The sequence below is a fragment of the Bombina bombina genome, chromosome 5 (genome assembly GCF_027579735.1).
Source record: "Bombina bombina isolate aBomBom1 chromosome 5, aBomBom1.pri, whole genome shotgun sequence".
NCBI classification, from domain to species: Eukaryota; Metazoa; Chordata; class Amphibia; order Anura; family Bombinatoridae; genus Bombina; species Bombina bombina.
Window position 1 is genome coordinate 74,712,588 of NC_069503.1, and position 72,089 is coordinate 74,784,676.

Below are 72,089 nucleotides of genomic sequence, written 5' to 3' on the forward strand. Positions count from 1 at the left end.
ATTTGGAGATTTTCGTGCTACCATTAGAGGAAATGTTCCCACCTTTTCTTTTATTTTTTCTTCATATGTTAGAAGATGCCAGTGTTTCTGCAAAATGGACTTAATAGTACCCCACTGGCAGTTGTAACCTGAAATGAATCTTATCTTTTCATTTTGAATTGGTTTATCTTTCATTTTATAGAGTACTTCATCTCTATTTAATCTGTTGACTTTTGAAGCTGCCCTGTTAATACATTTTTTAGAGTATCCTCTATCTAAAAATCTTGCTTCCATCAAATTTGCATGTTTCACATATTTATTTTTAGATGAGCAATTCCTTTTTAATCTAAGTAATTGCCCAAAAGGAATCTCTCTTTTTAAATGGTCAGGGTGACTGCTTTGTGCCTGTAGGATACTGTTAGTCGCTGTTGATTTCCTATAATTTTCAGTAACAATGGAATTACCTTCTTTGCTAATCAGTAAGTCTAAAAATGGGAGACTTTTTTCACTAATTTGATATGTTAACAGAATATTTTTATCATTGTTATTCAAATCGGTAATGAAATTTTCAAGTATTTTTAGAGGTCCTTCCCATAGCATGAGGACATCATCCACATAGCGGATCCATAAAATGATGTTTTCCTCAAATATATTGCTATATTTTTCATAAATCTCCATCTCCCATGCTCCAAGATGTAAACAAGCATAGGTGGGGGCGCATACCGCCCCCATCGCTGTACCTCTTTTTTGTCTATACATCATGTTATCAAACATAAATATATTGTTTTGAAGAATGAATTCAAGTAGGGATATTACAAAATCTGTGTGCTCTCTATACTTGGGACCTCTAGAGTCCAAGTAGTGTTCAGCAGCTTTTAAGCCTACTCTGTGTGGGATAGATGAGTACAAACCCTCCACGTCTAAGGAGACTAGGAGGGTTTCCATATTCATCTTCACCCCATCCATTTTTTTCAGGAGGTCCCCTGTGTCCTTTATGTATGACGGGAGAGTATTGAGGAATGGTCTCAAAAAATGATCAACATAGTTACCAATTCCTTCTGTGATACTCCCAATCCCGGACACAATGGGACGTCCTGGAGGACATTGCAAGTTCTTATGTAACTTTGGTATTACATAAAATACTGGCACAATTGGGTATTGGGGATAGAGGAAAGAGAATTCATTAGATGTAATTAACCCTCTCTGTTTCACATCATAAAGTAGTTTATACAAATTATTTTGTACCTCTTTCAGTGGGTTTGTTCCTAGTTTCTCATATTGGTCCCCAATACTTAATTGTCTTTTAACTTCCCGAACATACATGGACTCATCCATTATGACGAGATTGCCGCCCTTATCTGCGGATTTCATCACGATATTGGGGGCCAACATGAGATCATTGAGAGCCCTCCTTTCATTCTTAGTTAAATTATCATTAATCATCACATTTTCAGGTAGTCTTTCAATGTCTCTCTCCACCAATTTTAAGAAAAAATTAACCGAAGGTACTGATGCTAGTGATGGCATGAAACTTGATTTTGGTTTGAAATCGGTTTTAATTAGGGGTTCACTTTCTTCAACATTTCCCATTTCACATTCTTCCATTAGGCAGTTTAAAGTGTCTAGTGCTGTTTGATCACTTGTTGTTAATGTTTTATTTTTTACATTATCTTTACTCATCACTTGTGATAAAACAATTTTTCTGGCAAAGAGGTTAAGATCTTTTGTAACCTCAAACTTATTTAGTTTTGCTACAGGGCTGAAGGAAAGACCTTTTTTCAAGAGGCTCATATGTGCAAGATTTAGTGGAAATTTTGAAAGGTTGACTATTTGCATTTCATCTTTATCATGAATATTTAATAGTCCCTGAACCTGCCTCTCCTCGATCTCCCCCTTTCCTGCGACCTCTCCTGATTGTAATAACCTCTCTCCCCATAACTTATATTTTGTATATATATATATATATATATATATATATATATATATATATATATATATACACACATATATATATATATATATACACACACACACACACACACACATTATATATATATATAATTTGCATACAAAGAGAGAAGCGCTCTACCAGGAACGAACAACAGCTCAGTGGCTTGTTCTATGGCGATTTACCACCCGGAAGCAGCCTCTCTTAGACCAGTGTGCTTTTCACAGAAGAAAACTTTCCTGAAGTATATCAGTCTGATCCTGCCAAGTAAGGTCAGTCCAGCCCTGAAATACCAGGCAATTCTCCTCTGAACAAGGAACATGACAACCCCAGACGATCGTTTCGGCCTCCTATGGGCCTCGTCAGTGAGGTGCAGCCACATTCCTCTAAGCACACTGGGCAAGGAGTCCACGTCTGGTTTCCCCCATCACCCATAGGGAGACTTCCCCAGGGTCATAATAATTTGCATACAAAGAGAGAAGTGCTCTACCAGGAACGAACAACAGCTCAGTGGCTTGTTCTATGGCGATTTACCACCCGGAAGCAGCCTCTTTTAGACCAGTGTGCTTTTCACAGAAGAAAACTTTCCTGAAGTATATCAGTCTGATCCTGCCAAGTAAGGTCAGTCCAGCCCCGAAATACCAGGCAATTCTCCTCTGAACAAGGAACATGACAACCCCAGACGATCGTTTCGGCCTCCTATGGGCCTCGTCAGTGAGGTGCAGCCACATTCCTCTAAGCACACTGGGCAAGGAGTCCACATCTGGTTTCCCCCATCACCCATAGGGAGACTTCCCCAGGGTCATAATAATTTGCATACAAAGAGAGAAGCGCTCTACCAGGAACGAACAACAGCTCATTGGCTTGTTCTATGGCTATTTACCACCCGGAAGCAGCCTCTTTTAGACCAGTGTGCTTTTCACAGAAGAAAACTTTCCTGAAGTATATCAGTCTGATCCTGCCAAGTAAGGTCAGTCCAGCCCCGAAATACCAGGCAATTCTCCTCTGAACAAGGAACATGATAACCCCAGACAATCGTTTCGGCCTCCTATGGGCCTCGTCAGTGAGGTGCAGCCACATTCTTTTAAGCACACTGGGCAAGGAGTCCACGTCTGGTTTCCCCCATCACCCATAGGGAGACTTCCCCAGGGTCATAATAATTTGCATACAAAGAGAGAAGCGCTCTACCAGGAATGAACAACAGCTCAGTGGCTTGTTCTATGGCGATTTACCACCCGGAAGCAGCCTCTTTTAGACCAGTGTGCTTTTCACAGAAGAAAACTTTCCTGAAGTATATCAGTCTGATCCTGCCAAGTAAGGTCAGTCCAGCCCCGAAATACCAGGCAATTCTCCTCTGAACAAGGAACATGACAACCCCAGACAATCGTTTTGGCCTCCTATGGGCCTCGTCAGTGAGGTGCAGCCACATTCCTCTAAGCACACTGGGCAAGGAGTCCACGTCTGGTTTCCCCCATCACCCATAGGGAGACTTCCCCAGGGTCATAATAATTTGCATACAAAGAGAGAAGCACTCTACCAGGAACGAACAACAGCTCAGTGGCTTGTTCTATGGCGATCAGGGGCGGACTGACAAGTCGGGCAAATCGGCCCTTGCCCGAGGGCCCGGCTTCTTAGGGGGCCCCTCCCCCATCCATGCATGATCATATGCTGAAGCTGTTTTTATTTATTTATTTATTATTTATATATATGTAAAAAAAAATTTTTGTTGGGGGGCTTTTAATTTTGTTCTGGGGGGGGGGGGGTGACTTAGTGTGTGTGACCACCATGGATACTTAGAGAAGGAAGGAGCTGCCGAGTCGGTAAGTAAGTGACAGTCTGTCTGACTGACTCACTAACTGTCACTGACAACACACAGAGGAGTCCGGATTGAAATGCTGGCTGCCCTGCTGCAATATGTGGACCGGCCGGGTGTGTGCGCATTGCAGTGTGTATATATCCGGTCCAGGTCCACATATTATGATCCGGTCCACCTTGTCTCCTGGCTTCTCAGCTGAAGCTCCGCCTCCACCCACACCCGTGACCCGGCACGCCGTGCGCACACAATTTTAACTGTGCGCATTAGAGGCGGCAGCAACATTGCAGCAGGCTGAGCAGTTTGTGGCGTCACTGGCGAAAGGCGACGTCTCAGGCGGCAATTGAAGGAGCTGGGCACAGGCTGACGGACCGGAGGCAAGTCAAATCACTCACACAGTCATGTGACATTAAATGAAATGTGTCAGGCAGTCAGACTCAGTCCGTGTATATAAGGCTCTTCTACTTTACTTATTATATAAGTAGCTAAAGTAGAAGAGCCTTATATACTGACTGAGTCTGAATCTGACTGTCTGACACTTTTCATTTGATGACTGTTGTTGAAGTGATCGAGTGAATAGTAAATTCTTCTAATTGTTAAGTGTAATGTAAGTACTGCAGTCTGCTTGCTTGCATGATTTGCTAATACTAAAGCAAGCAAGTAAGCAGACTACAGTACTTACTAATTACATACTACTTACACAATCTATTTAAACTCCATTTGAATACAAATGCCGCCCTGACCTGACTCATACTCATTTATTATGAACTGATGGGGAGGGGGAGAAACTGCAGCCTGAATCTTAAAGGGTTAACTGCAACCTAGGTAAACTCCCTGTGATATATGCTGTGCTGCTGAGCAATAAGAAACTTTCAGATCATTACATCATTTGCTTTTTCTGTTTCCACTTTCCAGACATGGCTATGGCTGAGCTGAGATACTAGCTAATGTGCAGCATGTGCTACAGTATATATATATATATATATATATATATATATATATATATATATATATAGCGAACAAAAATTGATATCCAGGCTGCATTTTAAAAACCAATGTCTTTATTAAATTCCACTTGGGATAAAAGTGCAATAAGAAGAAAGGGGGATCCAGCATAACAGTGTTACCAAAGTTGTTCCGCTAACATGTTTCGGTAAAGACCGTAATCATAGCTGATTGGAAACTGGTGTGCTGGCTATTTAAAAGACAAAATCAACACTCATTGGACAAAATTAAGACCAATAGAATAGGTACACTGTTGAGCATAAAGCGTAAAAAAGTGAACGAACTAATACACCCTGACATATTAGTACATATGTATGTACACTCATATAGCACATAACAATATAAAAGATATAACACCAGCGTGTGTGCTGTAACCAATACAAAAGAAAGGAATAAAAAGGAATAAAAATGAAATGAACACATGAACTAATGAATGAATGATTGAAGGCAAACATTAAGGGCATGAAATACTCTCATAAATCGAATATATGCAAATGTGGAAAAGTATATATATACACACAAATATAGAAGAAGTAAAAAACACATATCAAAAGTGCACAGGCCATCTAGCATAAGGCAATATAGTTAAACTAATATAGTTAAACTAATATATATATATAATCTTGCATACAAAAGCATACATGTATATATGGAGAAGATGTATCTCTAAACAAGCCTATACTATATGTATATATAGATAAGAGCGTGTTATAACGCTGAAACAATATGCAGCTAGATAAATGTGGCCAGCTCAGATAACTACAACTCAAACACAAGAAAATAGATAACTGTGCTATATTATATCCCTGTTGTAAATCACAATTGTATTTAACACAAAACCCTATCCAATATGAGTATAAGACCTCAGATGTGTATCAATATACACGGGTAACAGTGACCTATATAGGGAAATGGAATAATTATAAATACAACTGCTTTAAAAAAAATCAACTGCTGGGCAAGCGTGAGATGTTTTGGATTTTTAAATTGCGTACTAGAGTACCAGAGGGTTTAAACTCTGAATTTGATCTAATTAATTATGGGAAATAATCCATATTACCTCACACGCTTGCCCAGCATCTTTCCTGATGGTTTATATCCTTAAGTTTATATCCTTAAGGTTTCCTCTAAATTTTAATCACATCCCTTTAAGATAGTGTCCTCCTTTTTTCTTGCCCTTTTATACATATCATAAGTGCAGTGTATCTGTACTGCTCTGTACTTTTTACACCACACTACACTCATTTAACGGTATCTACTGAATATATTATTTTTTTAAAGCAGTTGTATTTATAATTATTCCATTTCCCTATATAGGTCACTGTTACCCGTGTATATTGATACACATCTGAGGTCTTATACTCATATTGGATAGGGTTTTGTGTTAAATACAATTGTGATTTACAACAGGGATATAATATAGCACAGTTATCTATTTTCTTGTGTTTGAGTTGTAGTTATCTGAGCTGGCCACATTTATCTAGCTGCATATTGTTTCAGCGTTATAACACGCTCTTATCTATATATACATATAGTATAGGCTTGTTTAGAGATACATCTTCTCCATATATACATGTATGCTTTTGTATGCAAGATTATATATATATATATATTAGTTTAACTATATTAGTTTAACTATATTGCCTTATGCTAGATAGCCTGTGCACTTTTGATATGTGTTTTTTACTTCTTCTATATTTGTGTGTATATATATACTTTTCCACATTTGCATATATTCGATTTATGAGAGTATTTCATGCCCTTAATGTTTGCCTTCAATCATTCATTCATTAGTTCATGTGTTCATTTCATTTTTATTCCTTTTTATTCCTTTCTTTTGTATTGGTTACAGCACACACACTGGTGTTATATCTTTTATATTGTTATGTGCTATATGAGTGTACATACATATGTACTAATATGTCAGGGTGTATTAGTTCGTTCACTTTTTTACGCTTTATGCTCAACAGTGTACCTATTCTATTGGTCTTAATTTTGTCCAATGAGTGTTGATTTTGTCTTTTAAATAGCCAGCACACCAGTTTCCAATCAGCTATGATTACGGTCTTTACCGAAACATGTTAGCGGAACAACTTTGGTAACACTGTTATGCTGGATCCCCCTTTCTTCTTATTGCACTTTTATCCCAAGTGGAATTTAATAAAGACATTGGTTTTTAAAATGCAGCCTGGATATCAAATTTTTTTCGCTTGATGTCTATTTTGCCAGCATTCTGGGCTGCACCAGGAGCGTGCCTCTACTCCACTCCCCCTAACATTCACGATATTGGACATCCCCTCCGACGCTGAAACCTGCAAGCCTCCTGGTAGGCTAAGCATCCCATTGGCTGTGACGGCCGACGCCCATCACATGACCGGAACCGGCTGGATAGAGGCATCGAGACTGTCTTAGACGCCGTGGGTCACGCAGCATACAGCAGGACTCTCAAGGTACGAGTTTGAAACTACAAGCAAGAAGGGTGAGTCGCACAGCTACTAGCTGTTTGGGTATTGCTATCGATATCCTGTGGCAACACTGTACTGCCTATTGGAGGGCGACGTATTCAGTATTTACTGTTTGCCCTACATGGAACTCACCTGTTTACTTCAATGATGCATTTTTGTTCCTGCTGGTTTTGCTTGAGGGGATGTTTGTGCTTTTGAATTTTGGATATTGCGGTTTTCCAGAGTGATTTGTCCTTTAAACCTGCATAAGGGGTTGAGTGGAATAGATATCCACATGGTGGCGTTACAAATATTTATACACAGAAGTCCCTTTACTAAATCCCTTTTTTGACTGTTCTATTTTTATGCTTGCTGGTAGCATATTAAGTAATAAGGGACTTACACACAGCTCCTAAATGGAGGGATCCAGCATTATGAACTATTACTCCCTGCTGCCTTTAACAGAAAGAGGTTATAATAATGATGAACTGGACACAGTTTTTTCAACGGATATCTCTACATACACCCTGAGTACCCTTTTTGATGATATTGAGAAGCTTCTCATAAAAGAACATAGATTACAGTTTGAGATCTGGACTTTTGAAAAATATATTAAATTGAACATTGTTCCTAGGGGTCTCAGACTCAACAAATATCCCACCTTTGAGGTCTCTGATCAGGAGTTCGTTGAGACCTGGAACACAGTACTCACGGAATGTTCAATTAGATTAATGCATTTATTGATTATGTATAAAACCAAATTGCTTACTGCTGTTAGAGGTGAAATTGAAAAACTGCAGATTGAATTGATTAATAGGAAATTAGAACCTGACTATCCCAAGTTTGATGGCATTTTAAGATTGACCCTATCTGAATCTAAGAAAGAAATTTTAGATACTAAACACTCCAAATATCTTAGGGATCAGTCAGACTACGATAACAAGTTAGTGTATGTGTGGCATCACTCTAGAAATACTCCCAGAAATAATTCCAATAATAGGAGAGGTAGATCTAGGAGCAGGAGCAGAGGGAGAGGTAGAGGTAGAGGTAGGGCACAACCACTACAACAACAGCACACCTCCCTTAACCACTCAGCTACTAATAAATCTTCAGGCAGTGAGGGGGATTCAGGGGATGACTATGGTGCCTCAGGGGGTGAAGAATGTATAGAACCACCCAGGGGAATTTTGAAAAATACATTAGGTACACACAAACAAGTGAGCATAAATGATGCCGCGAATACTTTAGCTGTTATACCTAAGACTTCACATAAACAGGGTACAAATACTGCTAACAATACACAAAATAAGGCACACAATGCTAAGGGCACGAAATATGTAAGTAATATGAATCAGAGTACAGTCAACGAGATGAATACCCTAGGAGAGGATCGTAGGGCCTTTGACCAGGTTTTTCAACAGGCACAGACCAAAACTGGGATAGGGCAAGAGAAGAGGTACCCACAGAGGATAAACAAGAGTACCAAATACCAATGACATCCTATAATGACAACACCTCTAATGTAATTAATCTCTCCAGTACAACTCTAACTAATATGCAATTAAAAGTACTTAGTTACGGTCTGAATTTCTCTCCAACCACTTCTTTTAACCTCTTCAATACTTTGTTAGATGTTAATAGATTGATTAGAAATTTAACTTTGAAATTTTTTTTCCATAATTCTGAAAATGCTTCAGGGACTGGTGAACTGTTGGTACAATCTCAAAAGTCCACCTCTGATACCACACAACTTTCGTTTTCTGAGTCTTGTGATTTGATGTCACTGTATGAACTTAGTAGACAGGGGATGAATGGGACTGCTACAGGGACTGTTAGAAGCCACAGCGGTTTTAAAAAAACATCTGACTTTTATCCCCTGCAATGTCGTGGTCCGGCCTTGGAAACTTTTTTCAAGAGAATTGAGAGGGACCTCACTTCCTTGGCCTCTAATAAAATTGAGGCCAAGAATTGGAGGCCTAACTTATCTTTCAGAGAAAGACAGGCACTATTAGAGCTACAACAAAATGAAAATCTGGTCATTAGGTCCGCCGATAAAGGCGGATCTGTTGTGGTCTTAGACAAATCAGAATATGTTAAGGAGGCCCATAGACAACTCCATAATGATGCAAATTATCAGAGACTTGATAGGGATCCTACTGGGCGCTTTCAGAAAGAGCTTGTGTGCCTTTTGGATGATGGTTTGGAGGATGGGTTTTTTGACCGTGATACATATGAGTATCTGTTGGTAGATCATCCGGTGGTGCCCATCTTCCACCATCTTCCAAAGGTACACAAATCTTTGATAGAGATACAGGGAAGGCCTATAGTCAGTGGGATAGGCTCCCTTTTGGAACACCTGTCCCAGTGGCTAGACAGTATATTGTTTCCTATAGTGGCCTCACTACAGAGCTACCTTAAGGATACCAAAGATCTATTAAATCTTGTGGATACCTTTTGTTGGGATCTTGATAGGCACAAGTGGTTAACTATAGATGTGGTATCACTGTATTCCACAATTCCACATAAGGAAGGCCTAAAAGCTCTGGCTTATATGTTGGAAAACCTATCAGATTTGGACAGTGATATGGTTAAGTATGTGGTGAGGGTAACTAGTTTTGCTTTGACACATAACTATTTCCGTTTTGGGGAGCAATACTATCTCCAGAGGTGTGGGACAGCTATGGGGGCCAAATTTGCGCCCTCATATGCCAACATCTTTATGGGTTGGTGGGAGCTGTCCCACATCTATGGAGATAGTAATACATATAGACACAATATCGCCTTTTATAGGCGGTACATTGATGATCTGCTCTTCATATGGCAGGGATCTGAGGATTCTTTGATTGAATTCGTAGGTCTTCTAAATTCCAATAATGTCGGCCTGAGTTTTACATTTGAGACCAATTCTAGAACCATTAACTACTTAGATCTTACTTTGACTGCAGGGGATGATGGAAAGATTATAAGCAATATGTATAGGAAACCTATATCGAAAAATACATTGCTTCATGCAAAGAGCTGCCACCCCTCACATGTCCCTATGGCAGTAGCCAAGGGACAGCTCATAAGGGTTAAACGGAACTGCAGTAATAGCGATCACTATAAAGTGCAAAGTAGAGACATGCAAAAAAGACTCAGAGAAAGAGGATATCCTGGGCATCTGGTAGATAGAGCTCAGAGACAGGTCGACCTTTTGGATCGGCAGTCCCTGTTAAATAGATCTAATTGCACTAAGACTGATGTGGACATTAATACCTCACAAAAAGTGACTTTTGTGACGGATTTCAGCACTGACTACAGAGAAATATGTAAGATTGTCAAAAAACATTTCAGTCTACTTTCTGCAGATGACAGCCTTGTTAGTTGTGTGGAGGGAGGCTTACGTTGCTCCTATAGGAAGAACAGAACACTAGGCAATATACTGGCCCCCTCAGAAGTTTCAACTAAGAAACCAGACAGACAAAGCTCTTGGTTGCAACATAGGGGGATGTACAGGTGCGGCAAATCAAGATGTAGACCTTGTGAGTTTATCATTATTTCTGATGAGTTTAGGTCAGAGGTCACTGGAGAGATATTTAAGATATCAACTTGCCTTAACTGTACATCTTCCTATGTTATCTATTTACTTTATTGTATAGAGTGCCATCTACAGTATGTAGGACTCACCACTACGGATGTAAACACTAGAATTAGAAACCACCTTTCTACAATCAAACTAGGCGAAGCTAGTACCCCCTTGGTTAAACACTTTCGGAATTCTCACAACAAAAGCAATGCCACATTTAGATGGCAGGCTATTGAACATGTCAAGGCACCACCCAGAGGAGGTGACAGAAATCAACTGCTGGGCAAGCGTGAGATGTTTTGGATTTTTAAATTGCGTACTAGAGTACCAGAGGGTTTAAACTCTGAATTTGATCTAATTAATTATTGGAAATAATCCATATTACCTCACACGCTTGCCCAGCATCTTTCCTGATGGTTTATATCCTTAAGTTTATATCCTTAAGTTTATATCCTTAAGGTTTCCTCTAAATTTTAATCACATCCCTTTAAGATAGTGTCCTCCTTTTTTCTTGCCCTTTTATACATATCATAAGTGCAGTGTATCTGTACTGCTCTGTACTTTTTACACCACACTACACTCATTTAACGGTATCTACTGAATATATTATTTTTTTAAAGCAGTTGTATTTATAATTATTCCATTTCCCTATATAGGTCACTGTTACCCGTGTATATTGATACACATCTGAGGTCTTATACTCATATTGGATAGGGTTTTGTGTTAAATACAATTGTGATTTACAACAGGGATATAATATAGCACAGTTATCTATTTTCTTGTGTTTGAGTTGTAGTTATCTGAGCTGGCCACATTTATCTAGCTACATATTGTTTCAGCGTTATAACACGCTCTTATCTATATATACATATAGTATAGGCTTGTTTAGAGATACATCTTCTCCATATATACATGTATGCTTTTGTATGCAAGATTATATATATATATTAGTTTAACTATATTAGTTTAACTATATTGCCTTATGCTAGATGGCCTGTGCACTTTTGATATGTGTTTTTTACTTCTTCTATATTTGTGTGTATATATATACTTTTCCACATTTGCATATATTCGATTTATGAGAGTATTTCATGCCCTTAATGTTTGCCTTCAATCATTCATTCATTAGTTCATGTGTTCATTTCATTTTTATTCCTTTTTATTCCTTTCTTTTGTATTGGTTACAGCACACACACTGGTGTTATATCTTTTATATTGTTATGTGCTATATGAGTGTACATACATATGTACTAATATGTCAGGGTGTATTAGTTCGTTCACTTTTTTACGCTTTATGCTCAACAGTGTACCTATTCTATTGGTCTTAATTTTGTCCAATGAGTGTTGATTTTGTCTTTTAAATAGCCAGCACACCAGTTTCCAATCAGCTATGATTACGGTCTTTACCGAAACATGTTAGCGGAACAACTTTGGTAACACTGTTATGCTGGATCCCCCTTTCTTCTTATTGCACTTTTATCCCAAGTGGAATTTAATAAAGACATTGGTTTTTAAAATGCAGCCTGGATATCAAATTTTTTTCGCTTGATGTCTATTTTGCCAGCATTCTGGGCTGCACCAGGAGCGTGCCTCTACTCCACTCCCCCTAACATTCACGATATTGGGCATCCCCTCCGACGCTGAAACCTGCAAGCCTCCTGGTAGGCTAAGCATCCCATTGGCTGTGACGGCCGACGCCCATCACATGACCGGAACCGGCTGGATAGAGGCATTGAGACTGTCTTAGACGCCGTGGGTCACGCAGCATACAGCAGGACTCTCAAGGTACGAGTTTGAAACTACAAGCAAGAAGGGTGAGTCGCACAGCTACTAGCTGTTTGGGTATTGCTATCGATATCCTGTGGCAACACTGTACTGCCTATTGGAGGGCGACGTATTCAGTATTTACTGTTTGCCCTACATGGAACTCACCTGTTTACTTCAATGATGCATTTTTGTTCCTGCTGGTTTTGCTTGAGGGGATGTTTGTGCTTTTGAATTTTGGATATTGCGGTTTTCCAGAGTGATTTGTCCTTTAAACCTGCATAAGGGGTTGAGTGGAATAGATATCCACATGGTGGCGTTACAAATATTTATACACAGAAGTCCCTTTACTAAATCCCTTTTTTGACTATATATATATATATATATATATATATATTTACAGATCCTGTATGTGGCACAGGGGAACTCTATAATATAAATATGTATAAGGAACTGGGGAGGGGTCTGTGTGTATGACAGAGGGGAACTCTATAATATAAATATGTATAAGGAACTGGGGAGGGGTCTGTGTGTATGACAGAGGGGAACTCTATGATATAAATATGTATAAGGAACTGGGGAGGGGCCTGTGTGTATGACAGAGGGGAACTCTATAATATAAATATGTATAAGGAACTGGGGAGGGGTCTGTGTGTATGACAGAGGGGAACTCTATAATATAAATATGTATAAGGAACTGGGGAGGGGTCTGTGTGTATGACAGAGGGGAACTCTATAATATAAATATGTAAAAGGAACTGGGTAGGGGTCTGTGTGTATGATAGAGGGGAACTCTATAATATAAATATGTATAAGGAACTGCGTAGGGGTCTGTGTGTATGATAGAGGGAACCTATATAATATAAATCTGTATGTAAGGAACTGTGGAGGGGTATGTGACAGAGGGAACCTCTATAATATAAATCTGTATATAAGGAACTGGGGAGGGGGCTGTATGTGTGACAGAAGGAACCTCTCTATAATATTATATATCTGTATATAAGGTACTGGGGAGGGGTCAGTGTGCGTATGACAGAGGGAACCTCTCTATAATATTATATATAATATATCTGTATATAAGGAACTGTGGAGGGGCTGTGTGTGACACAGAAGGAACTCTTTATATTAGTGTCTGTATATAAGGGACTGGGAAGGGGTCTGTGTGTGTGACAGAGGGAACCTCTCTATAATATTATATATCTGTATATAAGGTACTGGGGGGGGGCTGTGTGTGAGGCATAGGGAACCTCTCTATAATATTATATATCTGTATATAACGTACTGGGGAGGGGCTGTGTGTGAGGCAGAGAGAACCTCTCTATAATATTATATATCTGTATATAAGGCACTGGGGAGGGGCTGTGTGTGAGGCAGAGGGAACCTCTCTATAATATTATATATCTGTATATAAGGTACTGGGGAGGGGATGTGTGTGTGTGAGGCATAGGGAACCTCTCTATAATATTATATATCTGTATATAAGGTACTGGGGAGGGGCTGTGTGTGTGTGAGGCATAGGGAACCTCTCTATAATATTATATATCTGTATATAAGGTACTGGGGAGGGGCTGTGTCTGAGGCATAGGGAACCTCTCTATAATATTATATATCTGTATATAAGGTACTGGGGAGGGGCTGTGTGTGAGGCAGGGGGAACCTCTCTATAATATTATATATCTGTATATAAGGTACTGGGGAGGGGCTGTGTGTGAGACACAGGGAACCTCTCTATAATATTATATATCTGTATATAAGGTACTGGGTTGGAGCTGTGTGTGAGGCATAGGTAACCTCTCCATTGTGTTATATGTGTATATATTAGGTTTTGGCGGGCGTTAGACCTCTCTATAGTACTGTATATCTCTACATGAGATGCTATAGGAGGGGAGCAGCAATTGTTCTACTGGGAGCTAGCTGAACATGTTGGGTGAGCCAATAACAAGAGGCATATACAGTATGTGCATCCACCAATCTTCAGCTAAATCTCAGTAGTCCGTTGCTGCTTCTGAACCTACCCAGGTATGCTTTTCAACAAATGATAGGAAGTGAATTAAGCAACTTAGATAATAGAAGTAAATTGTAATGAATGGTGTTTAAAATTGTATGTTCAATCTGAATCATTAAAGGGACAGTAAAGTCATAATTAGACATTCATGATTTAGACAGAGCATATCATTTTAAACAACTTTCCAATTTACTTCTATTATTTAATTTGCTTCATTCTCTTGTTATCCATTGCTGAAAGGTCTAGGTAAGCTCAGGAGCAGCAAAGAACCTAGGTTCTAGATACTGATTGGTGGCTGCATATATACACCGACTGTCATTGGCTCACCCATGTGTTCAGTTAGAAACCAGTAATGCATTGCTGCTCCTTCAACAAATGATACCAAGAGATTGAAGCAAATTTGAGAATATAAGTAAACTGGAAAGTTGTTTAAAATTGTTCTGCCTAAATCATTTAATAATTTTTTTGGATTTCATGTTCCTTTAAAGTTTAATTTTGACTATACTCTCCCTATAAAATTGATTTTTCTAAACCTGCCCTGGTTTCAGTGAAACTATTTAGTATAGACGCATAGTTATAGCATCATGAAATATACAAATTAATGATTTTGAACTCTTTGCTGCCAGTAACAAGTGATTTTACCCCCTTTTCTGCCCCTCATTACTTTATGCTCCAAACTGTAGTGCATATAGGCATGGGGATTATTTTTTTTTTCTTGTTATATTTACATTATTTAGTTCTTATTAAAAATATTTAAGAAAAAAATTGTCTTTATATGGCAATTAAAAACATGCATATGAGGTGGGAGGGGCAAGGGAGGTGGGAGGGGCACATGAGATGGGGGGCAATAGGGTGGAGGAGGCGCAGAGGTGGTAGGTAGGTGGAGCAAAGACGGGGTCGGGGGCCCTGCCACACTTTTGCCCGGGGGCCCTAGTTGGTCTCAGTCCGCCCCTGATGGCGATTTACCACCCGGAAGCAGCCTCTTTTAGACCAGTGTGCTTTTCACAGAAGAAAACTTTCCTGAAGTATATCAGTCTGATCCTGCCAAGTAAGGTCAGTCCAGCCCCGAAATACCAGGCAATTCTCCTCTGAACAAGGAACATGACAACCCCAGACGATCGTTTCGGCCTCCTATGGGCCTCGTCAGTGAGGTGCAGCCACATTCCTCTAAGCACACTGGGCAAGGAGTCCACGTCTGGTTTCCCCCATCACCCATAGGGAAACTTCCCCAGGGTCATAATAATTTGCATACAAAGAGAGAAGCGCTCTACCAGGAACAAAAAACAGCTCAGTGGCTTGTTCTATGGCGATTTACCACCCGGAAGCAGCCTCTTTTAGACCAGTGTGCTTTTCACAGAAGAAAAATTTCCTGAAGTATATCAGTCTGATCCTGCCAAGTAAGGTCAGTCCAGCCCCGAAATACCAGGCAATTCTCCTCTGAACAAGGAACATGACAACCCCAGACGATCATTTCGGCCTCCTATGGGCCTCGTCAGTGAGGTGCAGCCACATTCCTCTAAGCACACTGGGCAAGGAGTCCACATCTGGTTTCCCCATCACCCATAGGGAGACTTCCCCAGGGTCATTATAATTTGCATACAAAGAGAGAAGCGCTCTACCAGGAACGAACAACAGCTCAGTGGCTTGTTCTATGGCGATTTACCACCCGGAAGCAGCCTCTTTTAGACCAGTGTGCTTTTCACAGAAGAAAACTTTCCTGAAGTATATCAGTCTGATCCTGCCAAGTAAGGTCAGTCCAGCCCCGAAATACCAGGCAATTCTCCTCTGAACAAGGAACATGACAACCCCAGACGATCGTTTCGGCCTCCTATGGGCCTCGTCAGTGAGGTGCAGCCACATTCCTCTATAAACACACATTATATATACAGTATGTGTGTGTACTGCAGATGTGTTATAACAAATAAACATTAAAGCTGTACGCAGCGTTTAATAAATTATATAAATCACAATAAGTGCTTTGTTTTCTCAGTTTAAATTGGAGGTGTTGTTCTCTCATTCAATCTGCTGCTCACCACATGTAATTAGCACTGCTATGTCACTATCTGCTGCACAAGGTACAATATCCTCTCCAGTGTGATGCTCACCACTTGTATTTAACACTGCTATGTCACTATCTGCTGCACAAGGTACAATACTCTCTCCAGTGAGCTGCTTATCACATGTATTTAACACTGCTATGTCAGTATCTGCTGCACAAGGTACAATACTCTCTCCAGTGAGCTGCTTATCACATGTATTTAGCACTGCTATGTCACTATCTGCTGCACATAATCTGATGCTCACCACATGTAATTAGCACTGCTATGTCACTATCTGCTGCACAAGGTACAATACTCTCTCCAGTGTGATGCTCACCACTTGTATTTAGCACTTCTGTGTCACTATTTGCTGCACAAGGTACAATACTCTCTCCAGTGTGATGCTCACTACATGTATTTAGCACTGCTATGTCACTATCTGCTGCACAAGGCACAATACTCTCTCCAGTGTGATGCTCACCACATGTATTTAGCACTTCTGTGTCACTATTTGCTGCACAAGGTACAATACTCTCTCCAGTGTGATGCTCACTACATGCATTAAGCACTGCTATGTCACTATCTGCTGCACAAGGTATAATACTCGCTCCAGTGTGATGCTTACTACATGTATTTAGCACTGCTATGTCACTATCGGCTGCACAATGTACAATACTCTCTCCAGTGTGATGCTCACTACATGTATTTAGCACTGCTATGTCACTATCTGCTGCACAAGGTATAATACTCGCGCCAGTGTGATGCTTACTACATGTATTTAGCACTGCTATGTCACTATCTGCTGCACAATGTACAATACTCTCTCCAGTGTGATGCTCACTACATGTATTTAGCACTGCTATGTCACTATCTGCTGCACAAGGTTCAATACTCTCTCCAGTGTGATGCTCACCACATGTATTTAGCACTGCTATGTCACTATCTGCTGCACAATGTGCAATACTCTCTCCAGTGTGATGCTCACCACATGTATTTAGCACTGCTATGTCACTATCTGCTGCACAATGTGCAATACTCTTTCCAGTGTGATGCTTACCACATGTATTTAGCACTGCTATGTCATTATCTGCTGCACAATGTACAATACTCTCTCCAGTGTGATGCTCACTACATGTATTTAGCACAGCTATGTCACTATCTGCTGCACAATGTACAATACTCTCTCCAGTGAGCTGCTTACCACATGTATTTAGCACTGCTATGTCACTATCTGCTGCACAAGGTACAATATACTCTCAAGTGTGATGCTTACCACTTGTATTTAACACTGCTATGTCACTATCTGCTGTACAAGGTACAATATCCTCTCCAGTGTGATGCTCACCACTTGTATTTAACACTGCTATGTCACTATCTGCTGCACAAGGTACAATACTCTCTCCAGTGAGCTGCTTATCACATGTATTTAGCACTACTATGTCAGTATCTGCTGCACAAGGTACAATACTCTCTCCAGTGAGCTGCTTATCACATGTATTTAGCACTGCTATGTCACTATCTGCTGCACATAATCTGATGCTCACCACATGTAATTAGCACTGCTATGTCACTATCTGCTGCACAAGGTACAATACTCTCCAGTGTGATGCTCACCACTTGTATTTAGCACTGCTATGTCACTATCTGCTGCACAAGGTACAATACTCTCTCCAGTGTGATGCTCACCACTTGTATTTAGCACTATGGCACTATCTACTGCACAAGGTACAATACTCTCTCCAGTGTGATGCTCACCACTTGTATTTAGCACTGCTATGTCACTATCTGCTGCACAATGTACAATATTCTCTCCAGTGTTATGCTCACCACATGTATTTAGCACTTCTGTGTCACTATTTGCTGCACAAGGTACAATACTCTCTCCAGTGTGATGCTCACTACATGTATTTAGCACTGCTATGCCACTATCTGCTGCACAAGGTATAATACTCTCTCCAGTGTGATGCTCACCACATGTATTTAGCACTGCTATGTCACTATCTGCTGCACAATGTATAATACTCGCTCCAGTGTGATGCTTACTACATGTATTTAGCACTGCTATGTCACTATCTGCTGCACAATGTACAATACTCTCTCCAGTGTGATGCTCACTACATGTATTTAGCACTGCTATGTCACTATCTGCTGCACAAGGTTCAATACTCTCTCCAGTGTGATGCTCACCACATGTATTTAGCACTGCTATGTCACTATCTGCTGCACAATGTGCAATACTCTCTCCAGTGTGATGCTCACCACATGTATTTAGCACTGCTATGTCACTATCTGCTGCACAATGTGCAATACTCTTTCCAGTGTGATGCTTACCACATGTATTTAGCACTGCTATGTCATTATCTGCTGCACAATGTACAATACTCTCTCCAGTGTGATGCTCACTACATGTATTTAGCACTGCTATGTCACTATCTGCTGCACAGGTATAATACTCTCTCCAGTCTGATGCTCACCACATATATTTAGCAATGCTACGTCACTATCTGCTGCACAATGTGCAATACTCTTTCCATTGTGATGCTTACCACATGTATTTAGCACTGCTATGTCATTATCTGCTGCACAATGTACAATACTCTCTCCAGTGTGATGCTCACTACATGTATTTAGCACAGCTATGTCACTATCTGCTGCACAAGGTACAATACTCTCTCTAGTGAGCTGCTTATCACATGTATTTAGCACTGCTATGTCACTATCTGCTGCACAAGGTACAATATCCTCTCAAGTGTGATGCTCACCACTTGTATTTAACACTGCTATGTCACTATTTGCTGTACAAGGTACAATATCCTCTCCAGTGTGATGCTCACCACTTGTATTTAACACTGCTATGTCACTATCTGCTGCACAAGGTACAATACTCTCTCCAGTGAGCTGCTTATCACATGTATTTAGCACTGCTAGGTCAGTATCTGCTGCACAAGGTACAATACTCTTTCCAGTGAGCTGCTTATCACATGTATTTAGCACTGCTATGTCACTATCTGCTGCACATAATCTGATGCTCACCACATGTAAATAGCACTGTTATGTCACTATCTGCTGCACAAGGTACAATACTCTCTCCAGTGTGATGCTCACCACTTGTATTTAGCACTATGGCACTATCTACTGCACAAGGTACAATACTCTCTCCAGTGTGATGCTCACCACTTGTATTTAGCACTGCTATGTCACTATCTGCTGCACAAGGTACAATACTCTCTCCAGTGTTATGCTCACCACATGTATTTAGCACTTCTGTGTCACTATTTGCTGCACAAGGTACAATACTCTCTCCAGTGTGATGCTCACTACATGTATTTAGCACTGCTATGTCACTATCTGCTGCACAAGGTATAATACTCTCTCCAGTGTGATGCTCACCACATGTATTTAGCACTGCTATGTCACTATCTGATGCACAAGGTACAATACTCGCTCCAGTGCGATGCTTACTACATGTATTTAGCACTGCTATGTCACTATCTGCTGCACAAGGTATAATACTCTCTCCAGTGTGATGCTCACTACATGTATTTAGCACTGCTATGTCACTATCTGCTGCACAAGGTTCAATACTCTCTCCAGTGTGATGCTCACCACATGTATTTAGCACTGCTATGTCACTATCTGCTGCACAATGTGCAATACTCTCTCCAGTGTGATGCTCACGACATGTATTTAGCACTGCTATGTCACTATCTGCTGCACAATGTGCAATACTCTTTCCAGTGTGATGCTTACCACATGTATTTAGCACTGCTATGTCATTATCTGCTGCACAATGTACAATACTCTCTCCAGTGTGATGCTCACTACATGTATTTAGCACTGCTATGTCACTATCTGCTGCACAATGTACAATACTCTCTCCAGTGTGATGCTCACTACATGTATTTAGCACTGCTATGTCACTATCTGCTGCACAAGGTTCAATACTCTCTCCAGTGTGATGCTCACCACATGTATTTAGCACTGCTATGTCACTATCTGCTGCACAATGTGCAATACTCTCTCCAGTGTGATGCTCACGACATGTATTTAGCACTGCTATGTCACTATCTGCTGCACAATGTGCAATACTCTTTCCAGTGTGATGCTTACCACATGTATTTAGCACTGCTATGTCATTATCTGCTGCACAATGTACAATACTCTCTCCAGTGTGATGCTCAATACATGTATTTAGCACTGCTATGTCACTATCTGCTGCACAGGTATAATACTCTCTCCAGTGTGATGCTCACCACATGTATTTAGCACTGCTATGTCACTATCTGCTGCACAATGTGCAATACTCTCTCCAGTGTGATGCTCACCACATTTATTTAGCACTGCTATGTCACTATCTGCTGCACAATGTGCAATACTCTTTCCAGTGTGATGCTCACCACATGTATTTAGCACTACTATGTCATTATCTTCTGCACAATGTACAATACTCTCTCCAGTGTGATGCTCACTACATGTATTTAGCACAGCTATATCACTATCTGCTGCACAAGGTACAATACTCTCTCCAGTGAGCTGCTTATCACATGTATTTAGCACTGCTATGTCACTATCTGCTGCACAAGGTACAATATCCTCTCAAGTGTGACGCTCACCACTTGTATTTAACACTGCTATGTCACTATCTGCTGTACAAGGTACAATATCCTCTCCAGTGTGATGCTCACCACTTGTATTTAACACTGCTATGTCACTATCTGCTGCACAAGGTACAATACTCTCTCCAGTGAGCTGCTTATCACATGTATTTAGCACTGCTATGTCAGTATCTGCTGCACAAGGTACAATACTCTCTCCAGTGAGCTGCTTATCACATGTATTTAGCACTGCTATGTCACTATCTGCTGCACATAATCTGATGCTCACCACATGTAAAAAGCACTGCTATGTCACTATCTGCTGCACAAGGTACAATACTCTCTCCAGTGTGATGCTCACCACTTGTATTTAGCACTATGGCACTATCTACTGCACAAGGTACAATACTCTCTCCAGTGTGATGCTCACCACTTGTATTTAGCACTGCTATGTCACTATCTGCTGCACAAGGTATAATACTCGCTCCAGTGTGATGCTCACTACATGTATTTAGCACTGCTATGTCACTATCTGCTGCACAAGGTACAATATCCTCTCAAGTGTGACGCTCACCACTTGTATTTAACACTGCTATGTCACTATCTGCTGTACAAGGTACAATATCCTCTCCAGTGTGATGCTCACCACTTGTATTTAACACTGCTATGTCACTATCTGCTGCACAAGGTACAATACTCTCTCCAGTGAGCTGCTTATCACATGTATTTAGCACTGCTATGTCAGTATCTGCTGCACAAGGTACAATACTCTCTCCAGTGAGCTGCTTATCACATGTATTTAGCACTGCTATGTCACTATCTGCTGCACATAATCTGATGCTCACCACATGTAAAAAGCACTGCTATGTCACTATCTGCTGCACAAGGTACAATACTCTCTCCAGTGTGATGCTCACCACTTGTATTTAGCACTATGGCACTATCTACTGCACAAGGTACAATACTCTCTCCAGTGTGATGCTCACCACTTGTATTTAGCACTGCTATGTCACTATCTGCTGCAAAAGGTACAATACTCTCTCCAGTGTTATGCTCACCACATGTATTTAGCACTTCTGTGTCACTATTTGCTGCACAAGTTACAATACTCTCTCCAGTGTGATGCTCACTACATGTATTTAGCACTGCTATGTCACTATCTGCTGCACAAGGTATAATACTCTCTCCAGTGTGATGCTCACCACATGTATTTAGCACTGCTATGTCACTATCTGCTGCACAAGGTATAATACTCGCTCCAGTGTGATGCTCACTACATGTATTTAGCACTGCTATGTCACTATCTGCTGCACAATGTACAATACTCTCTCCAGTGTGATGCTCACTACATGTATTTAGCACTGCTATGTCACTATCTGCTGCACAAGGTTCAATACTCTCTCCAGTGTGATGCTCACCACATGTATTTAGCACTGCTATGTCACTATCTGCTGCACAATATGCAATACTCTCTCCAGTGTGATGCTCACCACATGTATTTAGCACTGCTATGTCACTATCTGCTGCACAATGTGCAATACTCTTTCCAGTGTGATGCTTACCACATGTATTTAGCACTGCTATGTCATTATCTGCTGCACAATGTACAATACTCTCTCCAGTGTGATGCTCACTACATGTATTTAGCACTGCTATGTCACTATCTGCTGCACAGGTATAATACTCTTTCCAGTGTGATGCTCACCACATATATTTAGCACTGCTATGTCACTATCTGCTGCACAATGTACAATACTCTCTCCAGTGTGATGCTCACTACATGTATTTAGCACTGCTATGTCACTATCTGCTGCACAAGGTTCAATACTCTCTCCAGTGTGATGCTCACCACATGTATTTAGCACTACTATGTCACTATCTGCTGCACAATGTGCAATACTCTCTCCAGTGTGATGCTCACCACATGTATTTAGCACTGCTATGTCACTATCTGCTGCACAATGTGCAATACTCTTTCCAGTGTGATGCTCACCACATGTATTTAGCACTGCTATGTCACAATCTGCTGCACAAGGCACACTACTCTCTCCAGCGTGATGCTCACCACATGTATTTAGCACTGCTATGTCACTATCTGCTGCACAAGGTACAATACTCTCTCCAGTGTGATGCTCACCACTTGTATTTAGCACTGCTATGTCACTTTCTTCTGCACAATGTACAATACTGTCTCCAGTGTGATTCTTACCACTTGTATTTAGCACTACTATGTCACAATCTGCTGCACAAGGTATAATACTCTCTCCAGTGTAATGCTCACCACATGAATTTAGCACTGCTATGTCATTATCTGCTGCACAAGATACAATACTCTCTCCAGTGTGATGCTCACCACATGTATTTAGCACTGCTATGTCACTATCTGCTGCAGAAGGTACACTACTCTCTCCAATTTGATGCTCACCACATTTATTTAGCACTGCTGTGTGACTGGAGCTCGCTGAGAAACAAGCAAAGTAGAAAAGGAGGGGAGGGAATGAAAGCTAATCCTGCATACAGCTGCTGTGTTTTCAGCTTCTCCCATGTACAGTTTACCCCAGCTTACCTTCCATACTGCAGGAATAGTATTTCTCCACTGACTAGTACATGGGAGAAGCTAAAAACACATCTAGTGCAGCTGTATGCAGGATTCGCTTTCATTCCCTTCCCTCTTTTTCTACTCTGCTTGTTTCTCAGTGCGCTCCAGTAACACAGCAGTGCTAAATAAATGTGGTGAGCATTAGATTGGAGAGAGTATTGTAAAATGTGCAGTAGATAGTGACATAGCAGTTATAAATACAAATGGTGAGCACCACACTGAAAAGAGTATTGTACCTTGTGCAGCAGATAGGGACATAGCAGTGCTAAATACATGTGGTGAGCATCACACTGAAGAGAGTATTGTACATTGTGCAGCAGAAAGTGACATAGCAGTGCTAAATACAAGTGGTGAGCATCAGATTGGAGAGAGTATTATACCTTGTGCAGCAGATAGTGACATAGCAGTGCTAAATACAAATGGTGAGTATCACACTGGAGAGAGTATTGAACCATGTGCAGCAGATAGTGACATAGCAGTGCTAAATACAAGTGGTGAGCATCATACTGGAGAGAGTATTCTACATTGTGCAGCAGATAGTGAAATAGCAGTGCTAAATACATGTGGTGAGCATCACACTGGAGAGAGTATTGTACTTTGTGCAGCAGATAGTGACATAGTAGTGCTAAATACATGTGGTGAACATCACACTGGAGAGAGTATTATACCTTGTGCAGCAGATAGTGACATAGCAGTGCTAAATACATGTGGTGTGCATCACACTGGAGATAATATTGAACCTTGTGCAGTAGGTAGTGACATAGCAGTGCTAAATATATGTGGTGAGCATCACACTGAAGAGAGTATTATACCTTGTACAGCAGATAGTGACATAGCAGTGCTAAATACAAGTGGTGAGCATCAGATTGGAGAGAGTATTGTACATTGTGCAGCAGATAGTGACATTGCAGTGCTTAATACAAGTGGTGAGCATCAGATTGAAGAGAGTAGTGTACCTTGGTTAGCAGATAGTGACATAGCAGTGCTAAATAAATGTGGTGAGCATCAAACTGGAGAGAGTATTGAACCTTGTGCAGCAGATAGTGACATAGCAGTGCTAAATACATGTGCTTTACAAGGTACAATAGTGACATTGCAGTGCTAAATACAAGTGGTGAGCATCAGATTGGAGAGAGTAGTGTACCTTGGTTAGCAGATAGTGACATAGCAGTGGTAAATAAATGTGGTGAGCATCAAACTGGAGAGAGTATTGTACCTTGTGCAGCAGATAGTGACATAGCAGTGCTAAATACATGTGGTGAGCATCAGATTATGTGCAGCAGATAGTGACATAGCAGTGCTAAATACATGTGATAAGCATCACACTGGAGAGAGTATTATACCTTGTGCAGCAGATAGTGACATAGCAGTGCTAAATACAAGTGTTAAGCAGCACACTGGAGAGAGTATTGTACATTGTGCAGCAGATAGTGATATAGCAGTGCTAAATACATGTAGTAAGCAGCACACTGGAGAGAGTATTGTACATTGTGCAGCAGATAGTGACATAGCAGTGCTAAATACATGTGGTGAGCATCATACTGGAGAGAGTATTGAACCTTGTGCAGCAGATAGTGACATAGCAGTGCTAAATACATGGGGTGAGCATCAGATTATGTGCAGCAGATAGTGACATAGCAGTGCTAAATACATGTGATAAGCATCACACTGGAGAGAGTATTGTACCTTGTGCAGCAGATAGTGACATAGCAGTGGTAAATAAATGTGGTGAGCATCAAACTGGAGAGAGTATTGTACCTTGTGGAGCAGATAGTGACATAGCAGTGCTAAATACATGTAGTAAGCAGCACACTGGAGAGAGTATTGTACCTTGTGCCGCAGATAGTGACATAGCAGTGCTAAATACATGTAGTAAGCAGCACACTGGAGAGAGTATTGTACCTTGTGCAGCAGATAGTGACATAACAATGCTAAATACAAATGGTGAGCATCACACTGAAGAGAGTATTATACCTTGTGCAGCAGATATTGACATAGCAGTGCTAATTACATGTGGTGAGCATCAGATTATGTGCAGCAGATAGTGACATAGCAGTGCTAAATACATGTGATAAGCATCACACTGGAGAGAGTATTGTACCTTGTGCAGCAGATAGTGACATAGCAGTGGTAAATAAATGTGGTGAGCATCAAACTGGAGAGAGTATTGTACCTTGTGGAGCAGATAGTGACATAGCAGTGCTAAATACATGTAGTAAGCAGCACACTGGAGAGAGTATTGTACCTTGTGCCGCAGATAGTGACATAGCAGTGCTAAATACATGTAGTAAGCAGCACACTGGAGAGAGTATTGTACCTTGTGCAGCAGATAGTGACATAACAATGCTAAATACAAATGGTGAGCATCACACTGAAGAGAGTATTATACCTTGTGCAGCAGATATTGACATAGCAGTGCTAATTACATGTGGTGAGCATCAGATTATGTGCAGCAGATAGTGACATAGCAGTGCTAAATACATGTGATAAGCATCACACTGGAGATAGTATTATACCTTGTGCAGCAGATAGTGACATAGCAGTGCTAAATACATGTGGTGAGCATCACACTGGAGAGAGTTTTGTACATTGTGCAGCAGATAGTGACATAGCAGTGCTAAATACAAGTGGTAAGCAGCACACTGGAGAGAGTATTGTACATTGTGCAGCAGATAGTGACATAGCAGTGCTAAATACATGTGGTGAGCATCACACTGGAGAGAGTATTGTACCTTGTGCAGCAGATAGTGACATAGCAGTGTTATTGTTTTATATTATGTAGTCTTCATTACACAATATAATATTAAAAATAGAGAAAACATATTTTAAAAAAATCAAGTATGTCACAGAAAAAACTAAGGATGGTGTTTTGATCTATACATAGATATATGGTGGCTATAAACTGCAAGAAACACATTTCTAAAAAGAAAAATATAGAAAAAAGGAGCAAGAAAAAGTAGATTTGATATCAAGTGCCTATTATGTACAAATAAAATACACACGCCAAATAAGCCTTTATTGTACAAACTACAAGCTGCCAGCACACGAGTTAGCTAATTAGTGCATACCCGAGCACAAGACACCGGTCCAGCCTGGCCACCTGGTGTAGACTTTTGCTCAATAAGTTCCACTTGACTTTTTAAAGAAGAAAAAAAATGGCCGGCCATCCCTGTCTTTATAACACATTTTATTCAGTAGAGTGACTACTGAATAAAATGTGTAATAAAGACAGGGCTGGCCTGGGCAGCCATTTTTTTTTTCTTTAAAAAAATGAAAGTGGCACTTATTAAGCTGAGCAAAAGTCTACTGAACACCTAGCAATATATTTTGTTAAATTGCCATACAAAAAAATAATAATAATCTAATTGGGCTGCAAGATATATTTCTTTCATGTAATTAGCAAGAGTCCATGAGCTAGTGACGTATGGGATATACATTCCTACCAGGAGGGGCAAAGTTTCCCAAACCTTAAAATGCCTATAAATACACTCCTCACCACACCCACAATTCAGTTTTACAAACTTTGCCTCCCATGGAGGTGGTGAAGTAAGTTTGTGCTAGATTCTTCGTTGATATGCGCTTCGCAGCAGGCTGAAGCCCGGTTTTCCTCTCAGAGTGCAGTGAATGTCAGAGGGATGTGAGAGAGTATTGCCTATTTGAATTCAATGGTCTTCCTCTAGGGGATCTATTTCATAGGTTCTCTGTTATCGGTCGTAGAGATTTCTTCTCCTACCTCCCTTTTTTTTTTTTTTTTTTTTTTTTAGTAATTTTTATTAGATTTTTCATATGAGATAAAGATGTACAACATTAGTACGACCAAAGCGTACTATTTCAGTAAAATGACAAAAGAAATGGATACATAAGAAAACATAGTATATACATTAATGGAGCAACTAAACATCTGTAACCTCAGTATCTAAAGTAAGGGTATTACAAAATTGTTCACTTAAGTCAGAAGTAATTGAAGAAAGGGAAAAAGGGAGAAGGAAAAAAGAAAAGAGAGAAAAAAAGGGGGGGGGGTGGAGGGGAGGGGGGGGGATCATCCATAAGAGAGGAGAGGGGGGGGGGAAGGATAGGGTCTAAGGCCAAGGGAATAAACCTATCATGGACACCAAATAACACTAGATAGGTGTGGGATGTTGTACCGACATTATTGAGTGAGGGTATAATAGGCTAGGTCTTAAAGCTAGGGAGCCAAGTCGTGTCAAATCTATCTTTCCATTCTGCCCAAATCAGTTCGAAAAAGTCAACTTTACCCTTGGAATAATAGATAGGTTTTTCCATGGTGTAGATGTAGGCCATGGTTTGGGTGATGTCAGACCAGGATGGAGGGCTAGTTCTTTTCCAAGCTTTAGCTATATTGAGTTTGATAGCTGAAAATAAATAGATGCTTAAGGAAGCATAGTGCCTAGGGAGTTTGCAGGTACCTATGTGGAGTAAGGCGACTTCTGGGGTATTGGGAAGGGAGATGCCCATGGTCCTAAGAGTTGAGAAACACTTATTCCAAATGGGCCTCAATTTGGACCAAGTCCACCAAATGTGTGACATGTCTCCTGCTCTACCGCAATCTCTCCAACAGATAGGAGATGCACCAGGGAAAATTGTGGCTAGTCTAGCAGGCACAAAGTACCATTGTGTGAGTAGTTTGATATAGTTCTCATGCATAGTGACACAGTGGAGAGTTTTATTTGTGAGAAGTAATGTACGGTGCCACTCTTTGGTGGGGGCACTGAACTCGAGTTTCTGTTCCCATTTAGTGATATGAGTGGCTTTGTCTGTAGGGGATGCGCCCTCCATGATGGAATAGTGGAAAGATAGTGGCTTACCTAGTCTCAATCCCTGTTGCCATCTGGCTTCCCAGATGGTTAGTGGTCTAGAGAGAGATGATTTAAAGCCCCAGCTAGTCAGAAAGCTGAGGACTCTTATATATTCGAAGCGCATATAGCGCGGGGGGGTGCTGAACCGCCAATGTGGGCAAAGGATACAAACGAATTGCGGGAAGATGAGGACCATAGGTCAGCCACCTTCGAGACACCAAGTCTCAGCCACGTTGAGGGGTGGGAGTCTGGGAGACCAGATAATAGGCCAGTTAATGAAGTGATAGGGGATGGGTGGGGGGCCACCTGGGAATAATGTCTCAGGAGTTCCCAAGAGGCTAAACATTCTCGGACCACCTGATTCTCTATGCCTAAGGTTTTTCGGCAATGTGGAGGGGTCCAGATCAGGTCCCTCAGGGTAAGGTCGAAGGGTAGGGAGGCCTGTTCAACTGACCTCCATTTGCTATCGGAATCTTTTATACCCCATTGGGTAATGTGTGTGAGCATGGCGGCCTCATAGTATCTGAGTATGGACGGGGAAGCCACTCCTCCATGCATTCTGGGGTATTGCAGAAGTCTGTGGGCTACCCGTGGAGGTTTGTTTTGCCATATATACTTGGTACAGGCGCCCTGAAACTGAGTGAGCAGGGCTCTAGGTACTCTAATAGGGAGGCAACGCATGATATATGTTAATTTTGGAAGAAAGCTCATTTTAAGGGCTGTTATCCGACCTAGCCAAGATATGGAACGGAAATTCCATTGACTGGACAGAGTGTGTAATTCGGTTAAAAGGGGCTTATAATTATTTAAGATGAGGTTGGGGATGGAGTTGGAGAGTTTAACTCCTAAGTGGGAGACATACGTATTGTTGATAACAAAGTTGTATTTGTCTCGTAGTGAATTAGTGACAGATTCCGGGAAACCCTGTGTGTAGAGTTCGGTTTTGGATTGATTTAGCCTATAAAAGGACAGGCTACTGAACTACCTCCCTTTTATATATATATATAGATATACTCTTATATACCATTACCTCTACTGATTCTCGTTTCAGTACTGGTTTGGCTATCTACTTTATGTAGATGAGTGTCTTAGGGTAAGTAAGTCTTATTTCTATTTATGACACTCAAAGCTATGGTTTGGGCACTTTATATGTAAAGTTCTAAATATATGTCTGTAAACTTATATTTGCCATGATTCAGGATAATCAGTATTCCTTCATTCAGACTGTCAGTTTCATTTTTTGGGAAAATGCATTTAAATTCTTTTTTGCTTACCTTAATTTTCAATTGAACTTTTTTTCAAAAAATTGCGGGCTGTTAGGCTCGCGGGTGCAGAAAATACTTCTATTTATTGCGTCATTTTTGGCGCAAGACTTTTTTGGCGCAAAAAAATTTCGTCATTTCCGGCGTCATAGTTGGCGCCGGAAGTTTAAACGTAATTGCTTCATTTTTGACGTATGTGTATTGCTGTAATACTCCTGACCAATATAAAATTGGTTTTGTTGCTCTTGTGTTTTAAGTCTCAGCAAAATGGTTATATTTACTAAGATCATAAACTGTGAGCTAATTAGTAACAAATACAGTAATGAATGACACTGGAAAAGAAACAACGTGTGTTATTTATAACACAGGTTTCCTATGAGCAGTGTTAGAATAGCTGTCTCAAGTTTCGGCTTAATGACTTGGTTAGAGGTATGATGTTCAGCAGGAATAATCACTTCAACAAGTTGTACCAGGTGTTTCAATAGTATCGCAAACAACCTTCACACACTCTCACTGGAATAAAATATTTACAAGTCCCACACATTCATTCACATCCTTTTGGAAGCATATATGAATAACTGGTTGTTCAGTCACAGGTTTGTACGAATAGTGCTTACGAGTTCTTAGAGGATTTATCGGCATATAATCTTACCACTTCAGTCTCTAAGTAAGCGATCACAGTACCTTTGTCTTGGGAGGAATATACCTGATGAGAAAAGATCCGGAGGTTTGTTTGTCCCACAGCGTGTGGAGAAGTGAGAAGCCGGTGAGAGTGTGACTTACTTCCGGTTGCGGTAAGGATGATCCGATACACAGCTGATGCTGGAATTTTACACAGAGCTAAATATTGCGGCTGGTCTTTAGAACTATGAATATAAAGCTAAACTCTTAACAGAGCAGGCTTAAACAAAGTACATCAATTAACAGGCAGTTTGAATATGGCAATGTGAGGTTTAAATAGGGTTTGGCTGTTGGTAGGAGGGATCAGTCCTTAAAGGTATATTACATCTCCCCCCCGTTAAGGAATCACCCCCGGTGATTCAGGGTGAGGTTTAGATGGGTAACGGAGATGAAAACGCCTAAGGAGTCTTGGAGCGTTAATCTCCGAGTGATGTTGCCAAGAATTCTCTTCTGGTCCATAACCCTTCCATTTGATCAGATATTCCAATCTCCTTCTCCTAATGCGAGAATCTAGGATTCTTTCTACCTCAAACTCTTCTTGATTGTTTAGGAGTATGGGAGGAGGAACTGTCAAATCTAATCTGTTTCGGTCTGAAGTATACGGTTTTAATAATGAGACATGAAATGTATTATGTATTTTGTAATGTTGTGGTAGCTTTAATCTCACTGCATTAAGATTGATGATTTTGTCAATTGAAAAAGGTCCTATATACTGATTAGCTAATTTTTTACTTGGTATCTGTAACCTTAGATATTTAGTAGAAAGAAGTACCTGATCACCTAACTTATAGTCTGGTGAGGGTCTGTGTCTTTGGTCATAATAATGTTTTTGTCTGACTTTAGCTTGAACGAGGTGTGCCTTTATTTGTTCTAATCGATCTTGTAAGGTATTGAGATAAGTTGTAGCACCTGGAGAATTGACTGGAGTATTTGAAAGAGTGATTGATGTGGGGTGATAACCATATGTGGCAAAAAATGGGGACATCTTTGTTGAAGAGGAAATAGAGTTATTGTATGAAAATTCTGCCAAAGGGAGGTATGTTACCCAATCATCTTGTAAATGCGTAATATAACACCTGAGGTACTGTTCTAATGTTTGATTTAATCGTTCGGTTAACCCATTGGTTTGTGGGTGGAATGCTGTGGAGTATCGTGTGTCAATCTTGAGTGACTTACAGAGTGATCTCCAGAAAGCGGAGGTGAATTGAGTACCCCTGTCAGTTATAATGGTGGATGGTAAACCATGTAGGCGAACAATAGCTCTAATGAATGCTTTTGCTGTTATAAAGGCACTAGGAAGAGCCTTTAAAGGTGTGAAGTGAGCTAATTTGGTTAATTGATCCACTACAACAAATATTGTATTATAATGTTGTGAATCTGGTAAATCAACAATGAAGTCCATGGATATGGTACTCCATGGTCTATCAGGAATCGGCAGTGACGTCAGGTAACCTATAGGTTTTCTATGCTCAGCCTTGTTTCTGGCACAGACATCACAGCCTATGACGTAGTCAGAAATAGTCTTTTCCATATGAGGCCACCAAAAGTTCCTTTTAGTTAACTCAATGGTCTTTTGGATTCCTGTATGTCCAGATAATACATTGTCATGGGTATTGTTCAATATGAGTTGTCGTTGAGACTCAGGAATGAATAATCTTCCATTATGGTAAAATAATCCTGTAGTTGAATCCTTAACGCACTCTGGTGGTATTGAAGTCTCATCTTTCAGAGCTGATAATATTTCAGTCTCTAAACCAGTGAGTGCTCCCAAAAATTTTTCTTCTGGTATAATTGGTGTTGAGATGTGTTGTGGCAAACTGGAATCAAACTGTCTTGATAAAGCGTCAGCTTTCGCATTTGCACTTCCTGGTCGGTATGTTATTAAAAAATTGAACCGATCCATAAAAAGTGCCCATCTTACTTGACGGGAAGAAAGTGTCTTGTTAGTCCTTAAGTATTCTAGGTTCTTATGATCGGTATAAATCAGAAAGGGTTCTTTAGTTCCTTCTAAAAGGTGTCGCCAATATTCTAGTGAACGTTTTATAGCTAGTAACTCTTTGTCACCAATAGAATAATTACTTTCTGCTGGTAAGAAAGTCTTTGAATAGAAAGCAATGGGATGAATCAGTTTGGTGTCCCTGTTCTGTTGTGATAATACTGCTCCAATTCCAGAATTGGAAGCATCTACTTCCAATATGAATGCTTGATTGTAGTCTGGTAAAGTTAAAACTGGTGCTGAGGTGAAAAGCTCTTTTAGCTTAGTAAAAGCTTCTTGGGACTCTTTTGTCCAACAGAATTTATGATTGCTACTAGTTAGTTGAGATAGTGGTTTTACAACTGAGGAAAACCCTTTGATAAATTTCCTGTAAAAATTTGCAAACCCCAGAAACCTCTGGAGTGAGCGTGTGGTAGTGGGTTTTGGCCATTCTACAATAGCCTGAATCTTTTGTTGATCCATCTCAATCTTGTTGGGTTTTAGAATATAACCCAGGAATTTTATTTCTGATGTATGAAAGATACATTTTTCTAACTTAGCGTATAACTTATTTTGTCTAAGTCTAGTTAAAACCCAACGAACGTGTTTCTCATGTTCAGCCATATTTTTTGAATATATTAAGATATCATCCAAATAGATTATGACGCAAACATCTGTGAGATCGTGGAATATCTCATTTATGAAATGCTGGAAGGTTGCCGGAGCATTGCATAATCCGAAGGGCATAACGTTATATTGGAACAATCCGTATCTGGTGCGGAAAGCAGTCTTCCACTCATCACCCTTCTTGATACGGATTAGATTATAAGCTCCTTTTAAATCCAGTTTTGAAAATACAGTGGCCCCAGTAAGTCTTTCCAGTAACTCAGGGATTAAAGGGAGTGGATATCGGTTCTTAACTGTGATCTTATTTAGAGCTCTGTAGTCGATAATTGGACGTAAAGTTCCATCTTTGTTTTTTACAAAGAATATCCCAGCCGCTGCTGGAGAGGTTGAATGAGTAATGAAACCCTTTCTCAGATTATCATCCAAGTAGGTACGTAAATGTTGGAGCTCATTTTGGTTCATTGGATAAATTTTGCCATGAGGTATTTGTGATCCTGGAATAATGTCAATGGGGCAGTCAAATGCTCTATGTGGAGGCAAATTTTCAGCTTCTTTCAAATCGAATACGTCTGCCAGATCCTGATATACACATGGAATACCCTGCTCCATAGTAGCTATAGAACAGTGAGGATAACAAGTCTTAGTACAATAGATTGAGTTTAGGTTTACTGTGTTTTGTGTCCAATCTATTTCAGGATTATGAGTAACTAACCATGTATAACCTAGGATGACTGAGTGCTGTGCTATAGGTATAATATCAAAAGTTACATATTCAGTGTGTGCCTTGGATGTGGTTATTAAAAGTGGTATGGTGTGATGAGTGATTGGTCCATTCTGAATGAATGTACCATCAATTAACTTCACAAAAACTGGGTTTGTTTTGCACACAGTGGGTATTTTATTCTTTTTTACATAATCAGTGTCAATATAATTTCCAGTCGCCCCAGAATCTATTAGTCCTTCAGTCTGTAGGTTGTCTTGATCCCACTGTAAGGCAAGGGGAATAGTTAGATGTTGTGTCTTAGAGGTGTTATATATTTGTTTTATAGATTCTGTCTTACCCTTTATTTGTTTTGATAGTAATGGACATTCACTAACAGAGTGCTCCTTATGTGCACAATATAAACAGAGATTTGCCAATCTTCGTCTTATCTTTTCTTCTGAGGTAAGTGGACCCCTTATAGTTCCTATTTCCATAGGTATAGGGTTAGATAAAGTCTTTTCTTGTGATGTAAGTGAGGGATAAGTGCGTCTAGAAAGTGTCTCATAAACTGATTTTTCTACCTTGCGCTCTCTTAGACGTCTGTCCAGAGTAATGCAGACTTGTATGAGAGCTGATAATGTCTCAGGCATTTCTATTCGTGAGAGCTCATCTTTTAAGCTCTCAGATAATCCCAGCCTGAACTGATTTCTGAGGCTGACCTCATTCCATTTGGAGTCTGAAGCCCACATCTGAAAGTCAGTGATAAACTCTTCTACGGTTCTTTTGCCCTGTTTAAGAGCTCGCAGTTTGGTCTCTGCGTTAATCTGTGTGTTAGTGTCCTCATATAGGATAGACATAGCAGAGAAAAAATCCTGCAATGAATCCATTACAGGATCGTTTGTTTCATACAGCCTATTGGCCCATGTTCTAGGTTCCCCTAGTAAGTAAGATATAGTAGTGCAAACTTTTATTCTCTCACTATGGTAAGTCCTAGGTCTCAAAGTAAATAACAAATTGCATGCATTTTTGAAATCTCTGAAAACTGAGCGTTTACCAGAAAAAGGAGTAGGAGGCTGAATTTGAGGTTCAGGAGTAGCCTGCTCCTTAGGGGTTAAACATTCCTTTAGTAAGGCTTTTAAAGCTGTATTCTCTGCTTGCACCTCTGTTAAGCCACGTGCAAGGTAATCCAACTTTTGATGTATGTTAGAGAATTCATTCTGAATCTCTTGTGGTTCCATGGCTTAAAGAGTGAACAAACAGATATTTTTGGCCTGTTAATACTGTAATACTCCTGACCAATATAAAATTGGTTTTGTTGCTCTTGTGTTTTAAGTCTCAGCAAAATGGTTATATTTACTAAGATCATAAACTGTGAGCTAATTAGTAACAAATACAGTAATGAATGACACTGGAAAAGAAACAACGTGTGTTATTTATAACACAGGTTTCCTATGAGCAGTGTTAGAATAGCTGTCTCAAGTTTCGGCTTAATGACTTGGTTAGAGGTATGATGTTCAGCAGGAATAATCACTTCAACAAGTTGTACCAGGTGTTTCAATAGTATCGCAAACAAACTTCACACACTCTCACTGGAATAAAATATTTACAAGTCCCACACATTCATTCACATCCTTTTGGAAGCATATATGAATAACTGGTTGTTCAGTCACAGGTTTGTACGAATAGTGCTTACGAGTTCTTAGAGGATTTATCGGCATATAATCTTACCACTTCAGTCTCTAAGTAAGCGATCACAGTACCTTTGTCTTGGGAGGAATATACCTGATGAGAAAAGATCCGGAGGTTTGTTTGTCCCACAGCGTGTGGAGAAGTGAGAAGCCGGTGAGAGTGTGACTTACTTCCGGTTGCGGTAAGGATGATCCGATACACAGCTGATGCTGGAATTTTACACAGAGCTAAATATTGCGGCTGGTCTTTAGAACTATGAATATAAAGCTAAACTCTTAACAGAGCAGGCTTAAACAAAGTACATCAATTAACAGGCAGTTTGAATATGGCAATGTGAGGTTTAAATAGGGTTTGGCTGTTGGTAGGAGGGATCAGTCCTTAAAGGTATATTACAATTGCAGACGATTTTTTGGTGCCAAAATGTGTGGGCGTCATTCCTGGCACCAGTTTTTTTTTTCACACTATTTCAGTCTCACTATTCAGTTGCTTCTGGTTTTCTAGAAGCTTGTTTCATTTTGCATTTTTTCCCATTCCTGAAACTGCCATTTAAGGAATTTGATAATTTTGCTTTATATGTTGTTTTTTCTTTTACATATTGCAAGATGTCACTACCTGACCCTGGATCCGAATCTACTTCTGGAAAGACGCTGCCTGATGTTGGTTCTACCAAAGCTAAGTGCATTTGTTGTAAACTTTTGATAACTGTTCCTCCGGCTGTTGTTTGTGATACTTGTCATGATAAGCTTTCAAACGCAGATAGTATTTCCATTAGTAATAATCCATTACCTGTTGTTGTTCCTTCAACATCTAATGTTCAGGATGTTCCTGTTAACGTTAAAGAATTTGTTTCTAAATCTATTCAGAAGGCTCTGTCTGTTAATCCTCCTTCTGCTAAACGTAAGAGGTCTTTTAAAACTTCACATATTTCAGATGAATTTTTAAATGACCGCCATCATTCTGACTTATTTATTTCTGATGTGGATCTATCTGATTCAGAAGATTCTACCTCAGATATTGACACTGATAAATCTTCATATTTATTTAAGATGGAGTTTATTCGTTCTTTACTTAAAGAAGTGTTAATTGTTTAAGATATGGAGGAGTCTAGTCCTCTTGATATTAAAACTACTAAGCGTTTAAATGCAGTTTTTAAACCTTCTGTGGTTATTCCAGAAATTTTTCCAGTTCCTGATGCTATTTCAGAAGTAATTTCTAGGGAATGGAATAGTTTGGGTACTTCTTTTAATCCTTCTCCAAGGTTTAAGAAATTATACCCTTTGCCATCTGTCAGATTAGAGTTTTGGGATAAAATCCCCAAAGTTGATGCGGCCATTTCTACTCTTGCTAAACGTACTACTATTCCTACGGCAGATAGTACTTTGTTTAAAGATCCTTTAGATAGGAAGCTTGAATCCTTTCTAAGGAAGTCTTATTTATGTTCAGGTAATCTTCTTAGACCTGCTATTTCTTTGGCTTATGTTGCTGCAGCTTCAACTTTCTGGTTGGAGGCTTTAGCGCAACAAGTGTCAGACCATAATGTTTATAGCATTATTAAACTCCTTCAACATGCTAATAACTTTATGTGTGATGCCATTTTCGATATCATTAGAATTGATGTCAGGTACATGTCCTTAGCTATTTTAGCTAGAAGAGCTGTATGGCTTAAGTCTTGGAATGCAGATATGACTTCTAAGTCAACATTGCTTTCTCTTTCTTTCCAAGGTAATAAATTATTTGGTTCTCAGTTAGACTCAATAATTTCAACTGTTACTGGGGGGAAGGGAGCCTTTTTACCTCAGGATAAAAAATCTAAAGGTAAATATAGGGCTGCTAATCATTTTCGTTCCTTTCGTCAGAATAAGGAACAAAAGCCTGACCCTTCCTCTAAAGGAACAGTTTCTGTTTGGAAACCTTCTCCAGTCTGGAATAAATCCAAGCCTTTTAGAAAATCAAAACCAGCTCCCAAATCCTCATGAAGGTGCGGCCCTCATTCCAGCTCAGCTGGTGTGGGGCAAGTTACGATTTTTCAAAGATGTTTGGATCAATTTGATTCAAAGTCTTTGGATTCACAACATTGTTTCACAAGGGTACAGAATAGGTTTCAAGGTAAGACCGCCTGTGAGAAGATTTTTTCTTTCACGCATTTCAGTAAACCCAGTGAAGGCTCAAGCGTTTCTGAAATGTGTTTCAGATCTGGATTCAGCTGGGGTAATTATGCCAGTTCCAGTTCTGGAACGGGGCCTGGGGTTTTATTCAAATCTGTTCATTGTTCCAAAGAAAGAGAATTCTTTCAGACCGGTTCTAGATCTAAAAATATTGAATTGTTATGTAAGGATACCAACATTCAAAATGGTGACTATAAGGACTATTCTGCCTTTTGTTCAGCAAGGGCATTATATGTCCACAATAGACTTACAGGATGCATATCTTCATATTCCAATTCATCCGGATCACTATCAGTTCCTGAGATTCTCTTTTCTAGACAAGCATTACCAGTTTGTTGCTCTTCCTTTTGGTCTAGCTACAGCCCCAAGGATCTTTTCGAAGGTTCTCGTGCCCTTCTCTCTGTAATCAGGGAGCAGGGTATTGCGGTATTTCCTTATTTGCTCAGTCTTTACATTCTGCAGAATCTCACACGAATCAACTTGTGTTGTTTCTTCAAAGACATGGTTGGAGGATCAATTTACCAAAGAGTTCCTTGATTCCTCAGACAAGGGTATCCTTTTTGGGTTTCCAAATAGATTCAGTGTCCATGACTTTGTCTCTAACAGAAAAGAGACGTCTGAAATTGGTTTCAGCTTGTCAAAACCTTCGGTCTCAATCTTTCCCTTCGGTAGCTTTATGCATGGAAATTTTAGGTCTCATGACTGCTGCATCGGATGCAATCCCTTTTGCTCGTTTTCACAATGAGATCTCTCCAGCTTTGTATGCTGAATCAATGGTGCAGGGATTATTCAAAGATATCACAATTAATATCCTTAAATCCCAATGTTCGTTCTTCTCTGACTTGGTGGTTGGATCACCATTGTTTAGTGCAAGGGGCCTCTTTTGTTCGTCCAACCTGGACTGTGATCTCAACAGATGTGAGTCTTCTAGGTTGGGGAGCTGTATGGGGATCTCTGACAGCGCAGGGGGTTTGGGAATCTCAGGAGGCGAGATTACCAATCAATATTTTGGAACTCCGTGCGATTTTCAGAGCTCTTCAGTTCTGGCCTCTTCTGAAGAGAGAATCGTTTATTTGTTTTCAGAAAGACAATGTCACAACTGTGGCATATGTCAATCATCAAGGGGGGACTCACAGTCCTCAGGCTATGAAAGAAGTATCTCGGATACTTGTATGGGCGGAATCCAGCTCCTGTCTAATTTCTGCGGTTCACATCCCAGGTATAGACAATTGGGAAGCGGATTATCTCAGTCGCCAGACGTTACATCCGGGCAAATGGTCTCTTCACCCAGAGGTATTTCTTCAGATTGTACAAATCTGGGGGCATCCAGAAATAGATCTGATGGCCTCTCATCTAAACAAGAAACTTCCCATGTATCTGTCCATATCCAGGGATCCTCAGGCGGAAGCGGTGGACGCGTTGTCACTTCTTTGGAATTATCAACCTGCTTATATCTTTCTGCCTCTAGTTCTTCTTCCAGGAGTGATTTCCAAAATCCTAATGGAGTGTTCGTTTGTACTGCTGGTGGCTCCAGCATGGCCTCACAGGTTTTGGTATGCGGATATTGTTTGGATGGCAAGTTGCCAACCTTGGACACTTCCGTTAAGGCCAGACCTTCTATCTCAAGGCCCTTTTTTCCATCAGGATCTCAAATCATTAAATTTGAAGGTATGGAGATTGAACGCTTAATTCTTAGTCATAGAGGTTTCTCTGATTCAGTGATTAATACTATGTTACAGGCTCGTAAATCTGTGTCTAAGAAGATCTATTACCGAGTCTGGAAGACTTACATTTCTTGGTGTTCTTCACATAAATTCTCTTGGCATTCTTTTAGAATTCCTAGAATTTTACAATTTCTTCAAGATGGTTTGGATAAGGGTTTGTCTGCAAGTTCCTTGAAAGGACAAAACTCTGCTCTTTCGGTTCTTTTTCACAGAAAGATTGCTAATCATCCTGATATTCATTGTTTTGTACAGGCTTTGGTTTGAATCAAGCCTGTCATTAAGTCAATTTCTCCTCCTTGGAGTCTCAATTTGGTTCTGAGGGCTTTACAGGCTCCTCCTTTTGAGCCTATGCATTCTTTGGATATTAAACTACTTTCTTGGAAAGTGTTGTTCCTTTTGGCTATCTCTTCTGCTAGAAGAGTTTCTGAATTATCTGCTCTTTCTTGTGAATCTCCTTTTCTGATTTTTCATCAGGATAAGGCGGTGTTGCGGACTTCATTTAAATTTTTACCTAAAGTTGTGAATTCTAACAACATTAGTAGAGAAATTGTTGTCCCTTCATTGTGTATTAATCCTAAGAATTCTCTGGAGAGATCTTTACATTCTTTGGATGTAGTTAGAGCTTTGAAATATTATGTTGAAGCAACTAAAGATTTCAGGAAGACTTCTAGTCTATTTGTGATCTTTTCTGGTTCTAGGAAAGGTCAGAAAGCTTCTGCCATTTCTTTGGCGTCTTGGTTAAAGTCTTTGATTTATCATGCTTATGTGGAGTCGGGTAAATCCCCACCTCAAAGGATTACGGCTCATTCTACTAGGTCAGTTTCTACTTCCTGGGCTTTTAGGAATGAAGCTTCTGTTGATCAGATTTGCAAAGCAGCAACTTGGTCTTCTTTGCATACTTTTACTAAATTCTACCATTTTTATGTTTTCTCTTCTTCTGAAGCAGTTTTTGGTAGAAAAGTACTTCAGGCAGCCTTTTCAGTTTGATTCTTCTGCTTATAATTTCAGTTTTTTTTTCATTATAAGATTAAAACTTTGTGATTTGGGTTGTGGATTATTTTTTCTGCGGAATTGGCTGTCTATATTTTATCCCTCCCTCTCTAGTGACTCTTGCGTGGAAGTTCCACATCTTGGGTATCTGCTATCCCATACGTCACTAGCTCATGGACTCTTGCTAATTACATGAAAGAAAACATAATTTATGTAAGAACTTACCTGATAAATTCATTTCTTTCATATTAGCAAGAGTCCATGAGGCCCACCCTTTTTGTGGTGGTTATGATTTTTTTGTATAAAGCACAATTATTCCAATTCCTTATATTTTTGATGCTTTCGCTCCTTTCTTATCACCCCACTTCTTGGCTATTCGTTAAACTGAATTGTGGGTGTGGTGAGGGGTGTATTTATAGGCATTTTAAGGTTTGGGAAACTTTGCCCCTCCTGGTAGGAATGTATATCCCATATGTCACTAGCTCATGGACTCTTGCCAATATGAAAGAAATTAATTTATCAGGTAAGTTCTTACATAAATTATGTTTTTTTTTTCCTGATGGAAATTTTCATAAAAAGAAAAAAAAACTACATAAGACAATTATTTTCTTTACTGACAGACAGTAGTTTTAAACCTTTTTGTATTGGTGAAATATGCAATTTCTCTTGTGGCCTTAAAACCACTTCAAAAAAAGTCCAATAGGCAAACAGGCTTTTCCACAGTTTAGCCATATAGCTTGCCTGCACGCATGTAAAATTGGTGCTGGAAAGGAAGAATATTAGATTTTTTTTAAATTTTTTATTAAAATTTCCTTCAGGAACCAACAAAAAAAAAATATCTTGCAGCCCTGCCCAATTAGATTATGTTTTTTTAATGCAATTTAACACTACTACACAATATAATTGATTAACTTCTTTAACTTCTTTAGCTCAATAACAAATTGGACACTTTTAATTTTCAAATAAATTAAAATGGCCGCCCAGGCCAGCCCCTGACTACTCGTCGTTGTCTCTCAGATAGTCTGTGTGTCTACTGAGCTGAACCCAATGTCCCCTCAGGCTCTCCCCAGTGTGACTGACTGAGTACTGACTGAGTATTCTAACCCCACTCCCACAGCCGGCCCCACACTCCCACAAGAACTCATCTCAAGAGAGTAGCACTAGCTCCCTCCCAGGCAGTGCTCCCACTAGTCAGACTCTCTCCGTGACCGGCGACGGTCTCACACCCCACGCACCGCACACTAAACTGGGCCACAGGGCCAGGCAGGGCTCCTCACCAGAATCAACTGTGATGATCTGCTGCGCATCATGCTGTGTGTATTACCATATTTTTTTCCCCCTGCCTGTAATCTTTTACTGACACTATCTGCCTGTCTCCTAAACCCCCATCATGATTTTTTACGACACCCCTCCTCCCCCTGCATTCAGACCTCTGTAACACTTTTTCTTTCATGTAATTAGCAAGAGTCCATGAGCTAGTGACGTATGGGATATACATTCCTACCAGGAGGGGCAAAGTTTCCCAAACCTCAAAATGCCTATAAATACACCCCTCACCACACCCACAAATCAGTTTTACAAACTTTGCCTCCTATGGAGGTGGTGAAGTAAGTTTGTGCTAGATTCTACGTTGATATGCGCTCCGCAGCAGGTTGGAGCCCGGTTTTCCTCTCAGCGTGCAGTGAATGTCAGAGGGATGTGAGGAGAGTATTGCCTATTTGAATTCAATGATCTCCTTCTACGGGGTCTATTTTATAGGTTCTCTGTTATCGGTCGTAGAGATTCATCTCTTACCTCCCTTTTCAGATCGACGATATACTCTTATATATACCATTACCTCTACTGATTCTCGTTTCAGTACTGGTTTGGCTTTCTACTACATGTAAATGAGTGTCCTGGGGTAAGTAAGTCTTATTTTCTGTGACACTCTAAGCTATGGTTGGGCACTTTTTATATAAAGTTCTAAATATATGTGTTCAAACATTTATTTGCCTTGACTCAGGATGTTCAACGTTCCTTATTTCAGACAGTCAGTTTCATATTTGGGATAATGCATATGAATTAATCAATTTTTTTCTTACCTTAAAATTTGACTTTTTTCCCTGTGGGCTGTTAGGCTCGCGGGGGCTGAAAATGCTTCATTTTATTGCGTCATTCTTGGCGCGGACTTTTTTGGCGCAAACATTTTTTTTTCTGTTTCCGGCGTCATACGTGTCGCCGGAAGTTGCGTCATTTTTGACGTTTTTTTGCGCCAAAAGTGTCGGCGTTCCGGATGTGGCGTCATTTTTGGCGCCAAAAGCATTTAGGCGCCAAATAATGTGGGCATCTTTTTTGGCGCTAAAAAATATGGGCGTCACTATTGTCTCCACATTATTTAAGTCTCATTATTTATTGCTTCTGGTTGCTAGAAGCTTGTTCACTGGCATTTTTTCCCATTCCTGAAACTGTCATTTAAGGAATTTGATCAATTTTGCTTTATATGTTGTTTTTTCTATTACATATTGCAAGATGTCCCAGATTGACCCTGAGTCAGAAGATACTACTGGAAAATCGCTGCCTGGTGCTGGATCTACCAAAGTTAAGTGTATCTGCTGTAAACTTGTGGTATCTGTTCCTCCAGCTGTTGTTTGTAATGAATGTCATGACAAACTTGTTAATGCAGATAATATTTCCTTTAGTAATGTTACATTACCTGTTGCTGTACCATCAACATCTAATACTAGTGTTCCTGTTAACATAAGAGATTTTGTGTCTAAATCCATTAAGAAGGCTATGTCTGTTATTCCCCCTTCTAGTAAACGTAAAAGGTCTTTTAAAACTTCTAATTTTTCAGATGAATTTTTAAATGAACATCATCATTCTGATTCTGATAATGATTCCTCTGGTTCAGAGGATTCTGTTTCAGAGGTTGATGCTGATAAATCTTCATATTTATTCAAAATGGAATTTATTCGTTCTTTACTTAAAGAAGTCTTAATTGCATTAGAAATAGAGGATTCTGGTCTTCTTGATACTAAATCTAAACGTTTAAATAAGGTTTTTAAATCTCTTGTAGTTATTCCAGAAGTTTTTCCTGTCCCTGATGCTATTTCTGAAGTAATCTCCAGGGAATGGAATAATTTGGGTAATTCATTTACTCCTTCTAAACGTTTTAAGCAATTATATCCTGTGCCATCTGACAGATTAGAGTTTTGGGACAAAATTCCTAAGGTTGATGGGGCTGTCTCTACTCTTGCTAAACGTACTTCTATTCCTACGGCAGATAGTACTTCCTTTAAGGATCCTTTAGATAGGAAGATTGAATCCTTTCTAAGAAAAGCTTACTTATGTTCAGGTAATCTTCTTAGACCTGCTATATCTTTAGCGGATGTTGCTGCAGCTTCAACTTTTTGGTTAGAAGCTTTAGCGCAACAAGTAACAGATCATAATTCTCATAGCATTGTTAATCTTCTTCAACATGCTAATAACTTTATTTGTGATGCCATCTTTGATATCATTAGAGTTGATGTCAGGTATATGTCTCTAGATATTTTAGCTAGAAGAGCTTTATGGCTTAAAACTTAGAATGCTGATATGTCTTTTAAGTCAACTTTGCTTTCCCTTTCTTTCCAGGGTAATAAATTATTTGGTTCTCAGTTGGATTCTATTATCTCAACTGTTACTGGAGGGAAAGGAACTTTTTTACCACAGGATAAAAAATCTAAAGGTAAATTTAGGTCTAATAATCGTTTTCATTCCTTTCGTCACAATAAGGAACAAAAGCCTGATCCTTCATCCACGGGAGCGGTATCAGTTTGGAAACCATCTCCAGTCTGGAATAAATCCAAGCCTTTTAGAAAAACAAAGCCAGCTCCCAAGTCCACATGAAGGTGCGGCCCTCATTCCAGCCCAGCTGGTAGGGGGCAGATTACGATTTTTCAAAGAAATTTGGATCAATTCAATTCACAATCTTTGGATTCAGAACATTGTTTCAGAAGGGTACAGAATTGGCTTCAAGATAAGGCCTCCTGCAAAGAGATTTTTTCTTTCCTGTGTCCCAGTAAATCCAGCGAAGGCTCAAGCATTTCTGAAATGTGTTTCAGATCTAGAGTTGGCTGGAGTAATTATGCCAGTTCCAGTTCTGGAACAGGGGCTGGGGTTTTATTCAAATCTCTTCATTGTATCAAAGAAGGAGAATTCCTTCAGACCAGTTCTGGATCTAAAAATATTGAATTGTTATGTAAGGATACCAACATTCAAAATGGTTACTATAAGGACTATCCTGCCTTTTGTTCAGCAAGGGCATTATATGTCCACAATAGATTTACAGGATGCATATCTGCATATTCCGATTCATCCAGATCACTATCAGTTTCTGAGATTCTCTTTCCTAGACAAGCATTACCAGTTTGTGGCCCTGCCGTTTGGCCTAGCAACTGCTCCAAGAATTTTTACAAAGGTTCTCGGTGCCCTTCTGTCTGTAATCAGAGAACAGGGTATTGTGGTATTTCCTTATTTGGACGATATCTTGGTACTTGCTCAGTCTTCACATTTAGCAGAATCTCATACGAATCGACTTGTGTTGTTTCTTCAAGATCATGGTTGGAGGATCAATTTACCGAAAAGTTCATTGATTCCTCAGACAAGGGTAACCTTTTTAGGTTTCCAGATAGATTCAGTGTCCATGACTCTGTCTCTGACAGACAAGAGACGTCTAAAATTGATCTCAGCTTGTCGAATCCTTCAGTCTCGATCATTCCCTTTGGTAGCCTTATGCATGGAAATTCTAGGTCTTATGACTGCTGCATCGGACGCGATCCCCTTTGCTCGTTTTCACATGCGACCTCTTCAGCTCTGTATGCTGAATCAGTGGTGCAGGGATTTCACAAAGATATCTCAATTAATATCTTTAAAACCGATTGTACGACACTCTCTGACGTGGTGGACAGATCACCATCGTTTAGTTCAGGGGGCTTCTTTTGTTCTTCCGACCTGGACTGTAATTTCAACAGATGCAAGTCTGACAGGTTGGGGAGCTGTTTGGGGGTCTCTGACAGCACAAGGGGTTTGGGAATCTCAGGAGGTGAGATTACCAATAAATATTTTGGAACTCCGTGCAATTTTCAGAGCTCTTCAGTCATGGCCTCTTCTAAAGAGAGAATCGTTCATTTGTTTTCAGACAGACAATGTCACAACTGTGGCATATATCAATCATCAAGGAGGGACTCACAGTCCTCTGGCTATGAAAGAAGTATCTCGAATACTGGTATGGGCGGAATCCAGCTCCTGTCTAATTTCTGCGGTTCATATCCCAGGTATAGACAATTGGGAAGCGGATTATCTCAGTCGCCAAACGTTACATCTGGGCGAATGGTCTCTTCACCCAGAGGTATTTCTTCAGATTGTTCAAATGTGGGGACTTCCAGAAATAGATCTGATGGCTTCTCATCTAAACAAGAAACTTCCCAGGTATCTGTCCAGATCCAGGGATCCTCAGGTGGAAGCAGTGGATGCATTGTCACTTCCTTGGAAGTATCATCCTGCCTATATCTTTCCGCCTCTAGTTCTTCTTCCAAGAGTAATCTCCAAGATTCTGAAGGAAAGCTCGTTTGTTCTGCTGGTGGCTCCAGCATGGCCTCACAGGTTTTGGTATGCGGATCTTGTTCGGATGGCCTCTTGCCAACCGTGGACTCTTCCGTTAAGTCCGGACCTTCTGTCGCAAGGTCCTTTTTACCATCAGGATCTCAAATCCTTAAATTTAAAGGTATGGAGATTGAACGCTTGATTCTTAGTCAAAGAGGTTTCTCTGACTCTGTGATTAATACTATGTTACAGGCTCGTAAATCTGTATCTAGGAAGATATATTATCGAGTCTGGAAGACTTACATTTCTTGGTGTCTTTCTCATCATTTTTCCTGGCATTCTTTTAGAATTCCGAGAATTTTACAGTTTCTTCAGGATGGTTTGGATAAAGGTTTGTCTGCAAGTTCCTTGAAAGGACAAATCTCTGCTCTTTCTGTTCTTTTTCACAGAAAGATTGCTAATCTTCCTGATATTCATTGTTTTGTACAAGCTTTGGTTCGTATAAAACCTGTAATTAAGTCAATTTCTCCTCCTTGGAGTTTGAATTTGGTTCTGGGGGCTCTTCAAGCTCCTCCGTTTGAACCTATGCATTCATTGGACATTAAATTACTTTCTTGGAAAGTTTTGTTTCTTTTGGCCATCTCTTCTGCTAGAAGAGTTTCTGAATTATCTGCTCTTTCTTGTGAGTCTCCTTTTCTGATTTTTCATCAGGATAAGGCGGTGTTGCGAACTTCTTTTAAATTTTTACCTAAGGTTGTGAATTCTAACAACATTAGTAGAGAAATTGTGGTTCCTTCATTGTGTCCTAATCCTAAGAATTCTAAGGAGAGATCATTGCATTCTTTGGATGTAGTTAGAGCTTTGAAATATTATGTTGAAGCTACTAAGACTTTCCGAAAGACTTCTAGTCTATTTGTTATCTTTTCCGGTCCTAGGAAAGGTCAGAAGGCCTCTGCCATTTCTTTGGCATCTTGGTTGAAATCTTTAATTCATCATGCTTATGTCGAGTCGGGTAAAACTCCGCCTCAAAGGATTACAGCTCATTCTACTAGGTCAGTTTCTACTTCCTGGGCGTTTAGGAATGAAGCTTCGGTTGATCAGATTTGCAAAGCAGCAACTTGGTCTTCTTTGCATACTTTCACTAAATTCTACCATTTTGATGTGTTTTCTTCTTCTGAAGCAGTTTTTGGTAGAAAAGTACTTCAGGCAGCTGTTTCAGTTTGATTCTTCTGCTTATAATTTCAGTTTTTTTCATTATAAGATTTAAACTTTATTTTGGGTGTGGATTATTTTCAGCGGAATTGGCTGTCTTTATTTTATCCCTCCCTCTCTAGTGACTCTTGCGTGGAAGATCCACATCTTGGGTAGTCATTATCCCATACGTCACTAGCTCATGGACTCTTGCTAATTACATGAAAGAAAACATAATTTATGTAAGAACTTACCTGATAAATTCATTTCTTTCATATTAGCAAGAGTCCATGAGGCCCACCCTTTTTGTGGTGGTTATGATTTTTTGTATAAAGCACAATTATTCCAATTCCTTATTTTTTTATGCTTTCGCACTTTTGTCTTATCACCCCACTTCTTGGCTATGCGTTAAACTGATTTGTGGGTGTGGTGAGGGGTGTATTTATAGGCATTTTGAGGTTTGGGAAACTTTGCCCCTCCTGGTAGGAATGTATATCCCATACGTCACTAGCTCATGGACTCTTGCTAATATGAAAGAAATGAATTTATCAGGTAAGTTCTTACATAAATTATGTTTTTTTTAGCCTGTGTTTTAATATATAATCTGTAAATTCTATCAAATTGGTCAGTATTGCTTCAGACTTGAAAAAGGAAGACACTCTTCCGAAAGCTTGTTATCTTATAAATGTATAGTTAGTCAAATAAAAAAGTATCATTGCTCAATGCAATACTCTTGTTATTTTGATATATATATATATATATGCACACACATATACACACACTCTTATCTGCCCGCTTATCTGTCCGGTATTTTTGTTGCAGACACCTGGCAACCGTAGCCCTGACAATTGTCCTGGCATTTGTATTTCATCCTCCACAAGTTACCAGTTTGTCATATGGAGATTTCTTTATTTTCCTCTGTTACAAAAGTCTTCAGTTTTAATACAGAGTTTAATGGATATGAAAAGGGGGAATGGAGATAAAATGGGGGGAATGGATAGGAAATGGTGGGAATGGACATGAAATGGGGAAGAATGGACATGGAAAGGGTAAGTGGACATAAAGGAGGGATGATGGACATGAGAAATGTATGGGAGGGGGTAAATGGATGGTCGATTCTGTAGTTGAAAAGTTTGCACAAATTATAACCAGCAAATTTAATTAAATGTGAGTTTACTAGCATTAGATGCATTGTACTACCTGTGCATTGCTATTGCTGTGCCATGGTGCAGGTAAATATAGCATGGGTTTTAAGAAGCGAATGATCAAATCCATTTTTTAAATTATGCATAAGAAAAAAAACAAACAAACATATTTTTATTAAAAAGATACGATTCTGAAAGGCAATCACAGTGCTATGAAGAGAAGTGCTATAAAATAATGCAACATGGAACAATAGTGTCAGCTAAAATAACTGGGGAATAACTTGACCGATACACTTATGTTGTCTACACTGCTCATGCGTAAACATTGTGTGCAAGCTAAAAAAACTTATTTACGAGTCGATGCTGATTGGACAAAACATAAAATAACCAAATTACTAGCAAGCGGTGGGCGGAGCCTGGTGGACATTTTAGAAAAAATAGTTACGGCTAGATTTAGAGTTTTGTCGGTAAGGACCCGCGTAGCTAACGCCGGCTTTTTTCTGGCTGCACCATAAAAATAACTCTGGTATTGAGAGTCCACATAAAGGCTGCGTTAGGCTCCAAAAAAGGAGCGTAGAGCATATTTAACGCAGCTTCAACTCTCGATACCAGAGTTGCTTACGCAAGCGGCCAGCCTCAAAAACGTGCTCGTGCACGATTCCCCCATAGGAAACAATGGGGCTGTTTGAGCTGAAAAAAAACCTAACACCTGCAAAAAAGCCGCGTTCAGCTCCTAACGCAGCCCTATTGTTTGCTATGCGTAAACACTTCCTACGTCTGCACCTAACACTCTAACATGTACCCCGAGTCTAAACACCCCTAACCTTACACTTATTAACCTCTAATCTGCCGCCCCTGCTATCGCTGACCCCTGCATATTATTATTAACCCCTAATCTGCCGCTCCGTAAACCGCCGCTACTTACATTATCCTTATGTACCCCTAATCTGCTGCCCCTAACACCGCCGACCCCTATATTATATTTATTAACCCCTAATCTGCCGCCCACAACGGCCCTCCACCTGCCTACACTTATTAACCCCTAATCTGCCGACCGGACCGCACCGCTATCATAATAAAGTTATTAACCCCTAATCCGCCTCACTAACCCTATAATAAATAGAATTAACCCCTAATCTGCCCTCCCTAACATCGCCGACACCTAACTTCAATTATTAACCCCTAATCTGCCGACCGGAGCTCACCGCTATTTTAATAAATGTATTAACCCCTAAAGCTAAGTCTAACCCTAACACTAACACCCCCCTAACTTAAATATAATTTAAATCTAACGAAATTAATTAACTCTTATTAAATAAATTAGTCCTATTTAAAGCTAAATACTTACCTGTAAAATAAATCCTAATATAGCTACAATATAAATTATAATTACATTGTAGCTATTTTAGGATTAATATTTATTTTACAGGCAACTTTGTAATTATTTTAACCATGTACAATAGCTATTAAATAGTTAAGAACTATTTAATAGTTACCTAGTTAAAATAATTACAAAATTACCTGTAAAATAAATCCTAACCTAAGTTACAATTAAACCTAACACTATACTATCATTAAATTAATTAAATAAAATACCTACAATTATCTACAATTAAACCTAACACTACACTATCAATAAATTAATTAAATACAATATCTACAAATAACTACAATGAAATAAACTAACTAAAGTACAAAAAATAAAAAAGAACTAAGTTACAAAAAATAAAAAAATATTTACAAACATAAGAAAAATATTACAACAATTTTAAACTAATTACACCTACTCTAAGCCCCCTAATAAAATAACAGACCCCCAAAATAAAAAAATGCCCTACCCTATTCTAAATTACTAAAGTTCAAAGCTCTTTTACCTTACCAGCCCTGAACAGGGCCCTTTGCGGGGCATGCCCCAAGAAGTTCAGCTCTTTTGCCTGTAAAAAAAACATACAATACCCCCCCCAACATTACAACCCACCACCCACATACCCCTAATCTAACCCAAACCCCCCTTAAATAAACCTAACACTAAGCCCCTGAAGATCTTCCTACCTTATCTTCACCATACCAGGTTCACCGATCCGTCCTGAAGAGCTCCTCCGATGTCCTGATCCAAGCCCAAGCGGGGGGCTGAAGAGGTCCATGATCCGGCTGAAGTCTTCATCCAAGCGGGAGCTGAAGAGGTCCATGATCCGTATGAAGTCTTCATCCAAGCGGGAGCTGAAGAGGTCCATGATCCGAATGAAGTCTTCTATCAACGGCATCTTCAATCTTCTTTCTTCGGAAGCCATCATCTTCCATCCGATGCGGAACATCCTCTTCTCCCGACGCCTACTAGCCGAATGAAGGTTCCTTTAAGGGATGTCATCCAAGATGGCGTCCCTCGAATTCCGATTGGCTGATAGGATTCTATCAGCCAATCGGAATTAAGGTAGGAAAATTCTGATTGGCTGATGGAATCAGCCAATCAGAATCAAGTTCAATCCGATTGGCTGATCCAATCAGCCAATCAGATTGAGCTCGCATTCTATTGGCTGTTCCGATCAGCCAATAGAATGCAAGCTCAATCTTATTGGCTGATCGGATCAGCCAATCGGATTGAACTTGATTCTGATTGGCTGATTCCATCAGCCAATCAGAATATTCCTACCTTAATTAGAATCCTATCAGCCAATCGGAATTCGAGGGACGCCATCTTGGATGACGTCCCTTAAAGGAACCATCATTCTTCAGTTGGACGTCGCCGGATGAAGATGGGTCCGCGTCGGAGGTCTTCAGGATGGAGCCTGTCCTCATCGGATGAAGATAGAAGATGCCGCTTGGAAGATGATGGTTGCCGGTCCGGATCTACTCTTCTTCGCGGATAGGATGAAGACTTTGGAGCCTCTTCTGGACCTCTTCAGCCACCGGATGATGGATGTCTAGCCCCCGCTTGGGTTGGATGAAGATTTTGGAGCCAGGACGGATCGGTGATACCTGGTGAGGTGAAGACAAGGTAGGATGATCTTCAGGGGCTTAGTGTTAGGTTTATTTAAGGGGGGTTTGGGTTAGATTAGGGGTATGTGGGTGATGGGTTGTAATGTTGGGGGGGGTATTGTATGGTTTTTTTTTACAGGCAAAAGAGCTGAACTTCTTGGGGCATGCCCCGCAAAGGGCCCTGTTCAGGGCTGGTAAGGTAAAAGAGCTTTGAACTTTAGTAATTTAGAATAGGGTAGGGCATTTTTTATTTTGGGGGTCTTTGTTATTTTATTAGGGGGCTTAGAGTAGGTGTAATTAGTTTAAAATTGTTGTAATATTCTTCTAATGTTTGTAAATATTTTTTTATTTTTTGTAACTTAGTTCTTTTTTATTTTTTGTACTTTAGTTAGTTTATTTCATTGTAGTTATTTGTAGATATTGTATTTAATTAATTTATTGCTAGTGTAGTGTTAGGTTTAATTGTAACTTAGGTTAGGATTTATTTTACAGGTAAATTTGTAATTATTTTAACTAGGTAGCTATTAAATAGTTCTTAACTATTTAATAGCTATTGTACCTGGTTAAAATAAATACAAAGTTACCTGTAAAATAAATATTAATCCTAAAATAGCTACAATGTAATGATAATTTATATTGTAGCTATATTAGGATTTATTTTATAGGTAAGTAGCTTTAAATAGGAATAATTTATTTAATAAGAGTTAATTAATTTCGTTAGATTTAAATTATATTTAATTTAGGGGGGTGTTAGTGTTAGGGTTAGACTTAGCTTTAGGGGTTAATACATTTATTAGAATAGCGGTGAGCTCCGGTCGGCAGATTAGGGGTTAATGTTTGAAGTTAGGTGTCGGCGATGTTAGGGAGGGCAGATTAGGGGTTAATACTATTTATTATAGGGTTAGTGAGGCGGACTAGGGGTTAATAACTTTATTATAATAGCGGTGCGGTCCGCTCGGCAGATTAGGGGTTAATAAGTGTAGGCAGGTGGAGGCGACGTTGAGGGCGGCAGATTAGGGGTTAATAAATATAATATAGGGGTCGGCAGTGTTAGGGGCAGCAGATTAGGGGTACATAGCTATAATGTAGGTGGCGGCGCTTTGCGGTCGGCAGATTAGGGGTTAATTATTGTAGGTAGCTGGCAGCGACGTTGTGGGGGGCAGGTTAGGGGTTAATAAATATAATACAGGGGTCGGCGGTGTTAGGGGCAGCAGATTAGGGGTACATAGGGATAACTTAGCTGGCGGCGCTTTGCGGTCGGCAGATTAGGGGTTAAAAAAAATAAATCGAGTGGCGGCGATGTGGGGGGACCTCGGTTTAGGGGTACATAGGTAGTTTATGGGTGTTAGTGTACTTTAGAGTACAGTAGTTAAGAGCTTTATAAACCGGCGTTAACCCAGAAAGCTCTTCACTACTGACTTTTTCCTGCGGCTGGAGTTTTGTCGTTAGATTTCTAACGCTCACTTCAGACACGACTCTAAATACCGGAGTTAGGAAGATCCCATTGAAAAGATAGGATACGCAATTGACGTAAGGGGATCTGCGGTATGGAAAAGTCGTGGCTGAAAAGTGAGCGTTAGACCCTTTTTTGAGTGACTCCAAATACCGGAGTTAGCCTAAAACCAGCGTTAGGAGCCTCTAACGCTGGTTTTCACGGCTAACGCCAAACTCCAAATCTAGGCCTTAATGTTTAAAGCAACATAGAGCCTTTTGCAGAAAAATGGACCAAGTGCATAAGAAATTATTTAAAGGGACACTGAACCCAAATTTTTTCTTTCGTGATTCAGATAGAGCATGCAATTTTAAGCAACTTTCTAATTTACTCCTATTATCAATTTTTCTTCGTTCTCTTGCTATCTTTATTTGAAAAAGAAAGTCCAGAACCTTGGACAGCACTTGTTTATTGGTGGATGAATTTATCCACCAATCAGCAAGAACAACCCAGGTTGTTCACCAAAATGGGCCGGCATCTAAACTTACATTCTTGCTTTTCAAATAAAGATACCAAGAGAATGAAGAACATTTTCTAATATGTGTAAAATAGAAAGTTGCTTCAAATTACATGCTCTATCTGAACTACAAAAGAAAAAAAATTGGGTTCAGTGGTCCCTTTAAGAGTTTGCTCAGGTATGTGCACATTGTTGATTGTGGGGTGTAGACTGTCTCTTTAAAATTGCTGCTCTATCTAAATCATTAAAGAAAGAATTTGGGTTTAGTATTATGGTTGCCACCCGCCCTGGTATCACCGGGACAGTCCCGGTCTGAGACTGTGTGTCCTGTGTCCCGGAACTACACTCAAATGCCCCGGGGAGGCTTGAAACTGTGAGAAAGAGGATTGGGGTTTGGAGATGAAAGCAAGTGCAGCAGCAGGAGAGACAGCAACTCTGATGGGGATACTGAATCACCGTGGAACGCTCAGTATGATTAATGGGTGGGTGGTACTGTAAGGAGGGATGGGTGATTGGGTGGTGATATAAGGAGTGATGGACAGTGCTAGAAGGAGGGATGTGGCTACTGAAGTAGCCGAGCGGCAAGGGAGACAGTTCTCCATGGGGAGAATGATTTAGTTACAACACCGGGCATCAGACGTCAGTGGACGGGCTGTGTTTTTGTATGCCTGCCTGGGGCTTTACATTTTAGCTGTGTCAGATGGTTGGTGCTCCTAATCTGGCATGGGCTGCTGACAGCGGGGTAAGTTCAGTGGTAAACTGCGGGGCTAACAGACATCCCAAGTCTCCCGGAAGCTCCGGGAGTCTCCTGCATTCAAATAGCTGCTCCCTGACACCCGCAAATCAATTGGACTATCCCGGAAGGCAGCTAACCCATATGGTAATATTATTTCTTCTGCTAGTAACAGAGCATGCATAACAATTTTTATGTGATGACAACACAACAAATCGTTATGCACGCTCTGTTACTAGGCAGTAACTAAAGGTTGTTTGGTCTCTCACTGTGCAATCGCTTTTCCGTTTTAGTTAAGTTTTCATGATTGGCTGCTGGCTGCTTCATTCATTGCATTAACTGTTCCACTTCCTGTGTTGCTGTGGTAACCACCCGGTACAGCTAGTCATACTTACTACACCGAGGATTGAAGTAAGCATACCCCCCAACTGTCCCGATTTTCACGGGACAGTCCCAATTTTAGGGGTCTGTCCCCCTGTCCCGGGTTGCTAGCCATCTGTCACGATTTTCCCCATGCATTAAAATTTTTTATTTTTTTTAATTTCCGTTGGGCCCATACTCAGAAGCAGCTGGCTTTGCTCTCACAGGGTTAGATACCGGTTAGATTCCCTGTGGAAAAGGAATGGCGTGTGAGTTAAGCAGGAGTAAGAAGGCTGTATACACTCTGACCACGGGTAATGGTGACCTCTCTAACCTACCTCTGGGAGTGATGATGTCTAACCCCTGGTGATAATACTAGCATGCCTTCAGTTTTATACAATGAGCAGTGCTAATACCAGGGTAACGAACAGTGGCAGCCGCAGACTGCCAGCCAATGTGCTTGCCAACCCCAGGACCCCATACAATGAATTACAGATACCCATATATGATGTAGTGTGTGTGTCTATCTGTATCCATAACTGTGTGTGTATATCTGTATGTATAAGTTTATGCTATGTAGTGTGTGTGTGTCTGCAGGTATAAATGTAAGCTATGTAGTGTGTGTATGTGTATCTGCATGTATAAGTGTATGCTATGTAGTGTGTGTGTCTGCATGTATAAGTGTATGCTATGTAGTGTGTGTGTATCTGCATGTATAAGTGTATGCTATGTAGTGTGTGTATGTGTATCTGCATGTATAAGTGTGTATCTGCATGTATAAGTGTATGCTATGTAGTGTGTGTGTCTGCATGTATAAGTGTATGCTATGTAGTGTGTGTGTCTGCATGTATAAGTGTATACAGGTAGCCCTCAGTTTATGCCGGGGTTAGGTTCCAGAAGGAATGGTTGTAAATCGAAACCGTCGTAAATTGAGACCAAGATTATAATGTAAGTCAAAGGGAAGTGAGGGAGATAGGTTCCAGCCCCCTCTTAAAATTGTCATAAGTAATACATTATTTTTAAAGCTTTGAAATGAAGACTTTAAATGCTAAACAGCATTATAAACCTAATAAAATAATCACACAACACAGAATATATCATTAAACTAAGTTAAATGAACAAAAACATTTGCTAAACAGCATTATAAACCTAATAAAATAATCACACAACACAGACTTCACTTGCATTTTTCTGCAAACAGTTCTTTCTATGCATTCCAATCTGGACTAATTTATAGACAGGAAGATCTTGTTCCTTTGAAATCTGCTCGATAGCTCAGGTCTTGTTAAACTGATTAATTTCAGTTTGCTTGGCTTTGCTGCAACACAAGCGGACAGCTACACCTACTGGCTTTTTTAATAAATGCACTGCTTCTCAATGCTTTTCAATAGCAGTCACATGACTGGAAAAAAGGTTGTTATTCTGAAACAGTGTAAATTGAACCGTTGTAAAACGAGGGTCACCTGTACTATGTAGTGTATGTGTATCTGCATGTATAAGTGTATGCTGCATGTATAAGTTTATGCTATATAATGTGTGTGTGTGTGTATCTGCATGTATAAATGTAAGCTATGTAGTGTGTGTATGTGTATCTGCATGTATAAGTGTATACTATGTAGTGTCTGTGTATCTGCATGTATAAGTGTATGCTGCATGTATAAGTTTATGCTATGTAATGTGTGTGTATTTGCATGTATAAGTGTATGCTATGTAGTGTGTGTGTATCTGCATGTGTAAATGTATGCTATGTAGTGTGTGTGTATCTGCATGTGTAAGTGTATGCTATGTAGTGTGTGTATTTGCATGTATAAGTGTATGCTATGTAGTGTGTGTGTATCTGCATGTGTAAGTGTATGCTATGTAGTGTGTGTGTATCTGTATGTATAAATGTATGCTATGTAGTGTGTGTGTATTTGCATGTATAAGTGTATGCTATGTAGTGTGTGTGTATCTGCATGTGTAAGTGTATGCTATGTAGTGTGCTACTGTGCATTTTTGCTGACTTTAAAGGCCAGAATCTAGAATATTAATGGGGAATGCAGAGAGCAGTTTTAAAGAATGTATTATTAAATGTCCAATTAAGATAAAAATGTTTAGCAATGTCTTTGCAAAGGCTAATTAAATACATAGCTCACATAGCCATACCAGTGGTTTGAGCTTGTGTTTGATTTGCTGCCTAAGTGTATTAAAATATATGACTTTATTTAGATTTTTATTTATATTACTTTGGTCTTATGATTTTTCTAAGCCCCGCCCACCACATTGCAATTTTTTTGTTGCGGGGGGGTCCCTCTTTTGAATTTTGAAATGTTGGGAGGTAAAGTGCTAATATATATTGTGTAGCTTTATGTATATAGTGTAGCTTTAATGTACTAGTAGAGGATATGACTGCAGACATCCCAACCTGCAAAAACTAATTTCAGGGAGGTGGCTTCAGCCGCTACTGCGCCCCCCCAGTTATATATTGGACACCTTGAAACCCTAAATAAGATAGATGCGTATCATTAAAGTAGCTTCCCACTGAAGTCACATAAAAAAGTAGCTTTATTGCACAACCACATACAACAAATTTTCCAGTGATCGTATGCTTGTTGAATGCTTAAATATTTTAGAATACGAAGCTAATTACATGCAGTAAATAAGGTAGTATTTGTGTTTTATTTTATTAAAATCAGGGGGGCTTTTTGGTTACTGATGCTTTGAGGGTTCTATAACATCCCAGCAACTAAAGGCATTCCTTAAATAAACACTTTTCCGGATTTGGGCCACATTGGATCATGGTAATTGGAGTTTCAGGGAGAATGCATTCCATTTGCTGGCATCAGGGAGCCGCTATTATAATCAGGGAGACTCCCTGAACTTCAGGGAGAGTTGGGATGTCTGTGACTGTGACAATGGGCTCAGTTACTAAATTTATGAATTTGCAGCATTTAACCCCTTAACGACCGAGGACGTGCAGGGTACGTCCTCAAAAAAAAGGCAGTTAATGCCTGAGGACGTACCCTGCACGTCCTCGGTGTGGAAAGCAGCTGGAAGCGATCCTGTTTGCTTCCAGCTGCTTTCCGGTTATTGCAGTGATGCCTCGATATGGAGGCATCCTGCAATAACCTTTTGAAGCCATCCGATGCAGAGAGAGCCACTCTGTGGCCCTCTCTGCACCGGAGATCGGTGGCTTCCTTCGTTGGTGGGTGGGAGCATTACCGGGAGGCGGGTGGCGGCCATCGATGGCCCTGGAGATGTGGAGGGGGGCGGGATCGTGGGCGGGGATGCCCGGGGGCGCGCACGGACGCGCGCGCGTGCACGGGAGGGCGGGGGCGGGCGCGTGCACGGGGAGGGAGCGGGTGGGAACCGCTACACTACAGAAAAAGGTGCAATCATTTTAATATTACTGAAAAAAAAAACGATCAATGAGGTGGTTGGGGTTTGTGGTGGTGGGGGGGGGGGGGTTTGGGGAAGCTACACTACAGAAAAAAAAAACTAAGAAAAAAAAGCACCCAAGATGGCCCCAATAAGGCAGATAGGGAAGGTTACAAAGCTGTTTTGGGGGGGATCAGGGAGGTTGGAGGCTAAGGGGGGTCCTATACAGCAGAATAATTATTTTTTTTTTTTTAAAAAAAAACCTAAACCCCCAAAAAAGCTTTTATTTTAGTACTGGCAGACTTTCTGCCAGTACTTAAGATGGCGGGGACAATTGTGGGGTGGGGGAGGGAAGGGAGCTGTTTGGGAGGGATCAGGGGGTCTGATGTGTCAGGTGGGAGGCTGATCTCTACACTAAAGCTAAAATTAACCCTGCAAGCTCCCTACAAACTTCCTAATTAACCCCTTCACTGCTAGCCATAATACACGTGTGATGCGCAGCAGCATTTTGCGGCCTTCTAATTACCAGAAAGCAACACCAAAGTCATATATATCTGCTATTTCTGAACAAAGGGGATCCCAGAGAAGCATTTACAACCATTTGTGCCATAATTGCACAAGCTGTTTGTAAATGATTTCAGTGAGAAACCTAAAATTGTGAAAAATTTAACGTTTTTTTTTATTTGATCGCATTTGGCGGTGAAATGGTGGCATGAAATATACCAAAATGGGCCTAGATAATTACTTTGGGTTGTCTACTACACTACACTAAAGCTAAAATTAACCATACAAGCTCCCTACAAGCTCCCTAATTAACCCCTGCACTGCTGGGCATAATACACGTGTGGTGCGCAGCGGCATTTAGCGGCCTTCTAATTACCAAAAAGCAATGCCAAAGCCATATATGTCTGCTATTTCTGAACAAAGGGGATCCCAGAGAAGCATTTACAACCATTTGTGCCATAATTGCACAAGCTGTTTGTAAATAATTTCAGTGAGAAACCGAAAGTTTGTGAAAAAATTTGTGAAAAAGTGAACGATATTTTGTATTTGATCGCATTTGGCGGTGAAATGGTGGCATGAAATATACCAAAATTGGCCTAGATTAATACTTTGGGATGTCTTCTAAAAAAAATATATACATGTCAATGAATATTCAGGGATTCCTGAAAGATATTAGTGTTCCAATGTAACTAGCGCTAATTTTGAAAAAAAGTAGTTTGGAAATAGCAAAATGCTACTTGTATTTATGGCCCTATAGCTTTCAAAAAAAGAAAAGAACATGTAAACATTGGGTATTTCTTAACTCAGGACAAAATTTAGAAACTATTTAGCATGTTTTTTTTTTGGTGGTTGTAGATGTGTAACAGATTTTGGGGGTCATAGTTAGAAAAAGTGTGTTTTTTTCCATTTTTTCCTCATATTTTATAATTTTTTTTATAGTAAATTATAAGATATGATGAAAATAATGGTATTTTTAGAAAGTTAATTTAATGGCGAGAAAAACGGTATATAATATGTGTGGGTACAGTAAATGAGTAAGAGGAAAATTACAGCTAAACACAAACACCGCAAAAATGTAAAAATAGCCTTGGTCCCAAACGGACAGAAAATGGAAAAGTGCTGTGGTCATTAAGGGGTTAAACAATGTTAAAAAGCATCCAATTGTCTTTGAAATGTTTGCATTTTTTCTGATTGGCTGCTGCTTAACATGTGACTTTTCTGCATGTATTCTGGGAGATGTAATTCAGTATCGAACTGACCTTTGTTCCCCTCCCATTTACTTCCTGTGCAGCTCTGCCTGGGTGAGTGAGTCAGGCTGTGTGTATTGTGTGATAAAACGTTTTAGTGACTTTCTAGTCTTCTTAACCTTTTAAAGCCGTTATGACGTTCTATTCCATCATAATTAGACTGGGCTTTAAAGCCGTTATGACGGAATAGAACGTCATAACTAACGGCTGTCCTGAAGCCTTCTGTGCAGTCAGGACTTGATCGCGGTCTTGGGGGCATTCATAGGGTTGTAGGGACGCCCCCCAGATGCGATCCAATAATTGAAATCTCGCGATCGTGTGGTTTCAATTTGTCTACATCGATACAGTTGTTCCAATGTAGGCACTTTAGTCCAGACTCGAAAGGGTTAAAAAGTTTATATATTGTTTTTTTTTTTATTGTATGTTATTTACCTGCTTGTGCCAGGCAATGGGATAGAAAGTGCTGTTTAACTCTTTGTGTTAGTGAAGGGTTATTACACAGTGTGTAGTTCTCTGTTCTAGTGAAGGATTAAATACACATTGTGCAGCTCATTGTCTCAGTGAAGGGGTTAAAGGTACAGTAAACCATAAAAAAAATTATATAATTCTGCACATAGTGCAGAATTATATAACATTATAATAGCGCAAACATTGTAAAACCAAATTTCCCCTTTGAATTTAAAAAATAACTGCTGTTTTACAGACCCGCTCTCTGTGATCTTCTGAGCGGGTCTGTTTTTTTCAAACAGCGCATCGGGCCAGCTGTATAGTCACAGCCTGGCCCGACCGCGCCATAGCACTAAGTGCAGCTCGCTCCTGCTCTGTCAGACAGCAGGAGCGAGCTGCACTTAGTGCTATGGCGCGGTCGGGCCAGGCTGTGACTATACAGCTGGCCCGATGCGCTGTTTGAAAAAAACAGACCCGCTCAGAAGATCACAGAGAGCGGGTCTGTAAAACAGCAGTTATTTTTTAAATTCAAAGGGGAAATTTGGTTTTACAATGTTTGCGCTATTATAATGTTATATAATTCTGCACTATGTGCAGAATTATATAACTTTTTTTATGGTTTACTGGCACTTTAATACAGTCTGCACAGCTCTTCTCAGTGCTAGTGAAAGTGTTAATATATAGTGTAGCTGTAATGTACTAGTAGAGGATATGACAGTGACAATGTGCTCAGTTGCTGAATTTGCAGCATTTAAACGTTAAAAAGCATCCAATTTGTCTTTGAAATGTTTGCATTTTTTCCTTTTCTCTGATTGGCTGCTGCTTAACATGTGACTTCTTAGTGTGTATTCTGGGGAGAAGGGTCTAGCTGCAGACTGGAGCTCCACTCTAGACAGGAAACATGTGACCTCCACTCAAAGCTTTTTTTTTTTTTTAATCAACTTTAATGTAACAGACAACCTATAGACATTCATTCTGACTGAAAACGAAACATGTTGCAGCCTTCTTGTTCTTCTTAATGTGCACTCACAGTGGTTACCTTATAAATGACAATCAGCATAAACCACTGTGAGTGCACATTAAGAAGAACAAGAAAGCTGCAACATGTTTCATTTTCAGAATGATTGTCTATATGTTGTCTGTTACATTAAAGTTGATTAAAAAAAAAAAAAAAAAAAAAAAGCTTTGAGTGTACGTCAGGCAGTGGAGGTCACATGTTTCCTGTCTAGAGGCAGTGGAGGTCACATGTTTCCTGTCTAGAGTGGAGCTCCAGTCTGCAGCTAGACTACTTTGATTCTGGGAGCTGTAGCTAGTATTGAACTGGCCTTTGTTCTCCTCCCATTTACTTCCTGTGCAGTTGTTGCTGGGTGAGTCAGGCTGTGTGTATTGTGTGATAAAACGTTTTAGTGACTTTCTGGTCTTCTTAAAAAGTTTATATATTGTTATAAATGTTATTCTTTTAATGCTTGTTACTCATCTGCTTGTGCCAAGCAATAGATACTAAGTGCTATTCAACTCTTTGTGTTAATGAAGGGTTAATACACACTGTGCTGCTCTCTGTGCTAGTGAAGGGTTAATACACACTGTAATGCTCTCTGTGCTAGTGAAGGGTTAATACACACTGTGCTGATCTCTGTGCTAGTGAAGGGTTAATACACACTGTGCTGCTCTCTGTGCTAGTGAAGGGTTAATACACACTGTGCTGCTCTCTGTGCTAGTGAAGGGTTAATACACACTGTGCTGATCTCTGTGCTAGTGAAGGGTTAATACACACTGTGCTGCTCTCTGTGCTAGTGAAGGGTTAATACACACTGTGCTGCTCTCTGTGCTAGTGAAGGGTTAATACACACTGTGCTGCTCTCTGTGCTAGTGAAGGGTTAATACACACTGTGCTGCTCTCTGTGCCAGTGAAGGGTTAATACACACTGTGCTGCTCTCTGTGCTAGTGAAGGGTTAATACACACTGTAATGCTCTCTGTGCTAGTGAAGGGTTAATTGACACTGTGCTGCTCTCTGTGCTAGTGAAGGGTTAATACACACTGTGCTGCTCTTTGTGCTAGTGAAGGGTTAATACACACTGTGCTGCTCTCTGTGCTAGTGAAGGGTTAATACACACTGTGCTGCTCTCTGTGCTAGTGAAGGGTTAATACACACTGTGCTGCTCTGTGTGCTAGTGAAGGGCTAATACACCCTGTGCTGCTCTGTGTGCTAGTGAAGGGTTAATACACACTGTGCTGCTCTCTGTGCTAGTGAAGGGTTAATACACACTGTGCTGCTCTCTGTGCTAGTGAAAGGTTAATACACACTGTGCTGCTCTGTGCTACTGAAGGGTTAATACACACTGTGCTGCTCTCTGTGCTAGTGAAGGGTTAATACACACTGCTGCTCTCTGTACTAGTGAATTGTTAATGCATACTGTGCAGCACTTTGTCTTTGTAAAGGGGTTATACACTGTGCAGATCTTTGCTAGTTAAGGGTTAATACACACTGTGCTGCTCTCTGTGCTAGTGAAGGGTTAATTCCCACTGTGCAGCTCTCTGTGCCAGTGAAGGGTAAATACACTGTGCAGCTCTCTGTGCCAGTGAAGGGTAAATACACACTGTGAAGCTCTATGTGCTAGTGAAGGGTTAATAGAGAATGTGCTGCTCTCTGTGCTAGTGAAGGGTTAATACACACTGTGTAGCTCTCTGTGCTAGTGAAGGGTAAATACACAATGTGCTGCTCTCTGTGCTAGTGAAGGGTTAATACACACTGTGCTGCTCTCTGTGCTAGTGAAGGGTTAATACACACTGTGCAGCTCTCTGTGCCAATGAAGAGTTAATACACACTGTGCTGCTCTCTGTGCCAGTGAAGGGTAAATACACACTGTGAAGCTCTATGTGCCAGTGAAGGGTAAATACACACTGTACTGCTCTATGTGCCAGTGAAGGGTAAATACACACTGTGAAGCTCTATGTGCCAGTGAAGGGTTAATACACACTGTACTGCTCTCTGTGCCAGTGAAGGGTTAATACACACTGTACTGCTCTCTGTGCCAGTGAAGGGTATGTACACACTGTGAAGCTCTCTGTGCCAGTGAAGGGTAAGTACACACTGTGAAGCTCTCTGTGCCAGTGAAGGGTTAATACACACTGTGCTGCTCTCTGTGCCAGTGAAGGGTTAATACACACTGTGAAGCTCTCTGTGCCAGTGAAGGGTTAATACACACTGTGCTGCTCTCTGTGCCAGTGAAGGGTTAATACACACTGTGCTGCTCTCTGTGCCAGTGAAGGGTAAATACACACTGTGCATCTCTCTGTGCCAGTGAAGGGTTAATACATACTGTTCTGCTCTTTGTGCCAGTGAAGGGTTAATACACAATGTGCAGCTCTCTGTGCCAGTGAAGGGTTAATACACACTGTGCTGCTCTCTGTGCCAGTGAAGGGTTAATACACACAGAAGCACAACTGTAGCACAAGTTATGTTTATGAGTTAGTCATTTACAGCAGCTACACACAGGGCAGGGGAATAAGATAAAACGTTATATAAATCAGTATTAGACACTGAGTATCATGTAATGTGTATAATGTGCAGCTCACGCGTCATCACACAGGTGTAGTTTATTCATTTGTAAAGCAGACAACAGCTAAAGTGTTATATCTATACTATAATCGCATTTGTAACGCGCCCGTCGCCAGTTGCGCACGAATCCTCAAAGTAATGTTGGCTTCGCGAGGCAGCCAAAAGAATCCACCTGGATGCAGCGTAGGCAAACCCGAAGCCTTAAAAAACAAACAAAAAAAAAAAACATGCAACTGCCCACACAAAATAAATAAAAAACACGTAACCGCTTGCACAAAGTATAACAAAAAAACTAACCTCCCGCACAAAGTATAACAAAAAAACTAACCTCCCGCGCAAAGTATTAACAAACACCTAAACCGCAAACCTCCACATCACAAAATAATAAAGTAATTAACCCCTAATCCAAAAATAACATAATTAAAATTTTAACCCCTTAACCGATAACCAGCCACATCGCAATAAACCTAATTAATCCCTACACTGCCAACCACCCAAATTGCAGTAAACCTAATTAACCTATTAATTCCTAAACCGCCAACCCCTCACAAAGCAAATAACTAATTACTAAGCCCCCTAACCTAACACCCCCTAAATTAACCCCAATACTAAGTTAAACTTAAACCTAACATTAAATTAAAAAAATATATAAAATTGCAAAAAATCTAATATTAAAAAATCTAATATTAAAAAAAATAAACCAAATTTGGCATTTTGTAATGCATTGCCCTAAGGTTAAACAGCTCTTTTACCTTAAAAAATAAGTTCCCCCTATCAGTAAAAAAACCCACCCACCAAAGCCACTAAAATAAAAAAAATAAATTAAGACTAAAAAAACCTAAACTACCCATTGCCCCTAAAGGGGCATTTGTATGGGCATTTATCTTAAAAGGGCATTCAGCTCTTTCACAGCACCCAAATCCCCAATCTTAAGAATAAATAAAAAATCTTAACACTAAGCCCCATATAGGTTCTCACCGTTCCTGAAGTCTGGCAGAGAAGCTCTTCTTCTAGGCGGCTCCATCATCTTCTGTCTTCACCTGGAGCGACGGTGCGGAGCTGGCTTCCTGATGCGTGGATCCTCAGCGGTGTTCCTCAACGGCAGTGGTTCTCGGCCCTCAGCGGTGTTAAGGCTCCTCTTCATGCGATCGTCCGTCGCACACTGAAGATTGAATGCAAGGTACCCCATATTTATTGGGGTACCTTGCATTCCTATTAGCTGAAATTTTGAAATCAGTCAATAGGACGAGAGCTACTGAAATCTTATTGGCTGATTTATTAACAAAAAATCAGCCAATAAGATTACCAGGTACCCCAAATTGATTGCGGTACCTTGCATTCAATCTTTATTATACTACGGACATCAGATGAAGAGAAGCCTCCATGCCGCTGAGGACCGCCACCGAGGATCCACACGTTGGGAAAGACGGCTCCTCACCTTCGCTCTGCGCCGCCGGTGAGGACCACCTTTAAGGATCCACAGCTCTGCACCTCTGCTCTGTGCCGCATTTGCTCCGGATGAAGATAGAAGATGATGGAGCCACCTGGAAGAAGACCTTCTCCGCCGGACTTCGGGAACAGGGCGTACCTATTTGGGGCTTAGTGTTTTTTAATTTATAAGATTAAGGATTTAATGGGCAGTAAAAGAGCTGAATACCCTTTTAAGGGTGGTGCCCATACAAATGCCCCTTTAGGGGCAATGGGTAGTTTAGTTTTTTAATTTGGGGGGTTTGGTGGGTGGGTTTTTTTTACTGTTAGGGGTAATTGGTAATTTGTTTAGGTAAAAGAGCTGTTTAAATTAGGGCAATGCCATACAAAAGCGCTTTTAAGGGCTATTGGTAGATTAGTATTAGATTAGAGGGTGTTTTTATTTTGGGGAGGATTTTTTTATTTTTATATGGGTATTAGTTTAGGTTTACATTTTTCATTTTGGATAGCTTTGTCTATTTTTTTTCTGTAATTTTACATTTTTTATTTCTTGTAATTTTAGCTTGGGGGTTGTAGTTTTTTTTTTTTTTAAATATATACTGCCCTCAGGCAGGCTTATCGCCTAGTTATAAATAAATATATGTGTAGATATGAATGTATGGGAATGATTAGCTGCATTATGGTCAGATTTGCCAGGAGTAGCACAGGGCAGTGATGGGCCCTAACTCACAGGGGCCGCAGGTCAGTATTTAGGTTATTTATGGGCTGCATATACATTTTGTCTGTTAAACACACAAATAATAATATATTTACAACAAATGTCCAGTTGCACAGGGCAAGTTCTAGGGCTCTTGTTTGCCGACCTACCAGAAGCCCCCAAAGTGCACATTATCAGTCCTGCTTTATCTAGGGGCGCGCAGTAACTAGTACAGAGGGGCGCAGAGGGCAGCCCTGGCTTAAAAAGATATAGAACAATTTATTTTCTTGAGACTTGTGTGTGGTGTTGCACTAATCTAACACAAAGTTAAAATTAAAAAACTATCATGATTCAGATAGGTCATGCAATTTTAAACAACTTTTACATTTTATCATCAAATCTGCCTTGTTCTATTGGTATTCTTTGTTGAAAGCTAAACCTAGATAGGCACATATGCTAATTTCTTGCCTCTTATCTTCTGTCTCTTAGTGCATTTGCATAGTTTTTCATAGCAAGACACTGCTAGTTCATGTGTGCTATACAGATAACGCGGTCACTCCTGTGGAGTTTTTTTGAGTCAGCACTGGGTAAAATACAAGTCTGTGAAAATAATGAGATAAGGGGGCAGTCTGCAGAGGCTTAGATACAAGTAATCACAGAGATAGGGCATGTAGTTTTAAACAATTTTCCAATTTACTTTTATCACCAATTTTGCTTTGTTCTCTTGGTATTCTTAGTTGAAAGCTTAACCTAGGAGGTTCATATGCTAATTTCTAAGACCTTGAAGGCCACCTCTTTTCAGAATGCATTTTAACAGTTTTTCACTACTAGAGGGTGTTAGTTCATGTTTTTCCTATAGATAACACTGTGCTCATGCACGTGAAGTTATCTGGGAGCCAGCACTGATTGGCTAAACTGCAAGTCTGTCAAAAGAACTGAAATAAGGGGGCAGTTTGCAGAGGCTTAGATACAAGATAATCACAGAGGTTAAAGTATATTATTATAACTGTGTTGGCTATGTAAAACTGGGGAATGGGTAATAAAGGGATTATCTATCTTTTAAAACAATAAAAATTATTGTGTAGACTGTCCCTTTTAAGTGCTTTTTCTATATGGTTACAACAGTTCATACTCTGGCTGTGTTTTCATTGCGGTGGTAAAGTTTGGAAACTGCTGGTATCATAAAAATTATCCATAGACTTTAATGGTGATAAATGTTTTTATAAATTTTGGTTTTAACAATTTACCACCTCAATGGAATTTAGGGCTTTGTGTTTTACAGCTAACAAAGCCCTTTATGACAATAACATTAGTTTGTATAAATGTATATAATGTGCCATCATTTATATCAGGGAGATATAAAGGAATAAAATACATATTTTAAAACTATATATAAAAAAAAAAACTTGCTGATTTAACTTATTGAATCCACTACCTGTACTCAGAATTGAATACTTAAGTATTGGATGTTGAAAAGCTATGTAAACAAGGGCCAAAAGAAGACATTACACTCCTTGAGGTTAGTTGGACTAATGTGTACTAAATGTTTGTTTTAAATTGTTCTCTATAAATATTAGGCTTTGTTTACAGACAGAGATAAAATAAGGAATTACTGTGAGTAGAATGTGATTAGATTAATAGGATGATCTCTCTAAAGTGCAGCCCATTTTACTGAGTTGTGGTTTCAAAGAGATACAACATTTAACCTAAATGAACAGTTTCACATACATTTTATACTCTTCTCTTGTATAATAAGTTGCTGGAATCAGATGTAGGGGAAACAAATTTAACAGTACACTGTTCCTTTAATGAGAAGAAAAAAACAAATAAATATAAAATATTTTTACCAAAAATCACCTTATATAGAATATACATAATAAAATCTATTTTACTACAAAGGAAAGATTTCACGCAAATAATGCCTATATTTATTGATATTGGGGGTTACTAGATCGTTATACTGTTACCTGTCGTTGCCATTATTTGTTAATACCAATAATATAATACTATCACACAGACATGTGGGTCTGGTTATACTGGAGGCCTATACCTTTGATACCCTCAGGATAAATGTTAGATTTAAATAATGAGGATACTGAATAGTTATGCCATGATCTATTATTATCGTTACCTGATAATACCGTTAGTAAGGATGGTGTCACAACAAACGTGTCAATCTGGTTATCCTAGAGATATATGCCTTGTGATACCGTCAAGGTGGATGGTGGGTTTCAGTAGTAGGAATACTCAATAATTATACTGTTACCTGTTATTACATTACCTGTTAATACCAGTAGTAAAGTTGTAATCTACATGTGAATCTGGCTATACCAGAGACCTATACCTTTTAATACCGTTGAGATAGTATCTTTGTTGCTGTTTGCCATCTGGCTATACCAGAGACCTATACCTTTTAATACCAATAGTAAAGTTGTGTCGTAACCTGCGTATAAATCTGGCTCTTCCAGAGATCTTGTACCTTTTAATAATGTCAAGATAATATTTTGGTTGCTGTTGGTAATCTTGCTGTACCAGAGACCTATACCTTTTAATACCGAAAGTAAGATTGTATGACAACCTGTGTGTAAATCTGGCTATATCAGAGACCTATACCTTTTTAATACCATCGAGATAGTGCTATTAGTAATCTGGCTATACCAGAAACCTGTACCTTTTAATACAGTGAGGATAGTATTATTATTGTTGCCGTTACCTACACGTTAAGTTAGAAAGGTTATGTCATAACCGGTCTAGTCTATCTGGTAAAACTAGAACCTATAACTATTAATTATCATAAGAATAGTGGATTGCGGAAAAAAGGGGCTGGTTAAAGCACCCAGACAAGGGATTTTCAACAAGTGCTATGTGAATGTTGGTTTTTCTTCAAGGTGTGGGCCTAGGAGAGGATCTGATTTGAGAAGGGGCCAGTGGGTATCGTTTGTGTGTCGACAAATGACATTATAGAGAATAGTTAGTTTTTATGTTCATTTCTATGTAGATAATATCAATTGAGAATTTTTAATCATTAATTTTTTTAATCATTAATTATTGGCCAAAGTATTAAGGTTTTTATGAATATCAAATTAACATCGATTTTTCTCGCTAGGAACAAGTTTCACCTTATAATTATCAAATAGGTATAAGATTTCTTCTAACATTTTGTGCACTCAGAAACTCTAAGTGGAGGTTTCATTATTTTAGTGAAGCGATTTTAATTTTCAGTACTCAAGAATATGTGCCATAACACTTTGTAACAATTGTCATGGATACACAGCCGAGTATCATTGTAACTACGGCTAACCCTTTACATTATCGCTATTTCAGTAACTATATGCATGTAATATGAGTATCTCTTATATCGTATCACCATCAATTGAATCAGTCCTTGCGATTTGTTCTCCTCTATATCTGGAGTCATGTGCACTTTAAATATGTTTCGAGTGAATAGAAACCACTCTGCAACGATAGGTGCATAATATTCAATGTCTCTACACAAGTGTAATATAAACAAAATCATTTAGATTGCAGTATCACACAAGTCTAAACATAGGAATACTCTGTGTATTTTTTAGTAAGCATATTTTGTGCGCTTAATGGTTTTTAAAAAAATGCCAGCTTGTTAAAATGTTAAAACATTTGTTTGTTAATGCTATATATATTGTTTTACCCTCTACTGTTCCTTTTGATATCAAATGTGTATAACAATGTTATTTTTTGGTAATGACTTGAAGATTTAGACATTCTAATCACGGACATTTCACGAAAACTGATGTAGCAATACCCGATCCAGGTCAGTGTATGTATTTACACACCCCCATTTCTCATTGGCCGACAATTTCACACCTCCATTCTGATTGGCCGGTATGCTTTTAAAACGAAAGGGCGCCTTCCAAACTCACAAAGCCTTTGAAAAAGCCCGACCGAAGTTGGGAGAAACGTGTCAGGCCAGCTATCAGCTGTTATTAGACCTGGGAGAGCAGTAAAAACTGTTTACACAGCTCAGTTAAGCACTAAGGTTGAGGATCTGGAATACCACTGCCTGAACCGTCTGACTGGAGCTGTGAGAAGGCGGTCCATCTTCAGCCAGTATAACAGAAGCTGCAAGATCCCAGGAGATTTTATTCAATGCAATTTATTTGCTTTCTTTCAGTAAGTGCATTTTTATTTGTGCGTGTCATTTTGTAATAAAACTTTTACACTTGAATTGTGCCCTGTGCACCTGTTTTTTCTTTCTCGTTCTATGGAGGATTCTGATGTGTTCAAAATACAGATTCTTTATCCTGTGAAGAATATGTATTGGCTCTGTTGGCACAGGTCAATCAGTTATGTTCGATATGTTGTCTTAGAATGCCTGGTTCCTCTGGCTCGGGGAACCAAGGGACTGCTGAACCATCTGCCTCTGGAGGTTCTGTCCTCAGAGAGGCGAGTTCCCTGCCGCTTCCTACTGCTACACATGTGGGTAACCCAGATTATGTTTCTCCCTCCTTGCAGGGTGGATTTTTCCCTCCGGAGGTTGCAGCACGGTTTTGCTTTCACATACTATTGGCAATTGCTCGTCTACAAAGTCCAGATGTTTGTTGTCCCGGGTCTCCCGGCCTTGGGAGGGCCTCTAAAGTTCCCTACGGGTGTAGCTATCCCTGAGTGTTGTGCCTTTCGCTACAGAATAGCGCGCCTTAGCATTTTTTTCAGACATGTTTTTGAGTTATTGGAGGATCCTATCCTTAATGGATACTGGAATCCGCAGTCTTTGACTCGAATGGCTCACCTCATTAGACATGTGGGGATGACGTAATCTCCTGATTGTCTGCTTATTGAGATCTTTCCCAGTTTTGATGGAAGATCAGGGTTCCGTATGGCTGGTCCTGCGGGTATGCCTGTTCTTCCTGGGCGTTAACCTACGGGTTGCCTTATATTTACTTTTATCCGGTTAGGATAACTTTTTTTTCTGGGATTGTTTCTCTCTGGTTGCTTCTATGGAAGTTTGTTATGGGACATGTTAATCCTCTGTCTTTTATTCTCTTCCTCTATGAGGGAGGATTTAGGCAACTTGACAGTCATGACCCTGACTGCGGCTTGTCTTGCTGGGATCAGATCTTCTGTCTCGTGGCTTCTCAGACACATGGTGTCTGTTCTGCCTGGCTGGTCCGGTGGTGCGCCGAGTGCTCACATTATTTGTGTTTTCTTCTTTTTCTTTTCCAAGTTTCAGCTAAGCATTCTAAGAGGACTAAAGGGTCCGTGAGGCAGGAAGGATTGTTAGCTGTTTGACTGGGTCAGTGAAGTTCCGCTGCGTCACTCTCTTTTGCTTCCAATACTCTCGGGACCTAGAGTTTTTCTACCTCACGTGGGCAGGATTGGGGGCTTTGCGCCTCCTTACCACCAGTTTGGGCAGTTTTGGCCTTTCCGAGGCTCTGGGAATGGTCCTTTTGGACTTGTTTCTTCAGCGGTTCTCTTCTTCATTGAGACCATTTGGACTTGTCCATTTCTCCATTTGGGTTAGGTTCACCTTATGAGGAATTGGTTTCCCTTTTGGGAGATGGATGTTCTCTTTTAGGGACATTGGGCAGTGTTGTCTCATGTGGTTCTGCTTGGGGTTCTTCCCCAGAGCTGGGGATATTCCACATCCTTTTTTTCCTGTGATCCTCTGATCGTATTGGAGGTGATGTGGAGACTAGCCTTTGCTCGAGTGACGCTGTCTTTGAAGTATTGTCTTTCTCTATGAACGTCTTGTGGCTGTTTGAACGCCTATGGGCTCTAGTGTCTTTTTACGACTTTTGCTGCCTTAGCTCCTTGTGGGCGTTAGGCTCTGGCAAGAGGTGGTCTCTTCCTTTGCTAGGTCGGGACTTGCAAGGTGTTCTTGTTATCCGGGCTAATCTGGATATTGCAATATCCCTGTGGGTCTGTTTTTTTATTTTTTTATTTTGTGTTGAAAAGAGCTTTATTAAAATATAAAATGAAAAAGACAAACAAATATATAAAAAATAATAGTACAACACAATTAGGACAATCTTGAGATTACAATTTCAAAGTGGATCCTGCATCTAATGTCCCAAACATATATACTGTATCTGCCTTCATATCTGTTAATACACTCTGCTCTTTTCTTTTTTTCCTTTTTTTTTTGTTCCTTATTTCTTAATAATATTGTCCAGAACAGTATAAGGTTACCAAGCATATTAAGAACAACATAACAATAGTTACAAACAGGGGTTTGGAATAGAACAAAAGCTCGAACATTCAATATTGTAAAAGAAGAGTTCGAGAAACCCCTGGACCGTGGTCAATGAAACAGTTTTAATTCAACAAATATCCAGAGGTTAGAGGAAGGGAAACGGAAGAAAGAGGAGCAAAAGGGGGGAATAAGGTGAGAGGGGGGAGGAGGAGAAGAATGGAAGGGAGAAAAAAAAAAAAAAAAGAAAAAGGAGTAACGGGCATTTAAGGAAGTAGGGGGGAGATGTCCCGGCGAGGGCCAGTACAGAAAAACACTCTAATTTCCATGAACATTTAAGGCTAAGCACTTTGGCCCTCCGCATTATCTGTAGCCTC